Here is a 72,089-nt window from a genome sequence, read left to right as displayed (position 1 = left end):
CATGTCTTTCTCTATCCATTCATGCCCCTGGTTGCAATTATAGCCTTCTTTAACATGTTGTTATGTTGCTCCAAAGTTGCTAAATAATGTTGCTGTCAGCCTGTTAACATTAAGTTCAGTTTTGGTCATGTGTTTTGCTAGTGATCCATGCACCCTATGAACTTGCTCTTGTCATGCTTAGCTTCATAAACATGTCTTCTTACTGATGGTTGCCTTGCCATGACATGTATTGCTCTGTGTTGAGTGGTTCAAGTTCACCAACATGCGTACTTATTGTTGTTCCCGCCATGTTTGAATCTGTCATATAACTTGCCATGTTTACATGGGTGTCATCATATCTTCTGTGCCTTTTGGGCTCATGGTAAGTAAGGGACTCTTGTTCTATGCATTTAGTAGTATCATGCCATGCCTTTGGTTGCCATGTTAAGTTCCTGTAACATGTTGTTTGATAGCTCTAAACATTGCAACCTGAAGTTATTTCCTGATAAATCTGTAACTGTTATTATTTGCAATCTTACCATGTGTGTTTGAGCATGTTCTAGTGATTTCTGGAGATAGCTCAGTGTTCATGTTTTGTTATGCTTTACCTGTACTTCATGCCCATGCCTTTTGTTCTTATGTTGGGGTGCTGTAGCATATTGTTTTCATGCTTGCAATATGCCTAGTTGCTGTTTTGGACAGATTGTTGTCATATCTTGTATAGTGCGTGTGTGTTGCACCGTTGCTCCGTTTTGAGTGTGCTCTATATGAAACTTGCTTGTTTTTGCATGTAGCTTCATATTACCATGTTGCATCCTTGTTTTGAGGTGTTTGGTTGATGTTTGTTTGCATTTTGCATCAATGCCATGTTTAACTTGTTTTGCTCATATCTTCTAGGCCGTAGCTCCGAATTAAATGAACTTTATATGTAACTTGACTAGAATTTCGTGTAGATCCTCTTGGTGCTCTTTAACTTGCTGTTTAAAAACTTGAACATAAGGTTTGTTCAGATCTGGACCAATTTCGAAATATGCATATGAGGACTTACCGGAATTGTTATATGTTGTTTCCGGCCTCATTTAAACTTGCCTTGATGTGTTGTTCTTTTTTACATCATCTCTTGCCATGAGTAGCTTCATGTAGCCTTTGTCATGCATCATGCTTGTTGTGCATCATGTCTTGTCTATGTGTGGTGTGTTTACTATGTTGTGTACTTCTTCTCGATAGTTCCCGTTTCGTTGCGATCGTGAGGATTCGTTCGTCTACGTGTGGTTCGTCTTCGTGGCTTCATCATCTTCATGGACTCGTTCTTCTTCCTAGCGGGATTTCAGGCAAGATGACCGCTACCCTGGATCTCACTACTATCATTGCTATGCTAGTTGCTTCGTTCTATCGCTATGCTGCGTTACCTATCATTTGCTCTTCAAGCCTCCTAAATTGCCATGAACCTCTAACCTTTGACACCCTTCCCAGAAAACCGTTGTTTGGCTATGTTACCTTTTTGCTTAGCCCCTCTTATAGCGTTGTTAGTTGCAGGTGAAGTTGAAGATTTCTCCATGGTGGACAGGATTTTGGTTGGGATATCACAATATCTCTTATATTATTAATGCATCTATATATTTGGTAAAGGGTGGAAGGCTCGGACTTATTCCTGGTGTTTTGTTCCACTCTTGCCGCCCTAGTTTCCGTCATACTGGTGTTATGTTCCCGGATTTTGCGTTCCTAACGCGGTCGGGTGATTTATGGGACCCCCTTGACAGTTCGCTTTGAATAAAAACTCCTCCAGCAAGGCCCAACCTTGGTTTTACCATTTGCCTCACCACCACCTACCTTTCCCTTGGGAGTAATTAACCCAAGGGTCATCTTTATTTTAGCCCCCCCGGGCCAGTGCTTGTCTAAGTGTTGGTCCGAACCGGGCAGACTGCAGGGCCACCTCGGGGCAACTCGAGGGCTGGTTTTACTCATAGGCTGACCTATCCGGTGTTGCCCTGAGAACGAGATATATGCAGCTCCTATCGGGATTGTCGGCGCATCGGGCGGCTTTGCTGGTCTTGTTTTACCATTGTCGAAATGTCCTGTAAACCGGGATTCCGAGACTGATCGGGTCTTCCTGGGCGAAGGTATATCCTTCGTTGATCGCGAGAGCTTATCATGGGCTAAGTTGAGACACCCCTGCAGGGTTTAAACTTTCGAGAGCCGTGCCCGCGGTTATGTGGCAGATGGGAATTTGTTAATATCCGGTTGTAGATAACTTGACACCAGATCCGAATTAAAACGCATCAACCGCGTGTGTAGCCGTGATGGTCTCTTCTCGGCGGAGTCCGGGAAGTGAACAAGGTCTTTGGGTTATGTTTGACGTAAGTAGGTGTTCAGGATCACTTCTTGATCATTACTAGTTGACGACCGCTCCTTTGTTTCTCTTCTTGCTCTCATTTGCGTATGTTAGCCACCATATCGTGCTTAGTCGCTGCTGCAACCTCACCACTTTACCCCTTCCTTTCCCATTAAGCTTTGCTAGTCTTGATACCCATGGTAATGGGATTGCTGAGTCCTCGTGGCTCACAGATTACTACAACAACAGTTGCAGGTAGGGGTTATGCGATGATCATGACGCGAGAGCGATGCTTGCTTGCGTTGAGTTCTTCTTCTGCTTCTTCGATCAGGGGATAGGTTCCAGGTCGGCAGCCTGGGCTAGCAGGGTGGATGTCGTTTGAGCTTCTGTTTGTGTTTCATCCGTAATCGGATGTTGGTCTTATGTATGATGTATTGTTGTATTCGTGTGGCATTGTATGCCTTTTGTATGTATCCCTATCTATTATGTAATGTTGATGTAATGATATCCACCTTGCAAAAGCATTTCAATATGCGGATCTATCCTTGGTGGGACCTTCGAGTTCCTTTTGGATAGGGTCGCATATTGGGCGTGACACGGACCCATGCGCAAGCGCCATGCCAGTGCGAGCGGCTCCAAGGGCGGATGTCAATTGAGCAAGCGATTATCACAGGCAGGTTAAGCATGAAGGCAAACCAACTTAGATAGATGCAGGAATGGTACATGCCACTGGGTTAGGCCCGAGAGGCTTGGGGATGATGCAGCCCGAGGGGCGCTCCCAGCAAGGTAAGCTAAATACATAAGAAAAACGGATACATGCCGTGGGGATGGACCCATGCGACCTGGGAATAATGCAGCCCTGAGGGTGCTCCCAGCTGAAATGGCACTCGAAAGATGTCACCTGGTATCATTGCAGAGTGGGTGTTGGAGCAGCTGACGATGCGCGGTGAAGAAGCCGACCCTCACGATCCCTCGGAGCCCTGAGCCTCGGGAGGCTCTGGGGGTCTGGGTGGCTCCTCAAGGTCCATCTCTATCTCCGCCATGAAGGTGCGGTGCCTGACCTCCTGAGCTTCCCGAATGCTCCGCATCAGGCGCTAGTGAGCAGCAGCCGCGTTCGGCAGGCCGAAAGGCATGCAAACGTAGCTGCATGGTGGACCCTCGCAACGTCCCACGCGCGAAGGCCTGAAACGCTCCTGAGATGCGGCTCGATTGAGTCGTGGGTAGTCGACGCAGATGCGCAGCCCACCATCCTCGCCTGGATGGGGAGCTACGTTGGGCAAGCGGCGATTGCCGCGCATGACTCTCGATTCCTGCAGCTCCTAGATGATCTTGGTGATGAACTCCTGAGGGTTGAGCCCTCATTGCCTCATGCCTTTCTGAGGGAAACGTGCCGTGAAGCACGCCTCCAAGTGGTGCCCGAGCGCCTCCCTAGTGATCTTGGCAAAGTCTGAGGCCCTCCAGGAGAGAACACTGAGCCTTGCCCGAGGAGGGTGCTGGGCGCGCCTTCCTATGCAATGGAGGGAGGCGCTCCTTGGACAGGTGCAGATCTTGGCACGGTGCCTCCGGAGATGCCTGTCTCCTGAGGCCTTGAGCGGGATGATGTCTTCTTCTTCTTAGGAACTGCCTCGGGAAGGTTCTCATTCTTGTTGTCTGGGTTCTTGATTGATGCATCTTGGAAGGCACGCTCGATAGAGCACACCGCATCCTTCTCTTCCCAGGGGACTATGATGACTCCGCCGCTTCCTAGCATCTTGAGGACATTGTACCCATGGTGAGTCACTGCCATGAACTTGGCCAGGGCTGGATACCTGAGGATGGCATTGTATGGCAGGCGAATGTGGGCAACATCAAAGTCGATGAGCTCGGTACGGTAGTTCTTGCGCTGTCCAAAGGTGTCAGGGAGGCGGACCTGCCCTATCGGGGTGGTGGAGCCGTCAGTGACTCCTGAGAAAGTCTTGGTCGACTGAAGCTGGTCATTCGGCACTTGGAGATTGTTGAATGTCTCGATGGATAGGACGTTGAGCCCTGCTCCGCCATCGATGAGGGTCCTGGTAACTTGCACATTGCTGATGACTGGGGAACAAAGCATTGGGAGGACCTCGGCTGTAGCCGCACACTTGAGCTGATCCGCTTAGCTGAACATTGCCGCACATGGACCACCTGAGACGGCGCGTGGCCTCGATCTTGGGGAGGACTATGTTCACCTCGCGAGCAAACTGCTTGAAGATGCGCTGAGAGGCTAGGGCCTAGGCACCGCCCAAGATGCAAGCGATAGCACGTGGCTCCTGGTAGCCCCCAGCCCCCTCGTCCTGGTGATGGTCGTCATTCCTTCTTGGCGGTGGCGGCAGAGGAGGAAGGCCTGTGTTGTCTTGCGGGTGATCATCGTGAGGCTGATCCCTCCAAGCCCCCTCACGGGGATGGTCCTGTCGGCGGTCCTCGCGAGGTCAGTGACGCCACCCTTGGCGAGGGCCTCGGTCGTCCCATCGTCTTCCACCTCTTCCTCCTCCTCGGCCGTAGCCCCGATCATTGCACTTGGGGTGTCGACCGATACGTCCTTCTCGCACGGCCCTGAGCTCTTGGCATTCGTTGGTGTTGTGGGTGTGGAGGTCATGGTACACGCAGTACCGGCTGCCCTTGGACGACTCCGGCTGGTCCCTGCCTTGCTTCGTGTCTGGTTCTGCTGCGACCACAGCTGCTCCTTTGGGCTTCACATCCTTCGCCTTGTCTTTCTTCTCTTCTGGGTCGGCAGCTGGGAGCTCGAGAAGGGAGAGGCACCCCTCCTCAGCCCTTGCGCACTTGGTCGCTAGGTTGAACAGCTCCAGAGATGTGCACAGATCCTTGTGGATAGCTAGATCCTCCTTCATCTTGACATCGCAGACGCCATCAGAGAACGCTGAGATGATGGCCTCCTCAGTCACCTTGGGAATCTTGAGGCGAGTGTTGTTGAAGCCCTAGATGTACTTTTGCAGGGTCTTTCCTGGTTACTGCTTGATGCGGCGCAAGTCACCCACGACTAGAGGACGGTCGTGAGTGCCCTGTAAGTTTGCGATGAAGCGGGCGCGCATCTCGTCCCAAGAGGAGATCGTGCCGGGAGGCAGGTTCAGGAGCCAGGTGCGGGCACCATCTTTGAGCACCATGGGAAACCAATTCGCCAGGACCTTTTCATCTCCGTTGGCCGCTTCGATGCCCAGCTCATAGAGCTGCAGGAACTCCGCGGGGTTGGTAGTGCCGTCATAGCGAGGAGGCGGATCCGGCTTGAACTTGCCCGGCCAGGCGACACTGCGTAGCTCGGTGGTGAAGGCGCGACAGCCTGCGGTGGCCACCAGAGCCCTTTGCAGACGCAGGGCTTGGTCCTAGGGATTCCCGCGTGCCTCTGCAGGGGCAACGCAGGGTCTTGACGTGCTGGCGCAGGGACGCGGTCATGACGTGCTGGAGTAGGGAGCACGTGATCACCTTCATGGGGACGAGGAATTTCTTCGCAGCTCCTTTCTTGTCCCATGGGTGCTGGACGCGGTGGGTCTCGTCCAAGGGCCGCGCGCCTTGGAGTCAGGGCACCTTCTTGGGGAGGAGGTGGCGGAGGCGCCTCCTAAGCTGCATCACCCACGCAAGACGGGGGGGGGGGGGGGCGAGGCAGCGAGAGGGATGGCATAGGTGAGCCTCCTACGGTGCTGACGAGGTCGGTGATGCGAGCGAGACACTCCTCATAAAGGTCATCGACGGGTGGTAGTGTAGGAGCTCGCATGCCAGGAGCAACGCGGCATGCGCGTTCGTGGGAGCACGACGGGCGTGAGACGACGAACCGGTTGGAGTCAGCGACGGGGTGGCAGTGCGGCCTTCCGGCCGCACAGAGGGATGCATGATGCCTGCGGCTCGTTCCCCGCCGGGCCGGTGGCGGTGTTGGCTGCAGGCGACGGAGAACAACGGGGAGGCCCACCGACGGGGGCCGTCTGGGCGACGCGGGCGGCGAGAGCAGCCCGACACTCGGCTCATGCTCGGTGAGCGTCATCCATGGATGCGACGAACGATTCGATATCGGGTTCCGACAAAACCCTTAAGGTTCGAACTCTGGGGTGCGCGCGAAGATCTTCCCCCTACCAATCCACTTCCCAACGTCTCGCAGTGAATCTAAGCTAAACGACGAACAACACAAGGGACACGAGGTTTATACTGGTTCGGGCCACCGTTGTGGTGTAATACCCTAATCCAGTGTGTGGTGTGGTGGATTGCCCCTGGGGCTGATGATGAACAGTAAAGAGGGAGAACAACCTAGCGAGGGGTGTTCTCGTGGTGGTGTGTTTCGAGAGGAATTGCTCCGTCTCTATTAGCTCTTGGTGAGATCCAGCTGAGATGTCCCTCTACTATGGTGGTTATCTCTATATATAGAGGCCCTGGTCCTCTTCCCAAATATTGAGCAGGAAGGGAGCCAACAACAGCCATTTTGAAGGGGAACATCTAGTACACGTTATCCTGACTAAAGTTGGTCTTCGGCTGCCAAAGGCACTTGCGATGACGCCGTCTTAGGCTCCACGGTGACCTCCGTCCTGCCGCTCTGTTGGTCTTGGTCTTGTTGCACCGAAATGGTATCCTTTGCTTGATGCCTCGGTACTCCGCCCCTGCGCTTGCCCCCTTTGCACCAAAGAGGAAACATGGACACTACGTAGGCCGGCGCCCGCCTGGCGCCTGCCTAGTCATGATCGTCATGGCTTGCATCATCGGCACCTCGCGAGGTACCCCGGCCTTGATCTCTCCGCCTCCTCGCGAGCCTGCCTGGTGAGGCCGTTCCTGAGGAAGCCTTTCTTCGTCCGCCCCGCAAGGCTTGGCCCCTCGCGAGGGTCTTGGGCTTAGGTTGATGAAGATGGGCCGTACTGGGCCACCCCTTGAGCCACGCCGCAGGCCGCAGGCAGGCAAGTCTGGGGACCCCCGTTCCCAGAACTCTGACACATACCGTCGATGTCTTCGGAGTCGAAATCAAGCATGTCCATCAAATCGTCGTCAGTGGCTATCAAGTGGGTGGTGGGTGGGTAACGAAGACAATCGTCGTCCACTTCCCACTCAAGCCGGACATAGGTCGACTAAGAATCTCCTGACAATGAGAGAGACTTTAATGATTTTAACACATCGCCTAGGGGTGAGTGTTGGAAGATGTCCGCGGAGCTGATCTCTAAGATCGGCGCCCGGTCTGATTTGATGGGTTCAGATACACGCAGTTCGGAGCCTATGGCCGGAGACGAGTCCGAGGTTCCGATGACACAGGCCTCGTTGGAGGTCAGACTTGTGTTCGGCTCTAGCACCACTGAGTCTGCAGCCTCCGTGGCGAGGTTGAGCTTCCCGTCCTTGGATGGCGTGCTTTGCTCTGGATCTAGGGCCAGAGCGATTGCACGCGCTATCTCCTGCACACAGTCTGATGATAGATTTGGGTCGTACTCATCGTGGCGGCAGGGCGCGGCTGTCATGGGATCGAATCCGTCGAAGATCATGTCACCGCGGATGTCAGCGGTGTAGTTCAAGCTTCCAAACCTGACCTGATGGCCAGGGGTGTAGCTGTCGATCTGCTCCAGATGGCCAAGCGAGTTGGCCCGCAGTGAGAAGCTGCCGAATACGAAAATTTGTCCGGGGAGAAAAACTTCGCCCTGGACTGAGTTGTCGTAGATGATTGAAGGAGCCATCAAGCCTTACGGTGACGACACAATGGAACTCTCAATGAAAGCACCAATGTCGGTGTCGAAACCGGCGGATCTCGGGTAGGGGGTCCCAAACTGTGCGTCTAAGGCTAATGGTAACAGGAGGCGGGGGACAGAATGTTTACCCAGGTTCGGGCCCTCTCAATGGAGGTAATACCCTACTTCCTGCTTGATTGATCTTGATGATATGAGTATTACAAGAGTTGATCTACCGCGAGATCATATAGGTTAAACACTAGAAGCTAACCTATGATTATGATTGTTCTTATCCTACAGACTAAACCCTCCAGTTTATATAGACACTGGAGGGGGCTAGGGTTACACAGAGTCGGTTACAGAGAAAGGAATCTTCACATCCTAACCGTCAAGCATGCCTTCCATGCAAAGGAGAGTCCCATCCGGACACGGGACGAAGTCTTCTATCTTGTATCTCCATAGCCCAACAGTCCAGCATATGCATATAGTCCGGCTGCCCGAGGACCCCTTAATCCGGGACTCCCTCAACCACACCCATCAGGGTGCGGTGCTCCGCCATGATGGAAGCACTTTGTAGTGCTTCCTCCAGAGTGTTGGGCGCCTCCACATTAGTGGTGGCGGCCGATGGAGCTGGTGCTCCTCCCACCTCTTTCGTAGGGGGCTGCTTATCCGACCCCGGAGGCATGCTGGCCTCCGGAATGGTGTTCAGCTGGATCCCGGATTGCTTGGGCTCCCCACCATCGGTTGTTACAAGGGTCTCCTCCCCCAGGTCTTCAGCGACCGAGGTATTAACCTCGGGCGCTCCCTTGACGGCTCCGCTCGCCCCCTCTCGGCTAGGGGATGTCCTTTGGGACGACACTTCGGTGTCTTCCATGGCGATAGGCGAGGGGGCTAGCGGCAACGTAGCACTCTCTGCCATTTTGGGCGGGAGAGAGTTCCCCTCCGATAATGGAGTATGGAGGAGAGCGCGGGGAGGGTGTCATGCCCAATATGCAATCCTATTCGAGAGGAACTCGAAGGTCCCACCAAGGATAGAGCCACATATTGAAATTCTTTTGCAAGGTGGATATCATTAGATGACACCATTACATAATACATGGGGATACATACAAAAGGCATACTATGCCACATGAATACAACAACATCATACTTAAGAGCAACATCCGACTATGGATGAAACACAAACAGAAACTCAAACGATATCCACCCTGCTAGCCCAGGCTACCGACCAGGAACCTATCCCCTAAACAAAGAAGAAGCAGAAGAAGAACTCCAAAACAAGTAAACATCACTCTCACATCATGATCATCACATTACCTGTACCTGCAACTTTTTTTGTATTAATCTGTGAGCCACGAGGACTCAGCAATCCCATCACCATGGGAATCAAGACTAGCAAAGCTTAATGGGTATGGAAAGGATAAGTGGTGAGGTTGCAGCAAGCGACTAAGCATTGTATGGTGGCTAAATTACGAGTACAAGAATAAGATGAGAAACTACGCAAACGGTCGCAAACTAGTAATGATCAATAAGTGATCCTGAACTACTTACGTTCAAACATAACTCCACCATGTTCTCTTCTCGAACTCACCCGAAAAGGGACCATCACGATTACACACGCGGTTGGTGTATTTTAATTCGAATCTGGTGTCAAGTTCTCTACAACCGGACATTAAGAATTCCCATCTACCACATAACCGCGGGCACGGCTCTCAAAAGTTTAAACCCTGCAAGGGTGTCCCAACTTAGCCCATGACAAGATCACGATCCGTGGAGACAATCCTCCATCGCGGGACATCCGATGAGACTCAGGATCCCGGTGCATGAGACATTTCGACAATGGTAAAACTAATCCAGCAAGACCTCCCGGCGTGCCGACACCCTGATAGTAGCCGCGCATATCTCATCTCAGGCCACGACAGATGAGCGAAGCGTACAGGTACCAGATACCCCAAGTTGCCAAGGGGCGGCCCTGCACTGTGCTCTAGTTTGGGACCAACACCATCAGCATTGCCCCCTGTCTATGTGGAAAATCCTCGGGTTCATGACGCCCTATGCCAATTAATTAATTAATTTAGTATTATTATGTAGGCAAATGTTAAAACCAATGTCGGGCCTTGCTGGAAGAGTTTTATTCAAAGCGAACTGCCAAGAGGGGCCAATAAACCCTCATCGTGTTAGGGATGCAAAATGAAGGAACATAACACTGGTATGACAGAAACTAGGGCGGCAAGAGTGCAACTAAACACCAGGCATAAGGCCAAGACTTCCACCCTTTACCAAGTATATATTTGCATTAATTAAATAAGAGATATTGTGATATCCCAAGGTATCCAAAATATCCATGTCCCAACATGGAGCAACCTGCAACTGCACCTACAACTGGCAATGCTATAAGAGGGGCTGAGCAAAGCGGTAACATAGCCAAACAATAGTTAGCTGGGATGGTGGAAAATGTTAGAGGCTGTTTCATGGCATATTGGGAGGCTTGATAAACAAGTGGTAGGAAGCGCGACATAGTGATAACATCAAGACAACTAGCATAGCCATGATAGTAGTGAGATCCAGGGTAACGGTCATCTTGCCTAAAATCCCGCTAGGAAGAAGATCGAGTCCATGAAGAAGACGAACTGGCGTAGATGAACCAAGTGTAGTCGAACGGATCCTCACGATCGGAACGAAACAGGAACTATCGAGAAGAAGCATAACCGGAAAGAAGCAAACAACATGGTAAATACACAACACATAAACATGGCATGATGCTCAACCAACTATGATGCATGACAAGGCTACATGATGCTACTCATGGCAAGAGATGATGCATACAGGAACACACATCAAAGCAAGTTTAAATGAGGCCGGAAACAAGATATAAAAATTCTGGTAAGTCCTCATCTGAAAATTTCGAAATTGGTCTAGATCTGAATAACACATTATGTTCAGGTTGTTAAACAGCAAGTTAAGATGCACCATGATGATCTGCACGAAATTCTAGTCAAGTTACATATAAAGTTCATTTAATTTGGAGCTACGGCCTAAAAGATATGAGCAAAACAAGTTAAACATGGCATTGATGCAAAATGCATACAAACATCAAGCAAACACACTCCAAACATGGATGCAACAAGATATTGTGAAACTACATTCAATTATAAGCATGTTTCATATAGAGCATGCTCAAAACGGAGCAACGGTGCAACACATACACCCCAAACAAGTTATAACAACAAACTGCCAAAAAGAGCAAGTAGGCACTTTGCAATCATCAAAACAACATGCTACATGGATCATATGAACACAAACTTGATAGGCACTTCAAGTATAGACAACATGCTTCAAATATCATTAAGGTTCATGTTCATAGGCATCAAGATTAATCCAAGATGATCAATGCAAAAAGCAACTTGATAACACAGATTATGACGGTGAAAAACAGGGCATATCCATGAGCAGAGTTAATATGATGACATGTTGGAGGCAAGAAACAAAGATGCTACAACAACTATAAATAGAAACAAGGGCATGTCATCAAGTTGCACATAACAAAGAGCAAATAACATCCAGGCATGATATGCATATGGCTCATGGATTAATGGAAACCAACAGTACAAGTTGTAATGTTCAAATAGTTTCAGCAAGTGTAAGCTTGGAACAGAGGTCATATGAAGTCCAAAATTATCAAACATTGGATTAGTGGAAACCAACAAGACAACATGCTTCAAATATCATTATCGTAGCATGTTTGCAAGCTTGGAACAGAGGTCATATGAAGTTCAAAATTATCAAACGTGGCGTCCGAACAAAGTAATCATAGCATACTTCAATTCGTGTACTTGGAGCATACCTCATGAAGTTAATAGAAAACTGGAACATCATTTAGGCATGTTCATAGCAATTAAAACATATTCTACATGACTTATATGAGGCATAAAAAGGCATGGCATGATCTATCATGACATGTACGTCAAAACATGTCAACTAAGAATCTCCAGATTAGGCATGGATTTGATGGTAGCATCAGGCAAACATAGCAACATGATATAACAGATTCAGACTTTGATAGAACATTAACACCAAGTAGCCCACTTCACAAGCTTGATACAATCACCACAGGGCATATCAAAATAAATGGATTGCACCACTACAAAGAAGGCATGATTATTCTCCTAACATATGTTGACATGACGCTCAAAAGAAAATCACACAAAAAGATATGAAAATGAAAAAATGACAAGTTATAATAGTTTTCAGCATTTAACATCAGCAAGAACTTCTGCAACAGGGATTAACATGTCAAGATGCACCCTAACATGAAGGAAATGCAGACCAACATGTAGAGCACTCTGAGCTGAACATTTGGGCACTTACAAGATAATCACCATAGGATCAACAGAGACAAAGTCACAACACTCACAAGATGCATACATGATGTTAACAGGCAACAGATTTCAGCAGTTCATATCACTTAGCAGTTTTGCAATGAATATTAAGGCATCAATTTGAACAGTAACATGAACGCAAACTACTCTATCATGTAGAGCATTAAGAGATGAACATTTTGACATATTATACAACATCATAGGGTAAACATGCACAAAGTTATGCCCAATACCAAATGCATACATGATATGATTTTTGCAAATGATAGTGAAAAAAACAGCGAGGCTGGCAGGGGGTTTCTCACCCATGGGCCAAACGGGTCGGCTCGGGCGCGGGAGCTGGGCCTTGCGCGGGTCGCGGACCACTAGTCAATGGCTCGGGCTAAGGAGGTCGCGGCCATGGCGGTTGCCGGCAGGGCCGGCGCGAAGGGAGGCCATGTTGCGGCGACGAGGTGCAGAGGAGGCCAGGGCAGGCAGATCTGGCCGTGGGGGACCCATTCCCGTCCGGATCTGGTCAGAGTTGGGGGGTCGGCGAGCTCTGGTCGACGGCGGTGAGCTGGGCTCCTGCACAGAGAGAGAGAGGGAGACAGCGGGAGATCCGAGAGGGGTTGGCGGAAACGGACGAGGAGGAGGACGAGGTCGGTGATGGAGGAACTAGGGCCGCCATCAGGGTCAGCCACGGTGCTCCGGCGAGGCTACCGGCGAGCGGGTCAGCAGGAGGAGGCGCGTGAGGGTGCGAGGAGCGGGGCGCACAAGAGGGATGGCTCGGGAGCCAGGCGACGGGCGGCTGCGCGGTGGAGGAGGCTGTGGCGGCGGGCGGCTCGGGCCCTGGGCGGCCCGGGGCAGGCTGTGGCTAGGACGCGCAGGCTGGCGGCACGGGGAAGCGCCTGAGGTGACGTGGAAGGCTGGGAGTGGCTGGATTTGCTATGCGGGTGGCGGCCGGCCAATGGCTTGCTGCCAAGTGGCGGTGCTAGGGTGGCGGGCACCCGATTTGGAGGGGAGGCGACGGCGTGGAAATGGAGGAGGGTGGCGGTGGCGCTGGATCCGAGGAGGAGGGGCTTAGGGGTAGGATTAGACTAGGTTTGCCCAAATTAGGGAGGAAGGGGGTTTATATAGGGCAGGGGGTCTATGTTTAGGGGATTTAGTCCGTTTTCGGATTGTACATTCTCGATCGTGCGGCTCCGAGCAGAGGAGGGGGTAGCTGGGCCATAAGTGGGATGTGTAGAGGCATTGGGCTGAGAAGAGAAGGAGGCGGAGTGGCTCGGCGGCAGTTTCGGAGACCGAAACATCCGATGTATAAACCGGAAACGGTGCCGCTATGGATGACGGTTGGGCTATCAGACGGACTCTGAAATGCGACTAAATTTGGCAGGCAGTCTACCTACACTATAATAAGACCGCACGCCAGCTTTCACCCCATTCCAAGAACATTTTTATACCACTTATAAAAAATAATATTCAGAGGTGCCGTGGACGCGTGCGAGTGTGGTTGGTCTCAGAACGAACAACGGAGAGACGTGGGAGACCCGAACGGATGCAACTTTTGAAAAACATGTAGATGAAATGCAGATGATGACATGGCAAAGTGCAACATTCAAGCAAATGACATGGCAACGATGATGAATAACTGGACGACATCTGGAGCATCGGTCTCGGGGCGTTACATAGGGCTAAAAGGAAAATAACGAAATAGCTTACATAATGGAAGGAAGTAGACCAAAGATAGTAGTGAGTTTCTGAATAGTTACAATTCGGCCAGGGGATTCACCCTGGGAGGTTTCTTGGGGACTAATTCGGACTCTGAGTCCAAACTGCCCGGGAGGGTCAGCTTCCCCCTCTTGGGCGCCTCCCCCTCGGGTCTTTGGAGGCCGCCCTCTTCTTCTTCCTCCCCTTATGGGGGGAGTCACTTTCCACCTCCTCCTCCTCTTCCTCCTCGTCTCCTTCGAGGGAAGAGAGGGCTTCGATCTCTTCGGACACTGTTTCTGAAGGGCCCTTGGAGAGGGGGCCTCCCTTGGCCTCCTTGCCTTTTTTTCTTCTTGGTTTTCTTCTCCGGTGCCTGATAGGGCGTCGGGGCCACCATCTCCGTTAGCCGGGGTGTGGCTGGGTTCTCAGGCAGCGGTGCTGGACTTGATCCACTCCGCCTTTGCTGTCCAGACCTGTAAGGGAAGAAGGAAATATAATTTCTATTATATCTGACCGGATGGGTCTACGGAAATATTATGCTTACCATCGTGGCCGGGTTCAAGATGTCGAGTTCGATGTGCTCGGTCTTCTCGACCACTTTTTTTGAGCCTTGAAGAGCTGCTTCAATATATCTTCGTGCGTGGTGCTAAAGAAGCGCATTAGGATCCGTGGCTCCTCCGGATTGAACTCCCACATGGGAGAGGCCCGAATCTAGCAGGGAAGGATGCGGCGGAATAGCATCACTTGAATCACATTTGTGAGACCGATGTTCTCACCCAACATGTCGGAGATGCGCTTCTAGAGCATCTTCACCTCCGATTTGGACCCCCAATCAAGGCCCTTGGCGGTCCATGAGGTGAGTCTCACGGGGGGTCCGGATCTGAAATCAGACATGGCCGCCCAGGTGGCATCGCAGGGTTCGGTGATATAGAACCACTCCTGCTGCCATACCTTGACTGTTTCTATGAATGCCCCTTTTGGCCAGATTATGTTGGGGAGCATTCTTACCATAGCTCCACCGCAATGCACACGCTGTCCGTCGACCACCTTCGGCTTCAGATTGAAGACTTTGAGCCACAGGCCGAAGTGTGGAGGGATGCGGAGGAGAGCCTCACACACGACTATAAAACCCAATACGTGGAGGAAGGAATTTGGGGCTAGATCATGGAAATATAGCCCGTAGAAAAACATAAGACCCCGGACGAAGGGGTGGAGGGGAAATCCTAGCCCCCGAAGGAAATGGGGGATGAACACAACCCTCTCACCAGGCCCTGGAGTAGGAATGACCTGGTTTTCATCTGGAATCCTATGCGCGACGTTTGCGGACAGATAGCCCATGCTCCGGAGATCCTTGACGTCCTTTTCGGTGACGGTGGAGGCCTTCCACTCGCCCTTGGAGCCAAACCCGACCATTGCTGGGAAGGGTGGTAGCGGTGGAGGAGATCGGAGTTGTAGGCGCTATAGCTTGGAGATTGGGAGTCAGAAGCTATAGTAAGGCGTGAAGAAAAAGGTGGGGTCTTTACCCTTTTATGGATGGTGAAAATGCCAAATGTCCGCCTCTAAAGCCATAAAACTCGCCTGTTCCCAACGAGATCGTGCGTAAGTTGCGGTAGGATTAGCCAAATCATATTGATGAGAAACCCGTAATGGGCAGGCATGATCTCTGTTTTGACGAGACGTGCCAATGGAGGCTAGGCCTCGAAACGTGAAGCAAGAATTGTGAAAACGGTTCAAAGTGTTGAAAAGTAAGTGTGACGCTTTGCCGAAGGAGTTGTCAATAAAGACACTGTTTCTATTTGGACACCTTACCTTTGTGGCTAAGGGTTGTATCAATTATGCAGAGCCGGACGCGATCCCTTTATGCAGGAAGCCTAATTAAAATGTTTGGGAGGATGAACCCGCCTTGCAATGTCGAACACAATTCGTGTGCCGAACACATCGTCATCAAAGACTGGTTCAGGGGCTACTGAGGGAGTCCTAGATTAGGGGGATCTCGGGTTCCGGTCTATTCGATATGGGCCGGACTGATGGGCCCTGAAGACAAAGCAGAAGACTATCCCCCATGTCCAGGTAGGACTCCTATGTGCGTAGAACAGCAAGCTTGGTGTGCGGGTGTAATACCTCCTTCGTCTGCAAACCAACTTTGTACAACCCTAGGCCCCTCCCGTGTGTATATAAAACCGAAGGGTTAGATCCGTAGAAGGGAAGAAGAATAATAGGCTAGATTGCTAGGGTTTAGCCATCACAATCTCGATGTAGAGCAACTCTTGTAACCCTTATACACACCAAATACAATCAAGCAGGACCTAGGGTTTTACCTCCTTTAAGAGGGCCCGAACCTGGGTAAACATCATGTCCCTATTGTCCCTTGTTACCATTGATCGTCAGACACACAGCTTGGGACCCCCTACCCGAGATCTGCCGATTTTGACACCGACACCTGGACCCGAGGACGTAGAGCACCCAGACGCGCGAGACAATGAGGTTGGCAGGAGCCCTGCTCAGGAGCACCGTCAGGAGAATGACATAGCCTAACGTCGCGCGAAAAGCTCGTCCAGGCAATAAAGGAACTGCCATAGGCCTATCAAGATAAGTCACCCTTCACGCGCAAGCGCATACCTCATGACTAGTGTTTTGTGCCTTGCGATCTCACTCGGGAAAGGATGCTTCCCTTTAAGTCATTTGGGAGCCGCTTGCACGCCAAAGAGGACCCCTTGACCATCGCACCTCAGGGGCTCTTACCGGAACTCGGGCCGCTCACCTCCTGGCCTTGCCCACAGCATCGCGACCTGGCATACCCGCGACGTTCGAAGTTTGCCTGGGGACTGGGTCCAACCGGCGTAGAGCACCAAGCTACCGTAGGAGTGAAAGGGGGAACCATGCCAAAGCGAGAGACGCGGACACGACATCGAATGAGAAACGATAACATTAAAGTGCGAGCGTCACAGATTTTTACATACCCCTGCGGGGCCAGTTATGACTTTTGCGCATGAATGAAGCAAAGGAAAAACCTCCTAAGAACCATGGCCTTGGCGACCCCACCAATGATGCCGGGATGGCCCTGCTCCTCCCCCTAGTTCCGGGCGCGGTGGCGCGGTGGCTCGTAGCTATTGTCGTTACTCGAGTCCAGTCCGGACGGGGCATTGCTGCTGTGGGAGGAGTCGCGGACAAGGCCAAGGGCAAGTTCACCGTCGGTTGCCTCGCCGCCTCGACCGCTTCCCCTGGGGTAGCAATCCAGGTGTCAGAGATCCTCTCCGAAGACCTTGAAGAGGAGCGTTGAAGCCCCTTCGTACTCGAAGTGGATGGCATGACCTCCCTCCGGGAGGCAGGCGAGGGCGATCGCGCCCCATCCCTGGGTCATGAAGACATCGCCAGAGTCGACGACCTCAACTTTCGCCTCTGAAGCCTAGCTGCAGCATCCGTCGTGCTGCAGCCACAACTCGACGGCCCCCCTCGGCGTTATCTCCCTCATGAGGGACCGCGGGAGTCGGATCCATGTGCACGGCGGCATTGCCGCCCACACCACAAATTTGCGGGTCGTGCCATCAGCATGGGTTGGTGAGCGGGGTGGCCGTACGACCACCACTTGTTCTCCCTCGAGACTCCATTCCTTGCGGTGTCCGCCACCACTCCCATGGGTGGGGCTCGGTGCGCGAGCATACATGGGAATCGAGAAGCCTGGCGCAACACGTTAGGTCGCGTCGTCATGGGCGTCGTGGCGGCATTGCAAGGGCAGTCATGCCTCTTCTTCGGCAGGAGCAGCTCGGTTTCCACCTGAGGGGTTTTCCCCTTTTCTACAACGGAAAACCACCTGACTAGCGCCATGGATGCTCTAGCAGGACGGCGGAACGAGGAAGGAGGAGCAAGCGGTGGGAAGATGAAGATGAGCTGGGGGCTCCGCCTCCTCTCCCATTTATAGCTGGAGGGAGGCCAACCGCCAGCCTCTCACGGCTCCAAGTAATGATGGTTTTTCTGCATGCATCAGGCAGTTGTCAAGTTGGGCAGTTGTTGAGGAAGCGTGGGGAAGTGGAGACGTCACCTCCCATCAAACGCCACCCATCTACTTGGTCCACAAGCAATTGGGTCCCACGGTGCTTCGCCCTTGCCCTTTGGCTTTGCCTCGAAGCCAAGTCCGAGCACGCCTTGGGCCCGGGGGCTACTGTCGGTGTTTTGGGAACCAAGGTACCCAGAGTTTCCTACCTGTGGCCCACGCTGTGGCTCCATCGACGGCCTGGTACATCCCATCTACAGGACCTTCAAGACAAGACCCTCGCGAGGCGGGCGACATCAAGACCTCCGGAGGGGGCGGCCTCTTCAGGCTGGTTCCCGAGGAGCGGAGATCTCTATGCAGGTGCCCACCTCATGAGGTTGAGGTGACACAAGCCATGACCACCAAGGCCAGGCGGGCGCCAGCGGGCGCAGAGCAGCAGGGTTCCTCTTTGGTGCTAAGGAGGCAAGCGCAGGCACGGGGTCCCTAGGAATCACCCAAAGGTTTCCATTCCCATGCAACAAGACCAAGACTGCCAAGACAGCAGGACGGATGTCATCGTTGAGCCCACCATGGCGTCACGACTAGAAGCTTTGTAGGCATAGACCACCTTTCATCAGGATAAGATGTACTACTTGTCCCCTTTCAAATTGGCCACTGTGGGATCCCTTCCCACCTACGCTTTGGGGGAAGAGGACCATGGCCACTATAAATATAGGTTAGACACCACCATAGAAGAGGGTCGATCCGATCCTCAACTGGTTCCCTCACTAGAACAGACCTTGCGAGGTTGTTCTTCCTTTGTACTAGTTCACTCTCAGATCCTCTCGAGGCTAATCCACTGAAAAGTAGGAGTAGGGTCTTACACCGCCAGGTGGCCCAAACCTGGGTAAACTGTTGTGTCCATCTTCTTTCTTGTTCATCGAGCTAGGTGGGGGCAATGAACTAGTTGGCCGGAGAGGTTGAGTTCTTCGCACACGCCCCAGAGTTCAAACCTTCCTTGGGTCCGCGAAACCCTGAATCCGACATTGAGCTTTTGCCAATTATGTTCTTAGCATTTTGAGGGGTCCACATCTCTAGTCCGTGCCATGCCATTTGTTGAACTTCCTGGAATATTTATCTTGAATGGATATTAGTTCAATGAGCTATATACTGTTATGAATTACCAAAACCACCCTAGTATTAGTTGCACTTTCAATCTCCCCCTTTTTGGTAATTGATGACAACATATAGATCAAAGCGTCAACAAATAATAAAATGAATGAAATATATCGTCGCTTGAGAAGTATGTGATAACCAAGAGCTCCCCCTAAATTTGTGCATTATTTAAAATTTGCGTTTTAATGCAAATGCACAATGGATTAGGATCATGGGTCACTCTTCCATGTCACATATATCTTGATGGAGCACAAAAAATGATAAGAGTGAAATAACATGCACACATCACCAAAGATACAAGTGAATGATCATACATAAGGCATCATAGGAATAGGCATTTAAGCACACATTAAACATAGTACGATCAATCACATAGCCACACAATGTATCTCATGAGCATAAAACCATAAGTAGCACAAACCAAACGAACGAAGTAGCAACAGGCAATAAACACCAACAAGCAAAAGAATGAGACACACACACTCTCTCGAAGCCTATGATCTATACATTTTCTCCCCCTTTGGCAAGAAGTTACCAAAAACTTTGAAAAAGTATAGTGCTATGCGGCACTCTAGGCACGATCTCTGGGACCTCCTGAAGGGGTCTTCTTGCTTGTTGCTCCGGTGTGCATAGACGTCGTTGAGAGAACTACTTATGCAAATGCCTCGGCTAATGTCTGTTGAGCTGGTGGAGTTGGCACTGGTGGTGGCACCATGGCAGTGGCGGAAGGGGTAGAATGTGTAGTCCTGGTGTCTGCAACTGGCTCAGCTGATGACCTTTGTGCCCTAGGCACTGTTTGGAAACTGTTAGTGGTTGGTTTGTCATCACTATCCTCAGCATCATCTCTCAGCTTCTCAACAATAGATTGGATCTCTGTGACCTTGACATCAAGATTATACATTTTATCCTCAACTATCCGCTCTAGGCTCTCTTGATTCTTTGCTAAATTGGCTATACTTCACTCAATTCTCAGAGTTGCTTCTAGTAGATATGTTAGTTAGTCTTGCTTTGACTTGAGATTCACTATTGATGCAGTGGGTGCACTAGATGCCTTTGCTGCTTTAGCAGCCTTTGCTTTCTCAGCCTTCTCTTGAGCCTCAACTGAAGTTGGATGTGAAGGATCCATCACCACTTCATTGTCTTCAAATTCTGGCTGAAGAGGAAGGTTCTCTCTGTCAAGCGGATATGTGCTTGTACCAACCGTGGAGTTGATAAGCATCTGGATGTGTGGTGCATATCCACATGACCTATTTTCATCAACGGCAGTCCTTTTGATTATCTCTACAATCAAGCTCAGGACTGTGAACTTGTGTGGTATATCAAACAAGTACAACAAGTTGATGGAGTGGCCATGGATCATCCTCTCATATCCACACTTAAGCAACAAGGTGTGCCTCAAGATATAGTTTGTAGTGGCCAAACCAGCAATTAGAAAGTAGATAGAGCCAAACTTGTGTGTTTCTAATGCCTCATCAAAATGGTCTTGTACATGTGTGCTATAGTGTTGTGATCCATCCTGGGATTTCCATATACATAAATATCATTCTGATCTTCCTCTAGAGCATTGATAAGAGCAACCCACTCAGAGATTGATGAATAGTATGTAGTGCCCTCGGTCAACTAAACAATCGTTCCATCTGGATAGAAATGTGCAGTGGAGTAAAACTGCATTACCATCTCATCATTCCATTTGGTGAGCTTTTGTCCAACAAAAGCATCAACACCTGTCAACCTGAAGCACTCATGAACATGGGGAAGTAGTATTCATTGGCATATATATACTTCCAATCCACCCATTTCATGTTGCTTATGATGGGCTTCTTGTCAACCAACACTGTCTCATAGAAATCTTGTTGTTCTTTGGTATGGAAATGATAGTCAACAACTGTTCTTCTCCTTGTAGCGTAGGGATCAACTTTCCTCCATGCTCTCAGTCCAATATCCTTCCTTAGCTTCATGTTTTCAGCCACTGGATGTTCATCATCATGGCCTGGAATCTTTGTCTTCAATTTCCTGAGCACTTGTGGCTCTTCATCCTCTTAAACCTCTAGCACCGGGGCCTTGTTCTTTTAAGTAGATGGGATATTTCTTGTGGATCTCTTGGGAGAAACATTATTAGGTGCAGGACCTGGAGCTTTGGGCTTGGGCTTGAAGGGTGCACCTGCAGATTTCATGGCATCTGCCATTAACTTCTGAGATTTGGTGGGGGGCAGCTGGTTCCTCTTCCTCCTCTTCCTCTTCCCTCATGGAAGGCTTGCCGAGCACTTTTGCAGTTGTTGTTCTAGCTCTCTTGTTCTTCTTTCCTCTAGCAGAATCATCATCATCAGACTGTTCAAGTGTGAATTTCGTTGTTTCTTGAGTAGATCTTCTGGCTTTATACATTGGAACTCTCCTGGCGGGGGCTTTCTTTTGGAAACCTAGTTTTGTAGCAGCACCGGCAGCATACTCTTTATTCAACACTTTCTTCTTTTAGGTGACCTCCTCTTCAACCACAAAATCTTCAACTTCAATGTATGAGGTTCTCTTCTTCCTTTTTCTAGTGGCAGCTTTGGGCAGACTGCTAGGAGTGCTTATGTTGCCCGCATCATAGCTTGCACTTGGGCTTGTGACCTCATTACGATTAACCTCTTCCTCTGACCTGTTCTGGCTGTTACTTGCTTCAGACATCTTGTAGACAGACCCTATGAGTAGATAGGTGTGGGCAGAGTGGCTGAACATCACAAAAAGTAGCTTGTTTTGCAAAAAAGTTGAATCAAAATTTTAGTTTTAGTTTTTTGCAGAAAGCATTTCGGAGCTACCGATATGAAAATCTTGGTGATACCGAAGCACTAACACAGTCTAAACACACAACATCGGTCAGACCAAGTTGCTGTTTGGTGACTCCGAGATGATATGGTTTAACTGAGGTTTTGCTTTCGGTCTCACCGATCAGTACACTTTGGTGGCACCGAGTTGTACTTAGTGCAATGGCCAGGGCCAACCAGTGGGCCCTAAAACTTCATTTTGGTTGGTCCGAGATGAGCTCGGCAGAAACCTAACCCTAAATTTTTTTCATCGAATCTATTCTAAAGCAGTTTTTGTGTGGATAAGAAGTTCTCATACGTGTCAAGAAGCTAGGCATTGACTTTGTGCATTGAATCGGAAAGTGGAATAGCACAAAGTGGTCGAATCATACCCTAACTTGGTGATGATTCGCTACAGCGACAATGTCGGTGAAGATTTTCGATGACGGTGAGGGAGACCTGCGACGGAGACGATGACGGTCCGGAGACCAGGGAGCGGCAGCACTGGGGCACGAGCATGAGTGGATTGAAGAAATTTTCAACCGTACGGGTTCACAGGGTATATATACCCAGTCACTGTCAGTTGCACCGAATGGAATGCCTCGGTGGCGCCGAGATGCAAGACTATGTGCATTTAGTGCAACTCGGTGGGACCGAGTAATTCTAATCGGTATCACCAAGATGAAAACCTAGATCAATCTGGTGACTTCGGTGGGACCAAATAGGAGTGAGTTGGTCTGACCAAAATACACAAGAAGGTTTTGGAAATCATCCCTTGACGGATCAGTGAATCCAAGTGCTCCTCACCCGGAGGGTCCAGAAAAGACTTGTTCAAATTTTGTGTCGTAACATGATAGAGTTTGAGATGAGAACAACATAGATAGCTAGAGAAGGTTCTTAGGCATTCTTGTCCATCGTTTGGCCAATAAAAACCAAAGAATCAAAAACAACAAATGGATGTCCTCGAATGGAGAAATTATGCAACCAACATGCTCAAACAATAAGATATCAAATGAAATTTGTGACAAAGCATGCACAAACAATTCTAGCATCTATCGAGCAATTGGCGATGACTAGGTCATCTATATATTTGTATATTGACTAAGGAGTCAAATGAGAACATTTGATCGTAGGTCATACTCATCGTTTAAGCACAAGTGGGGTTAGAACTTTTACATAAAGCATTGATGCGTTCACACCATTACAGTTGCTTTAGCTCAATTTTTAGAGCAAAGCTCCCCCTAGATATGATATCCCCCCTAAGAGGGATGAACTAAACTTGGGTTTAGTCGATGATGATTTCATGTAGATAGTGAAGATGTGGATGCTCAATGTTGATATAGATCTTTTGGAGCATTCCATTGAAGTGTTGCACTTTCAATACCTACATGGGTTAGTCCCACAAGGAACATACAAGGTTATGCATAGACATAGAGTGAATTGCACATCATGATGTCCATGAAAGCATTAGGTTACCTTGTCCCTTGTGTTACCAACATGAGGGTTTGTGACTCCATGAACTAGTGAAAGATATGAAAGTTGATTCCACAAGTCCTCGCCAAAATGAATATGAGTGAAGTATGTTGGCGGAGTCACCCTCAAGAACACTCTAGTTTGTCTCTTTGGGATCCACATCAACTTGATGAGAATCCTTGGATTTGTAGTTGAACTTGATGATGTAGAGCTTGACATAGTCATGGGAACCCACTTGACCATGGCCGTAGGAGCTTCTTCAAATGATTCTATCTCTTCTTGAAGCTTGTCCTTGCCTTTTAGCTTATGGTCTTGTGGTGGAAGATCATCTTGAGCTTGTGTTCCCTTGAAAGAAGTGGGGTCATACTTCTCTTGTTGAGGAACAAACTTTGTCTTGGGGTATTGATCTTCTTCCCACTCAACTCCATTGGCATTGAACTTTCGTTCAAAACCAACACCTTGGTTCTTCCGATGTCTTCCTTCCTTGCGTACAATTTCCTCAAATTGCTTACTCCCGACAAGACACTTGTAAACACCTTTCTCTATAATTCCCTTCAATAAGCTATTTTCTTGCTCAAGTGTAACTTGGCTAAGAAAATCATTAGTAGAATCAAGAGAACTACTAGAAGCAACAATATTGGATTTAACATGGTTATTGTTACTACTAGAAGAAGAATCTTTCTTGCTCTTGTTTCTAGATTTATGTCGCACCCAAGATGCGATTCTATCCGAGTCACGTGATGAATTCATGATTGGGGCACAATCGCATTTTGAGCGCATAGCAAGGTGGATATCGTTACAACATACCATCACCGAATAGATGATAATACAAGATAAAGGCTTACACTCGCCACAAGCTACCACATGAATACAACAGTTCATCAATACATATCAATCATCATGCAAAAGAGCGGGATCCGACTACGGATGAAATCAAACAAAAAAGAAGAATGCCATCCACCCTGCTAATCCCAGGCTCCCGACCCAGAACCTATCCCTTGATCGAAGAAGAAGCATAAGAAGAACTCCAAATAGATCAAGCATCGGTCCCATGTCAGATCATTGCATTACATGTACCTGCACCTATTATTGTAGTAATCTGTGAGCCACGAGGACTTAGCTATCCCATTACCATGGGTATCAAGACTAGCAAAGCTTAATGGGTATGGAATGGATAAGTGGTGAGGTCGCAGCAAGCACTAAGCATTGTATGGTGGCTAACTTACGAGTACAAGAATAAGGAGAGAAACTATGCGTAATGGTCGCAAACTAGTAATGATCAATAAGTGATCCTGAACTACTTATGAATCAAACATAACCCCACCATGTTCTTTTCCTGAACTCCCTCGAAAAGAGACGATCAGGTTACACACATGGTTGGTGTATTTTATTTGAAGTTTAGTATCAAGTTCTCTACAACCGGATATTATAAATTTCCAATCTGCCACATAACCGCGGGCCTGACTTTCGAAAATATTAAACCCTGCAGGGGTGTCCCAACTTAGTCCATCACAAATTCTCACGATCCACGGAGGTAAATCTCCATCTCGGGGCAACCCGATCAAACTCGGAATCCCGGTGCACAAGACATTTGGACAATGGTAAAACAAGACTAGCAAGACCTCCCAATGTGCCGACACCCTGATAGGAGTTGTGTGTATCTCGAGTTTCCCCGTGGTGGTGCTGCATGGGGCTCTAGTTTGTACACAACACCTCATGAGGAGGACTGTCCTGGGTTATTGATTAACAATCCTTGGGTGCTAGCCGGTCTCTATGCAAGTTTTAGTTATTATTAGGCAAATGGTAAAACCAAAGTTGGGCCTTGCTGGAAGAGTTTTATTCAAAGTGAACTGTCAAGGGGGGCCATAAACCCCGACCGTGTTAGGAATGCAAAATCAAGGAACATAACACCGGTATGATGGAAACTAAGGCGACAAGAGTGGAATAAAACGCCAAGCAAAAGGCCGAGCCTTCCACCCTTTAGCAAGTATATAGATGCATTAATTAAATAAGAGATATTATGATATCCCATGATACCCATGTCCCAACATGGAACAAGCTGCAACAACACCTTCAACTAGCAACGCTATAAGAGGGGCTGAGCAAAGCGGTAACATGGCCAAACAATGGTTGCTGGGAGGCTTGATAAACAAGTGATAGGTAGCGCGACATAGCAATAGCAACGAGACAACTAGCAAAGCAAAGATACTAGTGATATCCAAGGTAATGGTCATCTTGCCTGAAATCCCGCTAGGAAGAAGATCGATTCCATGAAGTAGACGAACCAACGTAGTCGAGCAAATCCTCACAATGGCAACGTAACCGAAACTATCAAGAAGAAGCAACACCAGAAAGAAGCAAACAACATGGTAAACAAACAAGCATAAACATGGCATGATGCGCAATCAAGTCTGTTGCATGTCCGATTTAATGATTCATGGCATGGCAAAGTGCAACAAACAATACTACAAATTAAGTGGAGCTCTATTCGCAAAAAAATTAAGTGGAGCTCAATATGCAACGAGTTGCATATTGACGGAACACCACATTCATTTATTTGGTTCACTCTCATTTACGCTACTCCTCAATATGAAATGTTGATTAACATGGGAAGAGGAGAAGCATAATTAATCTAACTATTTAGGCAAGTTTAAATGAGGCCGGAACAACAAACAACAATTCCAGAAAATCCCCATGTGCATATTTTGGATTTGGTATTGTTCTGCTCTAAACAATATTTTGGAGTTGTTAAACATGCAAAATAAGTGCACCGTGTTAATCTATGCATTTTCTTAGACAAGTTACATATAAAGTTTGTTTAATTTAGAGCTACGGTTACATAGTTATGAAATAAGCAATTTTAACATGTCATTTAGCAAATTAATGCAAAAAACAATTTAAATATATTTTTAACATGGATTAAAGCTGCAAAATATGAAACTACATGAAATTCTAAATATTTTACATATAAAGTTTGTGTTAATCCGATGCACGATTATGAAGTTATTATATGCATGAACAACATGAGTTTTTCTGCAAATCTATTTTCCTGGAAAAATACTAGATCTGCAGAGACTGCAAAAAAACATCCACGGGCCGAAACAGAACTGAACTGGGCTGCATAAGCTGCTCACATCGGGCCAACGGTCCAGAAGTGGAGAAGGCCTGGCGCTAGGCTGGAGGCGCGCTGTTGCGTTCGACGCGAGGTAGAGGAGCGGTCAACTCGGGGGCTCATCTTCGATGCTGAGGAAGCTGGGGTCAGCGGAGGTTCGGCAGGCATGGGAACAATGTGCAAGAAGGCAAGGGCCGGCGAGCTTGACTAGATCTAGCGCTTGGTCGTCTGACTTGGCTTGGCGGCGCTCAGGATGGAACAGAGGTCGGCGGCGGCTCCCTTGCTCGGATGGGGTACAGGGATGAAGGCAGGCACGCGCGGTGGCCGTGTAGAGGCTGCGGTGGCACTGGAGGTGGCCGGAGGAAGTGGATCCCGGCGGAGAGATCCTCAGGGCCCATGGAATGGGTCTAGGCGCTGACATGGACGAGGGCTGGAGGCGGTCAACAAGGAGCATAGGATCGGGCAGGCGGTCTCGTTCGTAGCATACCTTGTCCCTAGGAATAAGAGAAGGGAGAGAGCTGACACTGGTACAACAAAGTGCTATACAAACGGTTTTCAACCCCTTTCTACAACGGTGTTCTGAACCATCGCCAAGTGAGTGGCTATGCTAGTGGGGTCCTTCTGACACGACCCAAAAACCGTCGGGAATAGGGTGCCTTGATTCATATACAATACTCCCTTCTTGTTTGTGCTCGCATTGCCATCGCAGTCGGTATTCTATGGCGCTACGTTTACGATGCATGACCCATCACAAATACTTCATGATTATAGAAGTAGACAATCACACACATTTACTTTTCCTCGACTGTGTGCGATTTGATGTAAGAGTGCACATAGTTGTCACTATAAAACTGTATGCGAAGCTTGAATACATCCCACATGATTCATCCGTTGTACCCGCGTCGGATGATCTACCTATCACATGCGTCCTTCTATGACCAAATGTCTGCGATGCGCACAACATCACAAACAGTCCATAATTGCGAAGCATGTGTGATAAGCTGACTATCGCAAACATTTAATAAGAAAAAATTGTGTGCAATGCTGTTGTTAATCACACACGTTTTTTCTTGGCTGATTGTGTGTGCAGTTGAGATTGATCGCACATGTAGTGGATCCTAGAAACATGTCTGATCTCCATGTCTATCGCAGACGTTTCGCTTTTGCAAACCGTGTGTAGCGTAATCCCTAATTATTCCCTAATTTAAAAATCACATGTTTTGAATTTGAAAGTAGGCAATCACTTATTTCATATCCAACCATGTTTATTACAAATATAGGTTCAGCCACGAATGCATAATTTGATGCACAGGTACATATACTAAAGAACTACAGAAGCACCAAGTAAAGAATGGTGAACCACAGTTCTACTAAAGACTATAAAGAGAGAGACGAAAGACATTCTCGTTGCCGAAGAAGGTGAAGCGGAATGCCCATATTGTGCCCTCCTCCATGCGTAATGCGCGCACGACTCTAGGCCAACCCCTTGTGATGGTTGCACGTCCATCCTTCACTGTCTTCATTAGGACTTCTCAATGCTCATTGTAGTCTGGATGAAATACTTTAACCTTCATTGCATGTCCACCAATCATGTACTTCGAGAGGTAATCTTGAGTGAACTTCTTCAGGAACCACAATGAACGAAAAAGATTTAGACATTGTTGTCTAACAACTCATTATGGGAAGTAAAAAGAGAAGGCTGTAGAGTTTGTAGTTACCATCCTACGGCTCATTGTTGTTTTGGATAGAGCATAAACAAATAATTTGCTTTCCACCATTCATATCTTTTTGCTAATAATCCTTATCAGTTTCCTCACTTGATGCTTGTTCATGAATATCTCATTGCCCCATACACAAAAAGGGTCGATGCGTGGATCCTTACCAAGGGCATATGTACCTACAAACAACAAGCCAATATTAGAAGCTACCACTACAAAAAAAATACACATCCGTGATGATACGTGTTTGTCACAGTACGTCGCGTTTTTTCTCATGCATGTACATCCATGACGATTTTATGACAGAATCAAGATAGTCATACCTGTGTTGTCGTAGAAGTGTTCCATGACATTACCAAAATTATCATCACGGAAGTGTCCACTTCCATGACGATAAATCGCGCGTCACAGAAGTGTTTTCGTCAAGGGTGACCGACACGTGGCATCCACCATAACGGAACAACGTTAAGCTATCGGGTCGGGTTTTGGATCCGATAACCAGTTAACAGCCCCAACCAATGGGGATTTTCCACGTGTAAAATCATCATTTGCTGGAGGAAACACGTGTCGGCTCATCGTTGGGACAGATGTCATCCACTCACTGGATAGAAGGCACCTATGATACGTTGACACGTGGCACGGCCCAACAGTGGCCCATTCCTGTGAAAAGGCCGGCCCGTTTGACTTGGTCAAAAGCCGGCGGGCCGGCCCATGGAAAGCCTGTTAACGGCTTGTTCGCATATAGCCCATTTGCAGCCCGCTAACCCAAGGCCCGTTACGCCCTATCCAAATTAGGCCCGGTAGCATCATCTGGGCCATCCAATATGATTCCAGCCCGTTTTCACTTCTGGCCCATGTATAGCCCATGACGTCTTTCGGCCCATATGAGGCCCTTTGTAACTCTTGGCCCATTAGCGGCCCGTAATGAAACTGGCCCGTAATGAACAGTGTATTACTTTACACCCATTAATGGCCCGTGGTGAAACTGGCCCGTAATGAACAGAGTATCACTTTATACCCATTAACGGCCCGTTATTCCGTTGGGCTGTTTCCAGCCCAAGTTAACTTTCGGCCTTTTGAGGGCCCATTTATTCTTGGGCTCATTTGCAGCATTCGATTACTTACGGCCTATTACTGTCATTTTCTACTTGTGGGCCAAATTCAGCCCGTCGTTACAGTCGGCCCGTTTGTGGACCGTTAGTCTATTGGGCCATTTTCATAGCATCACCAAATACGGCCTATTAACGGCCCATTATGGTCAGCCCATAAAACGTACGATTTCCATTAAAGGCCCGTCTACGGCCCATTAAAGGCCCGTACAAGACACATAAATGAGTCGGCGGCCCACGGATCCTATGAGACGTAGAAGGCCCATGGATCCTACGAGACGTAGAAGGCCCATGGATCCTACGAGATGAAGAAGGCCCATGGATCCTACGAGACATAGAAGGCCCATGGATCCTACGAGACATAGAAGGCCCATGGATCCGACTGCCCGTACATGGCCCATGGATCCGACGGCCCGTACATGGCCCATGGTTCCGACGGCCCGTGAAGGGCCATGGTCGGGCGAGTTGGCCCCCGTTTGAACGATATAGCATATTCAAAGAATTATCCTACTCAATACTATCACTTCTAAAAAGCATACACTATACAACAAAGAGATCAAGGCATAGAAAGGTAGAATAATCCTACACTATACAATAAAGAAATTACAGCCGATTATACCCACTTGGCATTATGGTTCGGACAGGTAATAATAAAGCATACACAAACAACAAATTACATACACTGGGCAAATACAGCTCATAAATCATGGACGCGAATCAACTTAACTCCATTTGAACTATAATCTCTTCAGAAAATAGGATTGGCCGGATTCAGATAGCACAAATTTTAGTCTGCAAAATCTCCAATTCCTTCATGGTTACCTCAGTGTCTTGTTTCATTTTTTTGACTCCTGCATCTAATACATGCATGTCCAGTCTCAACTTGTTGATTATACGTTGACAATAATGTACACGTTGTCTTGCCACCTCTAGTTGATGCTCGAGAACATTAGCACATTCCAATTCCAATCCATAATCATTCGGTAACGGCCATGCTGCACTACTCGTAGATCTTTGTGTTGATGTCACTTCATCCTGAAATGTTTCTGTAAGTACACATGACTAGGGCAAAAATATAGTTACAACAGTGAAGTGAACAAGACACTATTTTGTACTACATGGCAAAACAGGACTAACAATAATGTTACACGTCACTTTCAAAAAAAATGTTACACGTCATGAAGCATAAGCAGGTGATATTTTAAAAATTATAAAAAAGATAGTCTGTGCAGCCTGCATACAGAAATCCCTCTTAGCTCACCAGAGGAGCATGATGTTGGGGACCAATCGAAAACACAGACAAGTTACAAATTTAGACAGCACGTTGCGTATATGTAAGCAAGCAGTTGGTCATTCTGTACCTCAATTAAAGTCTTAGGGAGCATAATGAACAGCAGAGGGTTTCATACAAACATATTATAGCAGACAAAACTATGCAATCATTAGCGTATTATAAACTAGATTGTGAGCCTCATGCAATAATAGTTGGTTAATAGACTTCAAAGCTTCAGGCACACTTCGACAGAGTAATTAAATGGTAAGGCCTTTAATTATGTCAACTAATAGTGATACAAGTACCGAACATCAGGCATGATTATTTGGGCATCTCATTAACTGAGGACAAACAAAGAAATTGAAAAGAGAAAATTAATTATGCTTGAAACAAACAAGGAATTGAACTGTTGAGTTGCATATAGTGACTTACCTTAGCAGGTTGAAGAGGCTCAGCGCAGCTCCTACTTCTCTTGCAAGGCTCCTTCCTAACATCTTGTACTTCAAAATCCTCAATCTTATATTCATTGCTCCCCCTCTGCAAGGTGACACAAACTAGTTACTCGTCTCCTTGGAAGATAAAAGGATGAGATTATAACAAAACAACACCACATAATGAAATATGCCGCATCTCTTGCACTTGCAAACAATGAAATGAGCATTTACTATGTCTGCACTATGTAAAAACTAGGCATACCTTCGAACTGGATCTCCAGGTACTCTTGGAGAGCCTACTATAGTGTACAGCCAAACCTTTATGTCACCTATGAGTTAGACAAGGCCCCACTACAGTAGCCCTTAGTGTTTAAATCGTTAACAAGCTCTGTTAGAGTGTTAGGTCAAGAACAACAAGTAATCAAAGATAACAGTCCTAGTATGGCTGGCTGGTGCAAACAAGCAATTGAACAGATGTGTGAGCAAATCTTACATATCAAGAAAAGAAGCAAAGAAGGAGGCCTAAAGACCATCACTTGACTGACCAGATTTAAGGGGCATTTAAACATCATGTGCAACGTATGAACTAACATAAACATTGCATATTCCAGATTCTACAATGGAATGCACATGTATTAGATTCTGCCATGTATGATGATGCCTAAATATACAGATAGTAGGCAGGAGTGATTCATCATTGCACGCACAATTGAATTGCAGGTTAAGGGCCAGTTCGATTCCGCCTTTTTAGGGCATATTGTCAAAATAAGCCATAAAAGATGTAAAGAAGTCATTTTTGAGTTATGGGCTTGGGATTAACTAATTTCGCTTTGGAGGGGGGTGTTTCGGGTAGAACCTCACTAAAAATTGAAGGGAAGGGGAATAGTGAAATGACTCTGTTGTCTGCCTATATTACACTCAAAATGCAACTGCTGACGCCCGTGTCACACCTGACCCTGAAGTAAAAACAAGGGTCTTTTACATCTGTGTCCCTAACTCGAACCACCTAATCAGATATACCCCTAATTCGAAAGCCTGCTCAAAAATGCCCCTCCGCCGTTATGTGCACTTATAGAAATGCCCTTCCGCTCCGTTACCGTCCGGTCAACGGCCTTTGACCGTCAACAGGACGTTTTCTGGACATTTCTACCCCTCCCTCCATGTGACACTTATGTGTGGGACCCACTCAAACAAAAATAAAAAGAAAAGGCTCTATCTCTCCTCTCTTTGCCTATCTCACCTACATGTAGGACCCACCCAAAAAAAATCTTTCATGTCTCTCCCTCAACTCCGGTGGGAGCGCACGCAACTAGCAGTAGCCTCGACGGGGTGAGGTGCTGCACGGCTCCGGCTCGTTATGACCTCCTTGATCCGGTCCACGCCGCCCCCCCTCCCCCGCGCACCCTCTTTTCTCTCTGCCACGCGACAAAGACATGGTCCGCGGGAATCATGGTCGTCCGCCCAGGTGTTGTTCGTCATGCAGGCGGCCAACGGGAACCCCACGACCCGTAGCCTTGTCCAAGGGATCCACCTGTTCGTCCTCGACTTCCACACCAAATTAATTGAAGTATAATTCCTCAAATCAGTGTGGTTGATGTCGTCTTCTCCCCCTCCGGTGATGCTTTGCCGTGCCTCAATCTCCTCTGCTACGCCGTCCCTATGCTCTATCTTGGTTGCCTCGTCGAGATCTGGTGCTTACAGACCCAGTGGACCCCTTCCTGCGGAGCCCTTCATTCCCGAGCCATCGTGTCAGCGTCACCTCGCTCCGCCGTCCGCCGTGGACGACGAGGTCGTTGCTCTGGTGAATCCCAAGCCTCCTGGATCATGCCTTCATCAAATAAGTGAGCCACTTATGTGTTTGCTCACGTTCTTTAGTCCCCTCCCCCTCTGTAGCTTGCCCGTGCCTAGCGCCTTCTGCCGTTGCCATGGGACCTCGTCGCCGGCGAGCTTCCCGGCTGCTCTACAAACTCCCAGTGCCCTTGCGGACCACCCCGTGACCCCGCCTTGCTCCAGGACCGTTCACAGCTCGCCCTAGCGTGCTCCCGCGCAGTCCCGAGCCAACCCCGGAGCACCCATGCTCGTCGGAGTTCAAGCTCCGTCGTGTAGATGGGAGGTGACATGTGGGTGATATGTGGGCCCCATGTGAAATTGATAGTTTTTATTTTCGATCCCACGTGTAAGTGAGACGACAGAGAGAGCTTTTTCTTTTTATTTTTCTTTGAGTGGGTCCCACGCGTAAGGGACACATGGAGGGAGGGGTAGAAATGTCTAGAAAATGTCCTGTTGACGGTCAAAGGCCTTTGACCGGATGGTAACAGAGTGGAAGGGCATTTCTATAAGTGCACATAACGGCGGAGGGGCATTTTTGAGCAGGCTTTTGAATTAGGGGTATATCTGATTAGGTGGTTCGAGTTAGGGACAGAAATGCAAATGACCCTAAAAACAAACACGCAAGCATTCATTGCCCTGCCCGCTTGCATCTCCTCTCCCCTTTCCCTCTACCTCGATCCCCTGCCTGTAGCACTAGGGTTCCTCCAGCGAGCCGTCGCCACTGGTTCCATCTGGACTGGTCCTCGACGATGTTATGTCCAGCTAGGCTACATGGCCGGCGGGTAGGGGCAAATCTCCCTGGCTGCTGCTCCCTCTTGCACCGCCCCTCATTCTCATGGTCTCCAGCAGCTGCTCCACTGTGGTTCGTCGAATGTACTACTCCGGCGGGCGCTGCACAACTACGGCTGATGCCACACTGCGGCAGAAGGCACCTTATTCCCCCTCCCCTCCTCCCAGGCCATAGCCTTGAGGTGCTGTTGAAGGATGAGCTCATCCAACAAGGTGAGGATCTCCTCTGATTTTTTGCCAAATTTTCATTCTGATCCACTATACGATGAATTGCTATGAGCTACTTCTGCTGCTGCTATATGATGCATTGCTATGAGCTGCTCCTGCTGCTGCTATATGATGAATTGCTATGAGATGCTGCTGCTGTATGATGAGTTGCTATGAGCTACTTCTACTGCTATATGATGAATTGCTATGAGCTGCTGCTACTTCTGCTATATGATGAGTTGCTACAAGCTGCTGCTATATGATGAGTTGCTACAAGCTGCTCCTGCTGCTGCTATATGATGAATTGCTATGAGCTGCTCCTGCTGCTGCTATATGACGAATTGCTATGAGCTGCTGCTGGTATATGATGAATTGCAGACTGCTACTGCTGTATGATGAGTTGCTATGAGCTGCTGCTGCTGCTATATGATGCTTTCAGGTGGTGCTGCTATATGATAATAACCAGCCACTTGAACCATCAAATTTCAATAAATAATTGTTCTTCATTTAAATGTGGGTCATGCGTTCTTCATTTAAATTAGGCAATGGGATCTCTATGGAAAACATTGACCAAAGTAGATTGTGCCAGAGTAGATGGTATCTATGTATTTGCATTTTGAGAAAATAGTGATGGTCTGTTTTCCTATCATATTAATTAATGCACTGGGTTCAATTTGTGATGTTTGCAAGTCAAATTAATTTCCCTATGGGCAGAAAAATGAAAAATATATAATGCAATCTAGGCTTTCCACTGATCATACCAAAGATAAGCTAAAAATGCAATGAAAAGAACCGGTTGGCTTATTACATGGAGCTTATATTCATAGGTGCTTATTTTCTTAGGATAACTCGTAATGACTGTCCCTAAGAAACTTGGCTAATAGAACTGGCATACAAATAACATGTCATGATGATTGCAATGAAGGAGTGACGTACCATAGCACACTGTATAGGCTCACCGCTGCCTCTCCTTTTTTTTGCGATGTTCCATGAAATTGCCACATACATCTTGTACTTTTTCATTGTGTAACCCTATCTGCAAGTTCACATGGCTAATTTCAGACATCTCTACATGATACTACATTGCATATCCCTTGCGCATAATTAAACCACCAATTAACGATTGTGTGTGTACCATAAACTAGTCATGACTCTGTAGGCTGGACTAGCAGGCACTATAAGGGAGCCTAATGTAGTGCACTGGAATTCCTACATGCCACCTACGATTTTGTGTAATGTACTGCCCCTGTTCCTAAATATATGTCTTTGTAGAGATTATAGTATGGACCACATACAGATGTATATAGATGCATTTTTGAGTGTAGATTCACTCATTTTGCTCTGTATGTAGCCTATAGTGGAATCTCTAGAAAGACTTATATTTAGGAATGGAGGTACGAGGTAGTATCATGTATGACATCTACATATCTAATTTAGCAGCCAGTAGTAGAAATCATTGTCTGCATAAAGGGATTACTGGTCGAAAATCCTAGCAAAGCACGCAGGCAGGCACAGAACAATACAAGAGAGAGAGACACGCTTACAAGATCATAGCAATGCCTCAGTCCAGGATCTTGGTTGGCCAAGCTGTTAGATCCAGAAGAAACATCGTCCTTGTAGTTTTTCCCAGCTGCATAACAGGTAACAGCGACCGGTTAGTATATATGAAGTACATCGGGCAGGTGATGCTGGACGGGTTTAAAGGTGACAAGTACCTAGGCCGTAGCGGGTGCTTGGCATCTCTCCAGACGGTGGGAATCAGGTTAGAAACATCGAGGGTGATGACGCTGCACTAGCTGTCGGGATCCGGTAAGGAGATCTAGAACCGTCGAGTAGGGTGTTTGTGGAGCGGCTCCAGTTGGGTGGACTACGGTGTGGGTGAAGCAGATCTGTGGCCGTGGACGAGGGAATAGGTGAAGCTGCTCCGGTGGTTGGGTTAAGGATGGTGTCGACGACGCGGATCCGCGGCCATGGACGGGGCATCAGAAGCTGCTCCGGTGGTTGGGTTAAGGATGGTGTCGACGATGCGGATCTGCGGCCGTGGACGGGGCGTCAGAAGCTGCTCTAGTGGTTGGGTTAAGGGTGGTGTCAACGATAATGATCTGCTGTAACGCCCCAGATCCGATGCGCCGGGTGTCTTCCAGCTATTCGTCGTTGTTACCATGTCATTGCTTGCATGTTGCATTTTTCCATGTCATCATCTGCATTTCATCTGCATGTTTTTCAAAAGATGCATGCGGTCTTCTTCCCCGTTGTCCGTTTCACGATCCGACACTCTCGCCGTGCCCCATCGCCCCCTCTCAGACTTTGTTTCATGAGCGGGAGAAAAATGTTCTCGGAATGGGTCGCTATTTGCTGAGTGTCCTTGGTATATCACCGATAGATCGCCCATCAAATTTCGTTCCATTTGGAGGTCGTTTGATGCCCTAACGTTTAACCGCGTAGCCCGAAACCCCTCTCTCTTTGCAGCCCAGTCCCTCTTCACCACAGCCCATGAGCCCATCCAAACCCCCCTCCATGCTCTCGGTCATTCGATCACGATCGTGTGGGTGAAAACCACACCTCATTTGGACTCTCCTAGCTCCCTCTACCTATAAATAGACCTCCCCCTCGGAAATTTCGCAGTCCAAACCCCCCTAACCCTAGATCCATCCCTTCCGCGCTGCCAGACATGTCCGCCCGGTGGCCGGACGCGTCCAGCCACCCCCGCAGCCAGTGGCGTCGCGCCACGTCAGCCCGCCGGCTTCGTCCCGCCGCCGTGGCCCGCGGGGCTCGAAACGGGCCCGTGCGAGCCCGTGCACCTCTCCGCCGTCCGGGCCGCCTCCCCGCCGCCCATGCTCCACCCACGCCGCTGCAGGGCATCTCGCCGCCGCCGCCGTCCGCGGCCCCGCGCGGCCTAGCTCCGCCCGCGCGCCGCCCAGCCCCGGCGCTAGCCACCCCCGATGACGAACTCCGGCGTTGCGCCGCGCGCCTCCCCGCGCCCGAGTGCCGCCACCAGCGCCCAACCTTGCCCCGAGCTGCTGCCCCGCCGTTGCGTCGTTGCAGGACCCCGCCGCCCATGGATCAGCGTCGCCGCCGCCGTCCGTGGAGCTCGCTGTCGGCGTCGGCTTCACCGGATCCGGTCGGGAACCGCCAAATCCGGAGCCCCGCCGACCTCCCGTGGTCGCATCCGTCCTTCCCCGACCTCTCCCACGTCTCCGACCATCCTCCTCCTCATCTCCGGCGAGTAACCCCGGCGAACCTCGTAATCCGTGGAAGATCTAGATACCGCAGGTTGACCCCATTTTTCGTCCAAGTCCCTTAATATTTTACATTCTGATGCCAAGTTCATCATGCCGTAACTTCATCTTTGCTGCCCCGTTTTGCGCATATGATATATCAAAATGTTCATTGTGAGATGCTCCTCATTTTGTTCCATTGTGCCATGCTTGTTTGAGTCAATCTTGATGCCCTAATCATTGTTGCAAGAGTGCTATATGATGTTAACTGCTGTTTGTTAACAGAACTTGGTGATTTGTCTTTTTCATTACATTTTGTGTGTGCATCCTATGAGCTTGATGTCTACATGAGTTTTGAGATTCATTATGTCATCTTTACAATGGTGCAGTCCATGTTTTTGTGTGTATCTTGTGGTGAGTGCATCGAGCTCGTGAAGTAGGGTACTTGCTGTTTCTGTTTTGCTAGGCTGAATCTGTCATATCATGATGCTATGTAAACCTGCTGCTATAAGTCATTCTGTGCATAATTTGGAGATGTTCACTAAGGATGTTTTGTTATACATGTAATGCTCTATCAAACATTGCCACTGCTTGCATTTATAGCCTGCTATAGCTTGTTGTAATCTTGCCCTCAAATTGCTAAATAATGTTTCTGTCAGCCTGTTAACAAATAGTTCAGTTTTGCCATGAGCTTTGCTAATGATCCATGGACTCTCTGAACTTGCTCTTGCCATTCTTAGCTTCATAAATATGTTGTATTACCGTTGGTCACCTTTTCATGCCATTTATTTCTTTGTGGTGAGTGGTACAAGCTCACCAACATGCCTACTTATTGTTGTTCCTGCCATGCCTGAATCTGTCATATCATTTGCCATGTTTGCATGGATCCTACCATCTTTTCTGTTGATCTTTGGAATTAGTTTAGTAAAATAGTTTTGTTCTTTGTCTTTATTATTAGCATGCCATGCCTTTTTTTGCCATGATAAGTTCCTGTAGCATGTTGTTTGACAGCTCTAAACATTGCAACCTGATGTTATTTCTGCTAAGTCTGAAACTGTTATTATTTGCAATATTGCCTTGTCCTTTTGAGCATGTTCTAGTGATTTCTGGAGATAGCTCAGTGTTCATGTTTTGTCATGATTTGGCTGTACTTCAAGCCCATGCCTTGTTTTTCACGTTCAGATGCTGTAGCATATTGTTTTGATGCTTGCTAGATGCGTAGTTGCTGTTTTGGACAACTTGTCCTTTAAACTCGTTTCATGTGTATGTGTTGAACCGTTGCTCCATTTTGAGTGTGCTCTATATGAAAATTACTTAGTTTTGCATGTAGTTTCATGTTATCATGTTGCATCCATATTTTGAGAGTGTTTGCTTGATGTTTGTATGCTTTTTGCGTCAATGCCATGTTTAACTTGTTTTGCTCATATCTTCTAGGCCGTAGCTCCGAATTAAATGAACTTTATATGTAACTTGACTAGAATCTTGTGTGGATCATCTTGGTGCATCTTAAATTGCTGTTTAACAACTTGAACATAAGGTTTATTCAGTTCTGGACAATTTCTAAATTTGCATATGAGGACTTACCAGAATTGTTATATGTTGTTTCCGGCCTCATTTAACCTTGCTTTGATGTGATGTTCTTGTATGCATCATCGTTTGCCATGAGTAGCTTCATGTAGTCTTGTCTTGCATCATACTTGGTTGAGCATCATGTCATGTATATGTGTTGTGTGTTTACCTGGTGTTTGCTTCTTTCCGGTTGTGCTCCTTCTCGTTAGTTCGTGTTTCGTGGCGATCGTCAGGATTCGTTCGTCTATGCTTGGTTCATGTTCGTGGCTTCATCTTCTTCATGAACTCGTTCTTCTTCCTAGCGGGATTTCAGGCAAGATGACAGTCACCTTGGATCTCTCTACTATCATTGCTATGCTAGTTGCTTCATTCTATTGCTTTGCTGCGCTACCTATCACTTGTTCTTCAAGCCTCCCAATTTGCCATGTTAGCCTCTAACCTTTTCACCCTTCCTAGCAAACCGTTGCTTGGCTATGTTACCGCTTTGCTCAGCCCCTCTTATATCGTTGTAAGTTGCAGGTCCAGTTGAAGATTGCTCCATGGTGGACAGGATTATGTTGGGATATGACAATATCTCTTATATTATTAATGCATCTATATACTTGGTAAAGGGTGGAAGGCTCAGCCTTATGCCTGGTGTTTTGTTCCACTCTTGTCGCCCTAGTTTCCGTCATATCAGTATTATGTTCCCGGATTTTGCATCCCTAACGCGGTTGGGTGATTTATGGGACCCCCTTGACAATTCGCCTTGAATAAAACTCCTCCAGCAAGGCCCAACATTGGTTTTACCATTTGCCTACCACCTATACTTTTCCCTTGGGAGTAATTAACCCAAGGGTCATCTTTATTTTAGCCCCCCCCCCCCCCGGGGCAATGCTTGTCTAAGTGTTGGTCCAAACTAGAGCACCGTGCGGGACCATTCCTTGGCAACTTGGGTTACGTCGGTACCTGTACGCTTCACTTATCCGGTGTGTCCTGAGAATGAGATACATGTGACTCCTATTGGGATTGTCGACATATCGGGTGGCTTTGCTGGTCTTGTTTTACCATTGTCGAAATGTCTTGTAAACCGGGATACCGAGACTGATCGGGTCTTCCTGGGAGAAGGAATGTCCTTCGTTGACCGTGAGAGCTTGTGGTGGGCTAAGTTGGGACACCCCTGCAAGGTATAAACTTTCGAGAGCCGTGCCCGCGGTTATGTGGCAGATGGGAATTTTTTAATATCCGGTTGTAGAGAACTTGACACCAGATACGAATTAAAATGCATCAACCGTGTGTGTAGCCGTGATGGTCTCTTTTCGGCGGAGTCCGGGAAGTGAACACGGTTTTGGGTTATGTTTGACGTAAGTAGGAGTTCAGGATGACCTCTTGATCATTGCTAGTTTCACGACCATTCCGTTTGTTCTCTTCTCGCTCTTTTTTGCGTATGTTAGCCACCATATCATGCTTAGTCGCTGCTACAACCTCACTACTTTACCACTTCCTTACCCATTAAGCTTTGCTAGTCTTGATACCCATGGTAATGGGATTGTTGAGTCCTCATGGCTCACAGATTACTACAACAACAGTTGCAGGTACAGGTTATGCGATGATCATGAAGCGAGAGCGATGTTTGCTTGTTTTGGAGCTCTTCTTCCGCTTCTTCTTCGACCAGGGGATAGGTTCTAGGTCGGTAGCCTGGGCTAGCAGGGTGGATGTCGTTTGAGTTTCTGTTTGTGTTTCACCCGTAGTCGGGTGGTGCTCTTATGTAAGATGATGTTGTATTCGCGTGGCATTGTAAGCCTTTTGTATGTATCCCCATCTATTATGTAATGTTGATGTAATGATATCCACCTTGCAGAAGTATTTCAATATGCGGGTCTATCCTTGGTGGGACCTTCGAGTTCCTTTTGGATAGGGTCGCATATTAGGCGTGACAAGTTGGTATCAGAGCCTCGACCGACCATAGGAGCCCCCTTGATTGATCGTGTAGTTTTGCCGTTCTCGAGTCTAGAATAAAACCGTTTTTGGAGTTTAGTTATATCGGAGAGTAGGAATTCTTTTTACTCCTCAGCCTCTTCGTAGCTCTGGTGAGAAATCTTGACGTAGGTATTTTGAATTACTCCTCTTACCCTTCAAATATTTTCTTTAGGATCACGCAGTTGGTTTACCTATCGTTGGTTCTCAGCTATTTTCATCTGGTGCATTTCTCATCAAGTTGACTCGAGCCTCTTCATCTTTACCAAGTTCAATCCTCAATTGTTTTCTTTTTCGCACCCGCCCACCCCTTTTTCATCTCGGAGTCAGAGTCCGTAATCGAGTATCCATCCTACTCGTGCGAAGACTTTGCTTTCTTTCAACCGGTGTTTTCTATTCAAGTTATTCGTCGGTTCTCCTTTTCAAGTTGCCTTTGTTTTTGACCCTCCCTCCCACCCTCTTCTTCTCAGAGCCTGAGTCTCTTTCGAGCATCAATTTTCATTCGTACGGAGCCTCTTCAGTCTTCCCTCAATTATTTCAACCGGTGAATTCTCGTCTCAGTGGACATTCTTCATCTCTTTTTTTCTCCGGTGGAGTCAATTCCAATTTTTGGTTGTGATTATATTCTTTCCCTTGGCTCAAGTGTTTTCCCTGCTCGTTCGCCTGTCGCCAGCTTATCCTTCTGGAGTGTCCAATACATCTCAGGAGATTCGTATGTGTTCCAATTAAGTTGAGGTTGTCACCTCATTCAAATATTTCAATTGTTCCGGTGCATTATCTATCTGTTCAACATCTATTTCCAACGATGTTTTTCTCTTCAATGGGCCCTAACCCACAGGTCTTTTCCCAGGATCTTACTTGACTCTTCTAATTATTCCGGAGCCATTCCTAATTCCTTTCAAAGTGTGACGTAAGAATGAATTTCATCAGTCAGATGCCTTCTCCAAGATCGGTTTCAAACTCTTTTCATTGTTGGCTCAACCTCTTCGCTTTTCATTCTCCCGAAGTATCTTAGTAATTTTGGTGGTGTTTTCTCATCGTCATTTGAAGATCGAAGAAGAGTTTTTCCTCTAAATTTTGCCCGTTCTCTCCAAGATTCGTGGTTCTAGTCTCTTGTTATCCTCTCGAATTATTACATTTGTCAGATATTCCTTTTCTTACCCATCCGGAGTATGTCAGAAGTTGTTTTCCCGTTTCTTTTCTCCGGAGGCCATCGTTCCGGAAGAATTCTTCGTCCTCACATTTCAGCTACCGTTATCCAATTATCCCGGTGCTTCATTCAAGTGTTCTTTAATCAGCTCATGATCTCTTTGTTCGTTTGCATATAAATCCCCTCAAGCATATTTGTTCTCCCCGGTGATTCATTCCCTCTCATGAGTCATTTTTTTGAATTCTTATGGTGGTTTGTTCAAAGATTCTTTTTCCTTTATTATCATTTTAATCCATTCGTTGTTTCAATCCTACCGATGGTTCATGAAGACCTTCTCAAGTTTGCGATATGTCACTTCCCAATCCTTTTCAAGAAGAATAAGTAGTATGCAAAATACATTGCTTGTCATCAATTTAATTTGATGAAGGATAAGCATACAATAAATCTTATTCTTATTTCATCATCGTCAAGTAATCCCTTTTCTTCGGAGTTTGTTCGTGAGGAATAAATTCTAGTTCCAAGTGTTTTCATCTTTTCTTCCGGAGTTCAAATTTCCTCGGCCAGTTCGTCGGAACCTTCATCTAAATCGACGCAAGGCTTTAGTCTTATTGTTTTCATCCTTCATTCCTATCTCATCATCTTTTGTCACCGGAGTTCTTCATGGTGGTTCTTCATGTTTTAATTCATTTTTCAAGAGGTCATCAAGATTTTGTTGGAGGAGTTCAAGTATCTTTTCTTCTCGCGTCTCAAAGTGCAAATAATTCTCCGTTTTCTTCTGAAGTGGAGTTTTGCATTTCTTCATTCTTCTCAGCTATTCAAACTTTTCGTTGTGGTATAATTTCACCTCAAGTTTTGAGTTGTTTTTGATAAGTCCACAACAAGCTTATTCTTTCGTTGTTGATTTTCTCAACAACTCCGTTCAGCCCTTCCTCTAAGGACGCTATCAAATTCATTCGTGTTGGAAGTTCTTGCTCTTCCATCCATTCTTTTCATTCCATTCATGTCAATTCGTCAGGAGACATTGCGTTGTTCATCTCATCAAGTGTCATCCCATTTTCTGGAGTTCATGTTCTCATCCTTCCATTTTAAGCCGAAGTGCTGCCTAAATTCTTCCATTCTTATTCGTTTTCTACCTTGTTCTAACTGGAGTACTTCCAGAGTCTATCTTGTTTCCATGGGCATTCGGTTTTTGTCATATTCACTATTCCTCTTTTCTAACCGAGTGCTCTCGACTTTGTTCATCTTCTCTCTTGCGTTCTTACTGCACCTCCTCCTCTTTATCTTCCGTCTCGTTCGTAAGATCTCAGGACGAGATCTCTTGTTAGTGGAGGAGAGTTGTAACGCCCCAGATTTGATGCGCCAGGTGTCTTCCAGCTATTCGTCGTTGTTCCCATGTCATTGCTTGAGTGTTGCATTTTGCCATGTCATCATCTGCATTTCATCTGCATGTTTTTCAAAACTTGCATCCGGTCTTTTTCCCCGTTATCCGTTTCGCGATCTGACACTCTCGCCGTGCCCCGTCGCCCCCTCTCAGACTTTGTTTCATGAGCGAGAGAAAAACATTCTCGGAATGGGTCGGTATTTGCCGTGTGGCCTTGGTATATCACCGGTAGACCGCCCGTCAAATTTCGTTCCATTTGGAGGTCGTTTGATGCCCTAACGTTTAACCGCGTAGCCTGAAACCCCTCTCTCTTTGCAGCCCAGCCCCTCTTCACCATAGCCCATGAGCGCATCCAAACTCCCCTCCATGCTCTCGGACGTTCGATCACGATCGTGTGGGCGAAAACCGCACCTCATTTGGACTCTCCTAGCTCCCTCTACCTATAAATAGACCTCCCCCTCCGAAATTTCGCAGTCCAAACCCCCTAACCCTAGATCCATCCCTTCCGCGCCACCGGACATGTCCGCCCGGAGGCCGGACGCGTCCAACCACCCTCGCAGCCAGTGGCGTTGCGCCACGTCAGCTCGCCGGCTTCGTCCCGCCGTCGTGGCCCCGAAACGGGCCCGAGCGAGCCCGCGTGCCGCCCTGCCTCTCCGCCGTCTGGGATGCCTCCCCGCCGCCCGTGCTCCGCCCGCGCCGCCGCTATCCGCGGCCCCGCACCGCCCAGCCCCGGCGACGCCCCGGCGCTCACCGCCCCCGCCGACGGACTCCGGCGTCGCGCCGCGCGCCTCCTCGCGCCCGAGCGCCGCCGCCAGTGCCCAACCTCGCCCCGAGCTGCTGTCCCGCCACCGCGCCGTTGCAGGACCCCGCCGCCCATGGATCAGCGCCGCCACCGCCGTCCGTGGAGCTCGCCGTCGGTGTCGTCTTCACCGGATCCGGTCAGGAACCGCCAGATCCGGAGCCCCGCCGACCTCACGTGGCCGGATCCGTCCTTCCCCGACCTCTCCCTCGTCTCAAGTCGTCCTCCTCCTCATCTTCGGCGAGTAACCCCGGCAAACCTCGTAATCCATGCAAGATCTAGATCCCGCAGTTTCACCCCGTTTTTCGTCCAAATCCCTTAATATTTTAAATTCTAATGCCATATTCATCATGCCATAACTTCATGTGTGCAGCTCCGTTTTGCACATATGATATATCACAGTGTTCATCGTGAGATGCTCTTCATTTTGTTACATTGTTCCATGCTTGTTTGTGTCCATCTTGATGCCCTAATCATCATTGCAAGAGTGCTATATGATGTTAACTGATGTCTGTTAACAGAACTTGGTGATTTGTCTTTTTCATTGCATTCCGTGTGTGCATCCTATGAGCTTGATGTCTACGTTAGTTTTGAGCTACATCATGCCATCTTTATAGTGGTGCAATCCATGTATTTTCGTGAGTCTTGTAGTGAGTGAATCGAGCTCGTGAATTGAGGTACTTGCTATTTCTGTTTTGCTACGCTGAATCTGTCATATCATGATGCTATGTAAACATGCTGCTACAAGTCATTATATGCATAATCTGGAGATGTTCCCTAAGGATGTTTTGTTATACATGTCATGCTCTATCCATTCATTCCCACCGTTGAATTTATAGCCAGCTGTAACTTCCTGTAATCTTGCTCTCAAATTGCTAAATAATGTTGCTGTCAGCCTGTTAACATTAAGTTCAGTTTACCATGAGCTTTCCTAATGATCCATGCAACCTATGAACTTGCTCTTGCCATGCTTAGCTTCATAAATATGTCATATTATTTTTTTGTTACCTTGTAATGCCATGTATTGCTCTGTGGTGAGTGGTACAAGCTCACCAACATGCCTACATATTGTTGTTCCTGCCATGTCTGAATCTGTCATATCATTTGCCATGTTTGCATGGATCCTACCATCTTTTCTGTTGATCTTTGGAATTAGTTCAGTAAAAGAGTTTTGTTCTTTGTATTTAGTATTAGCATGCCTTGCATTTGTTTGCCATGATAAGTTCCTGTAGTATGTTGTTTGATAGCTCTAAACATTGCAACCTGATGTTATTTCTGCTTAGTTTGAAACTGTTATTATTTGCAATCTTGCCTTGTCCTTTTGAGCATGTTCTAGGGATTTCTGGAGATAGCTCAGTGTTCATGTTTTCTCATGCTTTACCTTTAATTCATGCCCATGCCTATTGTTTTCACGTTCAGATGCTGTAGCATATTGTTTTGATGCTTGCTAGATGCCTAGTTGCTGTTTTGGACAGCTTGTCCTTTAAACTCGTTTCATGTGTATGTGTTGAACCGTTGCTCTGTTTTGAGTGTGCTCTATATGAAACTTGCTTAGTTTTGCATGTAGTTTCATGTTATCATGTTGCATCCATGTTTTGAGAGTGTTTGCTTGATGTTTGTATGCTTTTTGCATCAATGCCATGTTTAACTTGTTTTGCTCATATCTTTAGGCCGTAGCTCCGAATTAAATGAACTTTATATGTAACTTGACTAGAATCTTGTGTAGATCATCTTGGTGCATCTTAACTTGCTGTTTAACAACTTGAACATAAGGTTTATTCAGTTCTGGATCCATTTCTAAATTTGCATATGAGGACTTACCGGAATTTTTATATGTTGTTTCCGGCCTCATTTAACCTTATTTTGATGTGTTGTTCTCGTATGCATCATCTTTTGCCATTTGTAGCTTCATGTAGTCTTGTATTGCATCATACTTGGTTGAGCATCATGTCATGTATATGTGTTGTGTGTTTACCGTGGTGTTTCCTTCTTTCCGGTTGTGCTCCTTCTCGTTAGTTCCTGTTTGGTGGCGATCGTCAGGATTCATTCGTCTACGCTTGGTTCGTGTTCATGGCTTCATCTTCTTCATGGACTCGTTCTTCTTCCTAGCGGGATTTCAGGCAAGATGACAGTCACCTTGGATCTCGCTACTATCATTGCTATGCGAGTTGCTTCGTTCTATTGCTTTGCTGCGCTACCTATCACTTGCTCTTCAAGCCTCCCAATTTGCCATGTCAGCCTCTAAACTTTTCACCCTTCCTAGCAAACCGTTGCTTGGCTATGTTACCACTTTGCTCAGCCCCTCTTATAGTGTTGTTAGTTGCAGGTCAAGTTGAAGATTGCTCCATGGTGGACAGGATTATGTTGGGATATCACAATATCTCTTATATTATTAATGCATCTATATACTTGGTAAAGGGTGGAAGGCTCGGCCTTATGCCTGGTGTTTTGTTCCACTCTTGCCGCCCTAGTTTCCGTCATATCTGTATTATGTTCCCGGATTTTGCGTCCCTAACGCGGTTGGGTGTTTTATGGGACCCCCTTGACAGTTCGCCTTGAATAAAACTCCTCCAGCAAGGCCCAACATTGGTTTTACCATTTGCCTACCACCTATACTTTTCCCTTGGGAGTAATTAACCCAAGGGTCATCTTTATTTTAGCCCCCCCGGGCCAATGCTTTTCTAAGTGTTGGTCCAAACTAGAGCACTATGCGGGACCATCCTGTAGGACCTTGAGAAGAGGTGTCTAGAGGGGGGTGATTAGACACTAAGTACCAAAGTTGCAGTTGTTAAGTTTCCTTAAGTTTAAGTGGAGTTTAGGCACAAGTTTAACATTCACAATACATATCAAGCAAGCATGCAAAGAGTTTATGAGAAGCGGAAAGTAAAGCATGCAACTTGCAAGAATGTGAAGGGAAGGGTTTGGAGGATTCAAACGCAATTGGAGATACGGATGTTTTTGGCGTGGTTCCGATAGGTGGTGCTATCGTACATCCACGTTGATGGAGACTTCATCCCACGAAGGGTAACGGTTGCGCGAGTCCACGAAGGGATCCACCCACGAAGGGTCCACGAAGAAGCAACCTTGTCTATCCCACCATGGCCATCGCCCACGAAGGACTTGCCTCACTAGCGGTAGATCTTCACGAAGTAGGCGATCTCCTTGCCCTTACAACCTCCTTGGTTCAACTCCACAATCTTGTCGGAGGCTCCCAAGTGACACCTAGCCAATCTAGGAGACACCACTCTCCAAGAAGTAACAAATGGTGCGTTGATGATGAACTCCTTGCTCTTGTGCTTCAAATGATAGTCTTACCAACACTCAACTCTCTCTCTCATAGGATTTGGATCTCGTGGAAAGAAGATTTGAGTGGAAAGCAACTTGGGGAAGGCTAGAGATCAAGATTCATATGGTAGGAATGGAATATCTTGGCCTCAACACATGAGTAGGTAGTTCTCTCTCAGAAATGGTAAGTTGGAAGTGTAGGTTCAGTCTGATGGCTCTCTCCACGAATGATGAGGAGGTGGAGGGGTATATATAGACTCCACACAAAATCTAACCGTTACACACAATCTACCAAACTCGGTGGGACCGAATCGTTAAACTCGGTCAGACCGATTTAGCAAATAATGTGACCGTTAGGGTTTTCGGTGGGACCGAAATGCAACTCGGTAGAACCAATATGGTTAGGGTTAGGGCATAACGTTATCTCGGTAAGACCGATTACACAAACTCGGTGAGACCGATTTTGGTAATAAGCTTTCCAGAGAGTTGGTCAGGCAAACTCGGTTGGACCGATTACACAAACTCGGTGGGACCAATTTTGGTAATGAGTCAACCAGGAAGTTTGCATTGTAATCTCGGTAGTACCGATTGCTCAAACTCGGTGATACCGATTTTGGTAATGGACTATCACGCCCAATATGCGACCCTATCCAAAAGGAACTCGAAGGTCCCACCAAGGATAGACCCGCATATTGAAACACTTTTGCAAGGTGGATATCATTACATCAACATTACATAATAGATGGGGATACATACAAAAGGCATACCATGCCACACGAACACAACATCATCATACAAGAGATCAACATCCGACTACGAATGAAACACAAATAGAAACTCAAACGACATCCACCCTGCTAGCCCAGGCTGCCGACCTGGAACCTATCCCCTGATCGAAGAAGAAGCAGAAGAAGAACTCCAAACAATCAAACATCGCTCTCGCGTCACGACCATCGCATAACCTGTACCTGCAACTGTTGTTGTAGTAATCTGTGAGCCATGAGGACTCAGCAATCCCATTACCATGGGTATCAAGACTAGCAAAGCTTAATAGGAAAGGAAGGGGGTAAAGTGGTGAGGTTGCAGCAGGGTCTAAGCGATGTATGGTGGCTAACATACGCAAATAAGAGCGAGAAGAGAAGCAAAGGAACGGTCGTCAACTAGTAATGATCAAGAGGTGATCCTGAACTCCTACTTACGTCAATCATAACGCATAAACCGTGTTCACTTCCCAGACTTCGCCGAGAAGAGACCATCACGGCTAAACATGCAGTTGATGCGTTTTAATTCGGATCAGGTGTCAAGTTATCTACAACCGTACATTAACAATTTCCCATTTGCCACATAACCGCGGGCACGGCTCTGGAAAGTTTATACCCTGCAGGGGTGTCCCAACTTAGCCCATGATAAGCTCTCGCGATCAACGAAGGATATACCTTCTCCCAGGAAGACCCGATCAGTCTCGGAATCCCGGTTTACAAGACATTTCGACAATGGTAAAACAAGACCAGCAAGACCGCCTGATGCGCCGACATCCCGATAGGAGCTGCACATATCTCGTTCTCAGGGCAACACCGGATGAACACTACGTACAACTAAAACCAGACCTCAAGTTTCCCCGAGGTGGCGCTGCAAGTGGCTCTAGTTTGGACCAACACTTAGACAAGCATTGGCCCCGGGGGGGGGGGGGGGGGCTGAATAAAGATGACCCTCGAGAGAGCGACTCCCAATAGAAAAGTAGGTGGTGGTGAGGCAAATGGTAAAACCAAGGTTGGGCCTTGCTGGAGGAGTTTTATTCAAAGCAAACTGTCAAGGGGGTCCCTTAAATCACCCGACCGCGTAAGGAACGCAAAATCCGGGAACATAACACCGGTATGACGGAAACTAGGGCGGCAAGAGTGGAACAAAACACCAGGCATAAGGCCGAGTCTTCCACCCTTTACCAAATATATAGATGCATTAATAAAATAAGAGATATTGTGATATCCCAACCAAAATCCTGTCCACCATGGAGAAATCTTCAACTTCACCTGCAACTAGCAACGCTATAAGAGGGCTGAGCAAAGCGGTAACATAGCCAAGCAACGGTTTGCTAGGAAGGGTGTCAAAGGTTAGAGGTTCATGGCAATTTGGGAGGCTTGATGAGCAAAAGATAGGTAATGCAGCAAAGCGATAGAACGAAGCAACTAGCATAGCAATGATAGTAGTGAGATCCAGGGTAACAGTCATCTTGCCTGAAATCCCGCTAGGAAGAAGAACGAGTCCATGAAGAAGATGAAGCCACGAAGACGAACCACACGTAGACGAACGCATCGTCACGATCGCAACGAAACGTGAACTATCGAGAAGAAGCACACAACATGGTAAACACACCACACATAGGCAGGACATGATGCACAACAAGCATGATGCATGACAAGGCTACATGAAGCTACTCATGGCAAGAGATGATGCAAACAAGAACAACACATCAAGGCAAGTTTAAATGAGGCCGGGAAGAACATATAACAATCCGGTAAGTCCTCATATGCAAATTCCGAAATGGGTCCAGATCTGAATAAACCTTATGTTCAAGTTGTTAAACATCAAGTTAAGACGCACCACGAGGATCTACACGAAATTCTAGTCAAGTTACATATAAAGTTCATTTAGTTCGGAGCTACGGCCTAGAAGATATGAGCAAAACAAGTTAAACATGGCATTGATGCTAAATGCATACAAACATCAAGCAAACACACCAAAACAAGGATGCAACATGATAATATGAAACTACATGCAAAACTGAGCAAGTTTAATATAGAGCACACTCAAAACGGAGCAACGGTTCCACACATACACTCTATACAAGTCATAGCAACAATATGTCCAAAACAGCAACTAGGCATATTGCAAGCATCAAAACAACATGCTACAGCATCTCAATGTAATAACAAAAGGCATGGGCATGAATTACAGGTAAAGCATGACAATACAAGAACACTAAGCTATCTCCAGAAACAACTAGAACATGCTCAAAAGGACATGGGAAGATTGCAAATTATAACAGTTTCAGACTTATCAGGAAATAACATCAGGTTGCAATGTTTACAGCTATCAAACAACATGTTACAGGAACTTATCATGGCAAACAAAGGCATGGCATGATGCTACTAAATGCATAGAACAAAAGTCCCTTACAGACCATGAGCCAAAAGGGCACAGAAAATATGATGGCACCCATGTAACCATGGCAAGTTATATGGCAGATTCATACATGGCAGGAACAACAATAAGTAGGCATGTTGGTGAGCTTGAACCACTCACCACTGAGCAATACATGGCATGGCAAGTCAACCAACAGTAATAATACATGTTTATGAACCTAAGCATGGCAAGAGAAAGTTCATAGGGTGCATGGATCACTAGCTAAACACGTGGCCAAAACTGAACTTAATGTTAACAGGCTGACAGCAACATTATTTAGCAAGTTTGGAGCAAGATTACAACAACCTACAGCAAGCTATAAAATCAACCAGGGGCATGAATGGATAGAGCATGACATGTATAACAAAACATGTTTAGTAAACATCTCCAGAGTATGCACGAAATGACTTGTAGAAGCAGGTTTACATAGCATCACGAAATAACAGAATCAGCCTAGCAAAACAGCAACAGCAAGTACCCTCCTTAACAAGCTCGATGCACTCACTACACAAGTCACAAAAATACATGGTTTGCACCTCTGGAAAGATGACATAGCATAGATCAAAACACATGTAGACATCAACCTCATAGGATGCACACATCAAACATGGCAAAAATGACAAATCAGCATGTTATAACAGTTTCAGTAGGTTAACATCACATAGCACACTTCCAACAGCATTTTGGGCATCAAGAGGAACTCAAATGAACATGATGCAATGTAATGAAATGAAGTACTCGTCGAGACGAACAATTTGACATATTACATGCATGAAACCGAGCTATGGATGCAGAGATATGATGCATTGAACATGGCATGGTTATGTAGAAATATCTCAGGGACTTAGCAGTTTTAGGAAAAAAACAGAGTGAGTGCTACTTAGCTAAAAAAGCGCACGGGCGGAAGTCACGGGTTCTCACCTAGCGGGCTGAGCCCAGGTTGGCGGGGAGGGCCTGGCAGGCCGGCGTTGCTGGGCTGGGGCCCACGTGGGCGCTGGGGTCCGTCCTCCCGAGCGAGGAGGCGGGCGGCGCTGAGGAGGAGAGGCCTCGCTGGAGCTGGGGACTCCGGTGGCCGGAACGGCAAGGGAGCGAGGGGAGCAGCCGGATCCGGGACGAGGACGGCGGCCTCGACCAGATCTGCGACAGCGGAGCTCCGGCTAGGCGCGGGGTTGACGAGGAAAAGACGGCAGCGGGGTCGCGGTGAGATGCTCGGGCGGAGGAGCTCGGGGCGCGGGCGAGCGAGAGGCGAGGGCGGTGGCGCTGGAGCGGAGGGCGCGGGGGCTCGGGCGGCTTGGGCACGGGCCGGGAGGCGCAGCCAGGCGACGGAGGGAGGCACGCCGGCGGGCGGCGCCGGCGATGGCGGCGGAGGGCCAAGGCGGCGGCGGCTACGGGCGGCGGCGCGCGGGCGGCGCTCGGGCTCTGGATGGGCTCGGGCGGGCCCCGCGCGGGTTTGGCGTGCCGGGCGGCTGCGGAGGAGAGAGATGAGGCGCGGGGCGACGTGGCGCCTCCTGGTTGGGCGTGGGAGGCGGCGGAGCTGAGGTGTCGCCGTCTGATTGGCCCGAGTGAGGTGGAGGCTGGACGTGTCCGGCGCGGGCGGACGCGTCCGGCGGCGCAAGGAGGAAAACTGCTGCGGTTAGGGTGGATTCATCCGCGAATTTCAGGGGAGGGTGTGTTTATATAGGTAGAGGGAGCTAGGAGAGTCCAAATGAGGAGCGGTTTTCGCCCACACGATCATGATCGAACGACCGAGAGCATGGAGTGGAGTTTGCTGGGTTTTGGGCCACTTTGGAGTGGGTGTTGGGCTGCAACTCGGCTTTGCGGTTACCCGGTTAACCGTTGGAGTATCAAACGGACTCCAATTGGCACGAAACTTGACAGGCGGTCTACCGGTGCTATACCAAGGCCGCTTGGCAAACCTCGGGCCATTCCGAGAAAGTTTAACAGCCGCACACAACGAGAGACAAAAGGGGGACACCGGAGGACATAGGAGTGCCGGATTGCAAAACGGACAACGGGGAAAATGCTCGGATGCATGAGGCGAACACGTATGCAAAATGAAATGCACATGATGACATGGCAAAATGCAACACGCAAGCAAATGACATGGCAACGACGGCGAATAACTGGCAAACACCTGGTGCATCAGATCCGGGGCGTTACAACACTCCTCCACTAACAAGAGATCTCGTCCCGAGATCTTAGGACCGAGACAGAAGAGAAAAGGGATGAGGTGAAACAAGAACTCAAGAGAAGAAGCAAAGAATCGAGAGCACTCAAGAAGAAGAGAGGAACGACGAGAATGACGAGGATCTAAAGCTCACGGAATCAGATAGACTATGAAACCACTCCGGTTGGAACGAGATAAGAAACGGAAATGACTGAAAGGATTTAGGCAGCACTCTGGCTAAAACATAGAGGAATAGAACACGAGCTAGAGAGGACGGAATGATGCTTGATGAACTCTTGAAGAATGAATTAAATCATGAAGAACCACCATGAAGAACTCCGGTGACAAAAGGATGATGAGATAAAATTGAAGGATGTAATTGATAAGATTAAACTGTTGCGATGATTTAAATGGAGGTTCCGACAAAATGCCGAGGAAAATTTGAACTCCGTTAAAGAAAAGATGAAAAACACTTGGAACTAGAATTTATTCATCAAGAACAAACTCCGAAGGAAAGGATTAATCACTTGGATGAAATAAGAATAAGATTTATTGTATGCTTACCCTTCATCAAATTAAATTGATGAAAAGCAAAGGATTTTGCATACTACTTATTCTTCTTGAAAAGGATTGAGAAGTGGCATATCGCGAACTAGAGAAAGTCTTCATGAACCACTGGTAGGATTCGAAAGAACGAATGGATTAATATGATAATCCAGGAAAGAGAATCTTGAACGAACCACCGTAAGAATTCAAAATTGAATGACGAAAGAGAATAAATCACTGGGAAGAATTAGAAGAACAAATATGCTAGAGGGGATTTAGATGCAAAAGAATAAAGAGACCATGAGCTAATTAAAGAACACTTGAACGAAGCACCGGGATAACTAGATAACGGTAGCTGAAATGTGAGGACAAAGAATTCTTCTGGAACGATGGCCTCCAGTGAAAAGAAAGAGAAATCAACTCCTGACATACTCCGGATGGGTAAGAAAAGAATATCTGACAAATGAAATAATTCGAGAGGATGATATGAAGCTAGAACCATGAATCTTCGAGAGAACGGGCAAGATTTAGAGCAAAAAACTCTTATTCGGTCTTCAAATGATGACGAGAAACAACACCAAAATTAATGAGATACTCCAGGAGAATGAAAAAGCGAAGAGGTTAAGCCAACAATGAAATGATTTGAAAGAGATCTTGGAGAAGGCAAGTGACTGATGGGATCCATTCTTACATCACACTTGAAAAGAATTGAGAATAACTCCGAGGAAATTAGAAGAGTCAGGTAAGATCCTGGGAAAAGACCTGTGGGTTAGGGCCCACTTAAGAAAACACCGTTGGAAAGGATTGTTGAAAAGATAGATGATGCACCGGAACAATTGAAATATTTGAATGAGGTGACAACCTCGAATTAATTCAAACATAGACAAATCTCCTGAGATGTCTTGAACACTCCAGAAGGATAAACTGGCGACAGACGAACGAGCAAAGGGAACACTTGAGTCGAGGAAAAGAATATGATCGACACCGAATAATTGAATTGAGTCCACCGGAGAAGAAAAAGAGATGATGAATGTCCACTGAGACGAGAATTCACCGGTTGAAAAGATTGATGGAAGACTGAAGAGGCTCCACACAGATGAAATTGATGCTCGAATAGAGACTCGGACTCCGGGAAGAAAAAGGGTGGGAGGGCGGGAAAACAGAGGCAACTTGGAAGGGGAAATCGACGAATATCTTGAAGAGAAAACACCGTTGAAAGAATGCAAATGCTTCACACGAGTAGGATGGATACTCGATTACGGACTCCGGCTCCAAGAAGAAAAGGGTGGGCGGGTGGGAAAAATAAAGGACAACTTCAGACAGGGAAACAACGTTGATTGAAAAGAGCTGAGGATTAATCCTTCAGAAGATGACGAGGATCGAAACCACTCGAAGAGAGGTGCACCGGATGAAAAGAGCTGAGAACCAACGGTCGGAAAACCAACTGCGTGATCCTAAAGAAAAATTTGATTGGGAAGAGGAGCAATTCAAAACACCTACGTCAAGATTCCTCACCAGAGCGACGAAGGGGCTGAGGAGTAAAAAGAATTCCTACTCTCTGATATAACTAGACACCGAAAACAGTTTTCTTCTAGACTCAACAACGGCCAAACTACACGATCAATCAAGGGGGCTCCTAAGGTCGGCCGAGGCTCTGATACCAACTTGTCACGCCCAATATGCGACCCTATCCAAAATGAACTCGAAGGTCCCACCAAGGATAGACCCGCATATTGAAACGCTTTTGCAAGGTGGATATCATTACATCAACATTACATAATAGATGGGGATACATACAAAAGGCATACCATGCCACACGAATACAACATCATCATACAAGAGATCAACATCCGACTACGAATGAAACACAAATAGAAACTCAACCGACATCCACCCTGCTAGCCCAGGCTGCCGACCTAGAACCTATCCCCTGATCGAAGAAGAAGCAGAAGAAGAACTCCAAACAATCAAACATCGCTCTCACGTCACGACCATCGCATAACCTGTACCTGCAACTGTTGTTGTAGTAATCTGTGAGCCACGAGGACTCAGCAATCCCATTACCATGGGTATCAAGACTAGCAAAGCTTAATGGGAAAGGAAGGGGGTAAAGTGGTGAGGTTGCAGCAGCGTCTAAGCGACGTATGGTGGCTAACATACGCAAATAAGAGCGAGAAGAGAAGCAAAGGAACGGTCGTCAACTAGTAATGATCAAGAGGTGATCCTGAACTCCTACTTACGCCAATCATAACACAGAAACCGTGTTCACTTCCCGGACTCCGCCGAGAAGAGACCATCACGGCTACACACGCGGTTGATGCGTTTTAATTCGGATCAGGTGTCAAGTTATCTACAACCGGACATTAACAATTTCTCATCTGCCACATAACCGCGGGCACAGCTCTCGAAAGTTTATACCCTGCAGGGGTGTCCCAACTTAGCCCATGATAAGCTCTCGCGATCAACGAAGGATATACCTTCTCCTAGGAAGACCCGATCAGTCTCGGAATCCCGGTTTACAAGACATTTCGACAATGGTAAAACAAGACCAGCAAGACCGCCCGATGCGCCGACATCCCGATAGGAGCTGCACATATCTCGTTCTCAGGGCAACACCGGATGAACACTACGTACAACTAAAACCAGACCTCAAGTTTCTCCGAGGTGGCGCTGCAAGTGGCTCTAGTTTGGACCAACACTTAGACAAGCATTGGCCCGGGGGGCTGAATAAAGATGACCCTCGAGAGAGCGACTCCCAAGGAAAAAGTAGGTGGTGGTGAGGCAAATGGTAAAACCAAGGTTGGGCCTTGCTGGAGGAGTTTTATTCAAAGCGAACTGTCAAGGGGGTCCCATAAATCACCCGACCGCGTAAGGAACGCAAAATCCGGGAACATAACACCGGTATGACAGAAACTAGGGTGGCAAGAGTGGAACAAAACACCAGGCATAAGGCCGAGTCTTCCACCCTTTACCAAATATATAGATGCATTAATAAAATAAGAGATATTGTGATATCCCAACCAAAATCCTGTCCACCATGGAGAAATCTTCAACTTCACCTGCAACTAGCAACGCTATAAGAGGGCTGAGCAAACCGGTAACATAGCCAAGCAACGGTTTGCTAGGAAGGGTGTCAAAGGTTAGATTTTCATGGCAATTTGGGAGGCTTGATGAGCAAAAGATAGGTAACGCAACAAAGCGATAGAACGAAGCAACTAGCATAGAAATGATAGTAGTGAGATCCAGGATAACGGTCATCTTGCCTGAAATCCCGCTAGGAAGAAGAACGAGTCCATGAAGAAGATGAAGCCACAAAGACGAACCACACGTAGATGAACGCATCCTCACGATCGCAATGAAACGTGAACTATCGAGAAGAAGCACACAACATGGTAAACACACCACACATAGGCAAGACATGATGCACAACAAGCATGATGCATGACAAGGCTACATGAAGCTACTCATGGCAAGAGATGATGCAAACAAGAACAACACATCAAGGTAAGTTTAAATGAGGCCGGGAAGAACATATAACAATCCGGTAAGTCCTCATATGCAAATTTCGAAATGGGTCCAGATCTGAATAAACCTTATGTTCAAGTTGTTAAACAGCAATTTAAGACGCACCACGAGGATCTACACGAAATTCTAGTCAAGTTACATATAAAGTTCATTTAGTTCGTAGCTACGGCCTAGAAGATATGAGCAAAACAAGTTAAACATGGCATTGATGCTAAATGCATACAAACATCAAGCAAACACACCAAAACAAGGATGCAACATGATAATATGAAACTACATGCAAAACTAAGCAAGTTTCATATAGAGCACACTCAAAACGGAGCAACGGTTCCACACATACACTCTATACAAGTCATAGCAAAAATATGTCCAAAACAACAACTAGGCATATTGCAAGCATCAAAACAACATGCTACAACATCTCAACGTAATAACAAAAAGCATGGGCATGAAGTACAGGTAAAGCATGACAAGACAAGAACACTGAGCTATCTCCAGAAACAACTAGAATATGCTCAAAAGGACATGGGAAGATTGCAAATTATAACAGTTTTAGACTTATCAGGAAATAACACCAGGTTGCAATGTTTAGAGCTATCAAACAACATGTTACAGGAACTTATCATGGCAAACAAAGGCATGGCATGATGCTACTAAATGCATAGAACAAAAGTCCCTTACAGACCATGAGCCAAAAGGGCACAGAAAATATGATGGCACCCATGTAACCATGGCAAGTTATATGGCAGATTCATACATGGCAGGAACAACAATAAGTAGGCATGTTGGTGAGCTTGAACGACTCACCACTGAGCAATACATGGCATGGCAAGGCAACCAACAGTAAGAATACATGTTTATGAAGCTAATCATGGCAAGAGCAAGTTCATAGGGTGCATGGATCACTAGCAAAACACATGACCAAAACTGAACTTAATGTTAACAGGCTGACAACAACATTATCTAGCAAGTTTGGAGCAAGATTACAACAACCTACAGCAAGCTATAAAATCAACCAGGGCCATGAATGTATAGAGCATGACATGTATAACAAAACATGTTTAGTAAACATCTCCAGATTATGCACGAAATGACTTGTAGAAGCAGGTTTACATAGCATCACGAAATAACAGAATCAGCCTAGCAAAACAGCAACAGCAAGTACCCTCCTTAACAAGCACGAAGCACTCACTACACAAGTCACAAAAATACATGGTTTGTACCTCTGGAAAGATGACATTGCATAGATCAAAACACATTTAGACATGAACCTCATAGGATGCACACATCAAACATGGCAAAAATGACAAATCAACATGTTATAACAGTTTCAGCAGGTTAACATCACATAGCACTCTTCCAACAGCATTTCGGGCATCAAGATGAACTCAAATGAACATGATTCAATGGAATGAAATGAATTACTCGTCGAGATGAACAATTTGACATATTACATGCACGAAATAGTGCTATGGATGCAGAGATATGATGCGTTTAACATGGCATGATTATGCAGAAATATCTCGGGGACTTTGCAATTTTAGGAAAAAAGCCAGAGTGAGCGCTACTTAGCTAAAAAAGCGCACGGGCGGAAGTCACGGGTTCTCACCTAGCGGGCTGAGCCCAGGTTGGCGGGGAGGGCCTGGCAGGCCGGCGTTGCTGGGCCGGGGCCCACGTGGGCGCTGGGGTCCGTCCTCCCGAGCGAGGAGGCGGGCGGCGCTGAGGAGGAGAGGCCTCGCCGGAGCTGGGGACTCCGGTGGCCGGAACGGCAAGGGAGCGAGGGGAGTAGCCAGATCCGGGACGAGGACGGCGGCCTCGACCAGATCGGCGACAGCGGAGCTTCGGCTAGGCGCGGGGTTGACGAGGAAAAGACGGCGGCGGGGTCTCGGTGAGATGCTCGGGCGGAGGAGCTCGAGGCGCGGGCGAGCGGGAGGCGAGGGCGGCGGCGCTAGAGCGGAGGGCGCGGGGCTCGGGCGACTCGGGCACGGGCCGGGAGGCGCAGCCAGGCGGCGGAGGGAGGCACGCCGGCGGGCGGCGCCGGCGATGGCGGCGGAGGGCCAACGTGGCGGCGGCTACAAGCGGCGGCGTGCGGGCGGCGCTCGGGCCCTGGATGGGCTCGGGCGGGCCCCGCGCGGGTTCGGCCGGCCGGGCGGCGGCGGAGGAGAGAGAGGAGGCGCGGGGCGACGTGGCGCCTCCTGGTTGGGCGCGGGAGGCGGCGGAGCTGAGGTGTCGCCGTCTGATTGGCCGGAGTGAGGTGGAGGCTGGACATGTCCGACGGCGCGTCCGGTGGCGCGAGGAGGAAAACTGCTAGGGTTAGGGTGGATTCATCCGCGAATTTCGGGGGAGGGTGTGTTTATATAGGTAGAGGGAGCTAGGAGAGTCCAAATGAGGAGCGGTTTTCGCCCACACGATCATGATCGAACGACCGAGAGCATGGAGGGGAGTTTGCTGGGTTTTGGGCCACTTTGGAGGGGGTGTTGGGCTTCAACTCAAAGAGGGCTTTGCGGTTACCCGGTTAACCGTTGGAGTATCAAACGGACTCCAATTGGCACGAAACTTGACAGGCGGTCTACCGGTGCTATACCAAGGCCGCTTGGCAAACCTCGGGCCATTCTGAGAAAGTTTAACACCCGCACACAACGAGAGACAAAAGGGGGACGCCGGAGGACATACGAGTGCCGGATTGCAAAACGGACAACGGGGAAAATGCTCGGATGCATGAGGCGAACACGTATGCAAAATGAAATGCACATGATGACATGGCAAAATGCAACACGCAAGAACATGACATGGCAACGACGGCGAATAACTAGCAAACACCTGGCGCATCGGATCTGGGGCGTTACATGGACATACACAGAGAGATTACAATCCCATCTCGGTGAGACCGACATCCCGATCGGTGAGACTGATTTGACTAGGGTTTGTGGCAGTGGATATGACATTCAAACTCGGTGGCGCCGGATAGAAAGAATCAGTGGGGCCGAGTTTGGCTTTAGGATTAGGACATATTTGTGGAAGTGGGTAAGTAGTTCAGGGTTTTGGAGCATATCACTAAGCACATGAAGCAAGAGGCTCATTAAGCAACACCTCATCCCTCCTTGATAGTATTGGCTTTTCCTATAGACTCAATGTGATCTTGGATCACTAAAATGTAAAATGAAGAGTCTTGAGCTTGAAGCTTGAGCCAATCCTTTGTCCTTATCATCTTGAAGGAGTTCCCACATCCTTTAGTCCATGCCACTCCATTGTTGAACTTATCTGAAATATACTAGAAAAAAGTGTTAGTGCAACAAGAGATATGTTGACATTAATTACCAAAACCACCCTAGGGAGCACTCGTGCTTTCAATCTCCCCCTTTTTGGTAATTGATGAAAACATACATCAAAGCTTTAGATAAAGATATAAAGAATAGCAAGTAAAGCTTTGGAAAGACATGTAACAGACATAGGCTCCCCCTACATGTATGCAATCTTGTTCATATGCATCAGAGCAAAGAATATTAAGGAAAATACCTTCATGTTCATGAGTCCTTCTTGCAAATAGCATGTACATCAGCAAGAATTCCTCATACACATGATTGTGATGCATATACTTACCTTGTAGTCTTGAGTTGGCTTAGGATGGAATGAACCTGCGTAAATAAGGTTAGATAACACAGATACATCTACTAGCCAAAGCAAACAGAAGAAACCACAAGAATACGAAGACTGGGATGACATGTAGAGAGCGAGTACTAAGTACCACACTGGATTACACATGTCCCCAAGAGTAAAGATATGCAATGAATTTAAATGATTTCTTTCCTTTAGATGTCTTGCTCCCCCTGAATCTAACATGGGATACTGGGAGAAGATAGGGAAAAGAAAATCAGAGCTGAAAGATATGAATGATGAACAGAGCTAATGCAAGCGAATGCAAATAAGCACATATGAACATGTCTTTCCCCTCAAGAAGACATGTGGGCATCTCTCCTCTTGAACAGCAAGCATCTGGGATCCTTGAGAAATACTTTCTACTTAAGTATTCTCTCCCCCTGGAGATCTCTCTCTCTCCCCCTGAGGATCTCTCCCCCCTTAAGAAGGTGATATACTCTTTCTCTGATGTGATCTCTCTCTAAATGATAAGCTTTGATGTGATCTCTCTCTCCCCCTTTGACATCAATTTCCAAGAAGGGCTTTCTGGAATCTGTTGAATGGGTTTGGTCCTTGAGACACAGCACAAAGCAATGATAAAAATGTGATGCCTGTAGAGGACAAGATTCATTGAGTGGAGCTGGATCAGAAGAAACATAGAATAAGTGGCAAACTGTTTTTCCTGATGGGAAATCGGTGGCACCGAGTGGTATGCTTTGGTGGTACCGAAAGGATTTGGTTGGACCGAAAACAACAAATCGGTGAAGCCGAGTTTGTCACAGAGAAAACACTTGTCACCTCAGCTCACTAGACTAGTAAGATCTCTCAAAGTTTTGCAAGGACTTTACTGAAAGATATGCAAGGAATTGGATGCACAAAAATGCAGAGCAAACAAAAGAAATCTAGATGAAGTTTTTTTGTAAGAGGAAACAAATATGCATGAGACAAATGCAAAAACACAGAAAAGAACACAAGAGAACTTCATCTAGAGATGGTCGGCGACAAAGTCACCTATGTTAGAGTATATTGACTTCGGAGTCAAGTGAGATCACTTGATCATAGGTCATACTCATCATTTAAGCTCAAAATGGGGTTGCCATTTCTCGTTTAAGCATCTTGATGTATTCACATCTTGTCGAGTTGCTTTAGCTCATAACTTGGAGTAAAGCTTCTCTAAGATGGAATGACATACCTTGGTTGGTGGTGTTGTCCATGTAATTGAACTTGTGTGGGTTGCTCAAGGTTGATGTAGCTCATCAAGAATTTGGAGCACCACTTGGAATTTGAGTCCATCTACCTACATGGGTTAGCTCTTGCAAGGAAGCACTTGTGTATCCAAAAAAAAGACAATCATGATGCTCAACATAGAATTTGTCAAAGGATATGTTTGAGTGGTTCCATGCTTCCTTGTCTTCAACCACCATAGTGTAGAGACTTGGTGATGTAGAGATTGCTCAAGATGTGAGTATATTACAATCTCATGGAATTTGATTCCACCAAGTACCTACATGGGTTAGATAACATGCAAGATGCAAATATATCCAAGACATAAGATTTTTATCATAAGAGAAATATCAAGGATTAGTCATAGGCTCATGTCTTGCATGTATCCAATGGAGTTTCTACTCCAAGTTTGAAGCATCAATGATGTTCAATTCTCCTCTTAACTTGCAAAACACTTTCTCATCAAGAGGTTTAGTGAATATATCCGCTAATTGCTTTTCGGTGCGAACATGCTTAAGATCAATGTCACCCTTAGCAACATGATCTCAAATGAAACGATGACGAACTTCAATATGCTTAGTTCGAGAATGTTGCACAGGATTATGACCAATTTTGATAGCACTTTCATTGTCACAAAGCAATGGAACATGTCTCACATATATCCCATAATCTTTAAGAGTTTGGGTCATCCAAAGTAATTGAGCACAACATGAACCAGCGGCAGTATATTCCGCTTCGTCGGTGGATAAGGATACCGAGTTTTGTTTCTTGGAGGACCAAGACACAAGAGATCTACCAAGAAATTGACAAGTACCCGAAGTGGACTTTCTATCAACCTTGTCTCCGGCATAGTCCGAGTCGGAATAGCCAACAAGATCGAAAGAGGCCCTCTTAGGATACCAAATGCCAAAATTTGGTGTATGGATTAAGTATTTCACTATCCTTTTCACGGCCTTAAGATGACATTCTTTAGGAGCAGCTTGATATCGTGCACACATGCACACACTTAGCATGATATTGGGACGTGAAGCACATAGATATAATAATGAAGCAATCATAGAGCGATAAACCTTTTGATCAGCCGGTTCACCAACTTTGGTCAAATCAAGATGTCCACTAGTAGGCATAGGTGTAGACATACCTTTGCATTCTTGCATATTGAACTTCTTGAATAAGTCCTTGGTGTACTTCATTTGAGAAACAATGGTACCTTCCTTAGTTTGCTTGATTTGCAACCCAAGAAAGAACTTGAGTTCACTCATCATAGACATCTCAAACTTCTCCTACATTAGCTTCCCAAACTTTTCACTAAAATGAGGGTTAGCTGAACCAAATATAATATCATCAACATAGATTTGGCACACAAATAGTTCTCCATTAACCCTTTTAGTAAAAAGAGTAGAATCAATTTTCCCAATTTCAAAGCCTTTTTCAATAAGAAACTTGGTCAAGCATTTATACCATGCTCTAGGAGCTTGTTTAAGACCATAAAGGGCTTTCTGAAGTTTGTAAACATGATTGGGTTTCTTAGGATTGACGAAGCCGGGAGGTTGCTTAACATAAACTTCCTCCTCTATTTCACCATTTAGAAAAGCACTTTTAATGTCCATTTGGTACAAGGTGATATCATGATGATTAGCATAGGCAAGTAAGATGCGAATGGACTCAAGTCTATCAACAGGAGCATAAGTCTCACCATAGTCCATACCTTCGACTTGTGTGTAGCCTTGGGCGACGAGACGTGCTTTGTTGCGAACTACTTGTCCATCTTCATCTTGCTTGTTGCGAAACACCCATTTGGTACCGATGACGTTGTGGTTGTTGTCAGGCTTCTCAACCAATGTCCAAACTTGGTTCCTCTCAAAGTTATGTAGTTCTTCATGCATCGCATTTATCCAATCCGGATCTTCCAATGCTTCTTCGAGCTTCATAGGTTCAATGCTAGAGATCAAAGAATAGTTTTCACAAAAGTTAGCTAAACGAGTTTTAGAGCGAGTGATTCTCCCGGTTTGAATGTCATTGTAGATTTGCTCGACGGGATGATCTTTAGCAATTCTTGCTCGAACTTGTGAAAGCTTTTGCTTGGGTCTTCTTGGCCTTCTTCATTGTTCGCGTTGTCGTTCTCTTGTAGTGGTGGAGAAGGAGGTTGTTGACGTTCATCTTGATGCACTTCCTCGTTTCCTTCATCTTGGTGTGTCCCACTTGTGGATGCTTCTGTATCAACTCTTGGTTCACCTTGTCGTGAAGTAGAAGATTCCACTTGGACGGACGAGGTACTCTCCTTCACCTCCGTTGGACGGACCTTGCCAATAGACAAGTCTTGGATTCCTTCCGAAGGATCTTTGTCTCCTACATCAATTGGCAATTGCTCTACTTGCGAGCCTGTAACATCCCAAATTTTCAATTTGGTATGTTATACATTAGATCATCAATGCATATCATATTTTATTTGCTTTTGGTTTTGATCCTAGAAATTCTACGCAACTCAAGGACCCACGGAGAGAGTTAGGGATTTCGTTATTTTCATATTTGAGTTTTTCTCAAATTTTGGGAATAGGATCATTTGATTTTATTTATTTTATCATCAACTATTTCTATTACAAAAATATGAGAGAGGGAATAAAATGACTTTCCCAAAACAAAGAAATATTGAGGATTCAATAATAAAATCAAATAAGATTTTATTTTGGAGTTTTTCGCCTTTTTATTTGAATCTAGGAAAAATGTGCGTTTTTCAAAATTGCATTTAGGCCCCAAATAAATGTTCATCTTGTCCGGCTTGATTTTAGAAGCCGGGGAAAATTTATTTCGGGATTTTTGGAGTCTGTTTAGTATTTCTTTTATTTGTTTTTCTGCGCAGAATTATTTAAAAAAAAGGCGAACCGACTTCAGGCCGTACCCGAGCGGGACTCCGCCCGAGGCAGCCTTTAAATAGCCGCCGCCCGACCCGCCCAGCCCATCAGCCGCCGCCGCCAGCCCACCCGCACCGCCGAAACCCTAACCCTAGCCGGCCCGACCCGCGCCGCCGCCGCCAGATCCGCCACCGCCGCCGCCAGATCCAGCGCCGCCGCCGCCAGATCCGCCGCCGCCTCGCTGGAGCCGCCGCCCGCCGCCGTCGCGACCCGCCGCCCGAGGCGCCTCGTTTTCCGCGCCGCCGGTTTTTCTCGGAAACCATTTGGTTTTTCCGTCGGTTTTTCGTCGTTTTTTTAGTTTCCGTTTTTTATTTTAGATCGGTTTTTCGGTTTACATTAAATAGCGAACGTTCGTTTGTTTGTTCGTTTTAACGAACGTATTCGTCGTTTAGATCCAGTTAATGAACGTTCGTTCGTTAAGCTGTTCGTCATTTTTCTTTTGCTCGGATTTATTCCGTGATTTTTCTGATCGCGATTTCTGATCCGATTTTCGTTTTAGTATAACTTTTCACTCGTTTATCGGAATCAGGTGATTCAAGCGCATGGAGTTTCGTCTCGAAACCCTCTTTCCGAATAACCAACTTAAACAAGTTTTTGTTTATGTAAAATTCGACTTAGATCTAGATTAGTAAAATGAAGCTATTTTCTTTCGCCGTTTGACTTTCGTTGTTTCGTTTGATTTGATTCTTTTTGCCAACCGGAGTTCTTAAGTTGACCTTTCTGGTTAGATCTTTTATTTGAGTTTTACCCGTGCATTAGACGAGTACTTATTATAAGCTTGTTTATTTGTCTACGATAGAATACCCGGAGTGCGCCGCCTGTTACTTCGAGTCTCTAGGTTTCGCGGATCATCAACAAGGCAAGTAACACGTTTGACCATACTTCTTATTACCCAGTTTTTATTGCATTAGTTCAATCCTCCAAACAGTTGCATGATTAGGATCCGAATTAAATTGTGGGTTTTGGGAAGTAGATGAGGTAGTACCTATTACCTGTTTTATTATCAAACCCTTGGGAGTTACTTCTATGTTTGCTTATTATGCCATGCTATGCAAGTAGACGTGGATTGGATGAGTGTATCCATGACAGATGTGAGATTGTTAATTAATGGTTTATTTAAGGTGGCAACTTTAATACACATCTGGGTGGATTGAGGTACCTGCGTATTCCAGGATTGCCTGTTTGTTTTGGACCGCCACCCAGGCTCAAAGGGATCATAAGATTATTGATGCTAGAAACTTCCGTGTGCAGCCACAAGCTATTATGGGCTCTTGCATAGTTGATTAAGTTATGCGAACTCTTACTGGTAGACTAGCAGATGTAGGGGAAAGTAGGTGTACCGGTCTACCCTTAGTAAGGTGCTAGCGCTTCTGAAAGACTATGTCTAGGTCATCCGTTTCTCAAACATCATGTAGTGCGAGAAGCCAAACGGAGGCGATCGAGTCTTGTGGGGAAAAGTGCACAACCTCTGCAGAGTGTATAAACTAATCATGATTAGCCGTGTCCCCGGTTATGGACGTTTTGAGTATCTAGTACTTGAATATCATGTGAATCTCATCATGTTACTTCTAAACTAATATTGTTGGGTTTTAATGATGATTACTTTTAATTGGGATTGAGAATGCTATCAACCATTCTCAATGTTTCACAACCACCATGATATTTAAATAAAATTTATTCCTTTGAAGTAGGGAAAAATTGGCTTTACACAAAACTGTAACCATAGAGCTTTCCACAAGCCATATATGCATGTAGTATAGTTTATTCCATCATTATTCTCTATGTGTTACCTTGCCAGCATATTCCATGTGCTGACCCATTTTCGGGCTGCAACGTTTCATGTTGCAGATTTTTCAGACGACGAGTAAAGTGCTTTTAGGTCGTGGTTCTATACTCAGTGATGCCGTTGGAGTTGATGGACTCGCTATCTTCCAAGTCTTCCGTTGTTATCGTTATTAGATGGCCTTAAGCCATGTTTACTTTAATAAGTTCTCTTTTGAGACATTCGATGTAATAAGTGTGTGATTGCTACTCTGTTATCAATCCTCCAAGTACTGTGTGGTGTCAGCATTACTGATCCAGGGATGACACCTAAGCACAGAGGTCAGACTGTTTGAGGTCTGGTCGCTACAAAGATGGTATCAGAGCACACGCTGACTGTAGGACACGGCCACTAAGCTAACACCCTAGATCACTCCTCTTTCTTCTCATTTCTGACTTCTCATCTTTTCTATTCTTTTAGGATGGCGGATGCAAGGAATAAGTTCACACAACCGGATGAAGATACACCTTTTGGTCGTCACCTGAAGGAAGTCACTAGATACCTGAACATAGGAGTACCAAGCTTCACCGGGACCTACAACACCATTCTACCCGAAGAGGAGCGCTAGATGGTTCAAGTTCAAATCCCAGGAAGGACATTTGCACCAGTCACGGAGCCCATAGAGTTTTCTTTTTATGCACCAACCTAGAGTCTAGGAAATAGCATGGCAGCCCACATCGCCATGGGACGAATTGGAGAAGTTTACCAACATGATCTCAAGAATACTATCTATCAGATTTGTGGGCGTCGAGATGAGCAATGGGAGATGATCAGCACCAGGAGGGATAGATCAATCGCAGCTTATATCCAGGAATTAAACCAGCACATCCGACGCCAAGAGAACCAGATGTGTGCAGGTATGGAGGATCTATAGAAGGCTAGGACCAAGATCAAGGAGCTAGAATAAGAACTCAAGGCTACACATAAAGACTACATGGAGGAGATCGTCGCTCTAGTGAGACAGAACGGCGACCTTAAGGAGAAGATTGGAGTATTCATGGGAGGCTCAGCACCCAAAAGAGAAGATGACGATTCCACTTGCCCGGATAATTATATCATCATCAACGACACCGACTCGGATCCCGACGATAGTGATGATGACTATGTTGATGAAGCAGGAGCGGATATTATGGAGTCTTCATCGGAGCAGTTTTTCTAGTTGACCACCAAAACAGTAGTAAAGTTCCACCATGTACATAGCATAGTCCACACACTTTTGCGATATTTCTAGACCGTTTGTATGCTCTTGCTTGATTGAATGAAGTGATTTTGTGTGCATTTGTCTCATGTGCATTTGGGTAGTGTTTTCTCTTTAGACCTCATTCTATTCTTAACTCTCATCTTTTCTATAACCCCTCAGATGCCTCCGAGACGTGACAACGATTTTGTCTTCCCACCAGAGATCACTCAGTTGATCCAGCAGCAGAATGCATTGATGCAGTTAGTAGTCCAGAACCAGAACAACAACAACAACAACCCACCACCACCACCACGTGTTGACCATTTGACCTGTTTTCTTAGGCTGAATCCGCTGGTGTTTTCCAGTAGCACCGAGCCGATAGTGGCAGGTGATTGGCTCCGCAAGATAGGAAGGGAGTTGACCACTGCAGGATGTACAGATGGGGAAAAGGTGAACTTTGCCGCACATCAGCTTGAAGGACCCGCAGCAGCATGGTGGGGGAATTTTACAGCCACTTACCCTATCGACATTGTCACATGGGATCAGTTTCAGCAAGCTTTCCGTACTGCCCATGTTTCAGCAGGAGCTATGGCCATGAAGAAGCGTGAGTTTCGCAACTTGCGCCAAGGAGGACGGACAGTTGGCCAGTATGTGGATGACTTCAGTAAGCTAGCACATTATGCCCCAGATGACGTTGCTACGGATGCAGCTAAGCAGGAGAAGTTTCTGGAAGGACTGAATGACGAGCTGAGTATGCAGTTTATGGTAGCAAGCTTCAATAATTACCAGGAGTTGGTAGATCGTGCTCTTATGATTGAGGGAAAGCAGTAGCAGATTGAAAACTGCAAGAGGAAGTATGGACAGGGGAAGTACATATCTGGAGCCTAGCAGAAGCCCCGTTTTACCCCTAAACTGGGTGTTAATTTTCAGCATACCCATGGAGGAGGCAGCTTGCACAACCATATCCAAGAATGGTAATGGGAATGGAGGAAGCAACGGCCAGAACCGTACCACCCCATCAACCCCAGCCAAGAGAGACCTGAGCCAAATCACCTACTTTAAGTGTCATAAGACCGGACATTATACCAATGAATGTCCTGACGGCCAAAATGGCAATGGAAGCTCTGGAAAGAAGCTGAACCCTTTCAATAGGGGACAAGTGAACCACGTTCGCGTGGAGGAGGTTGAGGCTCAGCCTGATGCAGTAATAGGTAAGTTTTTGGTTAAGTCATTTACTGCACTCGTTCTTTTTGATACTAGTGCATCGCATTCATACATATCAAGGGGTTTTGTGGATAAGTATAGCCTGCCTACTAGGATTCTTAAAACACCTATGCTAGTAAGCTCACCAAGAGCGGAGTATACGGCCAGTCAAGGATGTTTTCAAGTGCCTTTAAGCATAGGAAGCCATATTTTTTCAACAGATTTAATTATTCTGGAATTCCAAGGATTGGATATAATACTTGGAATGGATTGGCTGTCGATGTACGGAGGAAACATAAATTGCGCCAGTAAGACAATTTTGCTTACAACGCCGGAAGGAAGAAGGATCAAGTATGTATCCCGGCATGTTCCAAATAGGACGCAAGTAAATTCCTTATCAGGAGTGGTGCAAGAGGAAGTACCAGTGGTAAAGGATTTCCCTGATGTATTTCCAGAAGAGTTGCCAGGCATGCCACCGGATCGAGATATTGAGTTTTTAATTGAGCTTTTGCCAGGCACATGGCCAATATGGAAGAGACCATACAGGATGCCTGCAAAGGATTTGGTGGAGATTAAGAATCAGATTAAGGAGTTACTGGATAAAGGTTACATTCGCCCAAGTTCTTCGCCTTGGGGATCACCTGTACTTCTAGTGGAAAAGAAGGATGGATTGTTAAGAATGGTTGTTGATTATCGTGGATTGAACGAAGTAACAATCAAGAACAAGTACCCACTACCGATGATAAATGATCTGTTTGATCGGTTGCAAGGAGGTAAAGTATTTTCCAAGATCGATTTGCGATCAGGATACCATCAGTTGAAGATTCGAGAGCAGGATATACCTAAGATAGCATTCACCACAAGGTATGGGCTGTATGAGTATACCGTTATGTCATTTGGTCTGACTAACGCACCTGCCTATTTTATGAACATGATGAACAAGGTGTTTATGGAGTTTTTGGATAAGTTTGTCATAGTGTTCATTGATGATATTTTGGTTTACTCGAAGAATGAAGATGAACATAAGGAACTTTTGCGATTGGTACTGGAGAAGCTCAGAGAACATCAGTTATATGCCAAGTTCAGCAAATGTGAGTTTTGGTTGAAGGAAGTAGGATTTCTGGGACATGTTATATCCGGAGAAGGTATAGCAGTAGACCCTACTAAGGTTATCACTGTGACCAATTGGGAAGCACCAACAACAGTTGGAGAGATCCGGAGTTTCCTTGGACTCGCAGGATACTACCGGAGATTTATTGAGAACTTCTCAAAGATTGCAAAACCTATGACGGAATTGTTGAAGAAGGATACCAAGTTCATATGGACTGAGGAGTGTGAGACTAGTTTCCAGGAGTTGAAGAAACGTTTGGTTACCTCACAAGGGTTAATTCTGCTAGATCAGACTAAAGATTATCAGGTGTATTGCGACGCTTCTCGTCGAGGACTTGGAGCAGTGCTCATGCAGGAGGGAAGAGTTGTTTCGTATGCTTCACGACAACTGAAACCCCATGAGTTAAATTATGCCATGCATGATTTGGAGTTAGCAGCCGTAGTGCATGCATTGAAAACATGGAGACATTTTCTTATTGGAAACCATTGTGAGGTGTATACGGATCACAAGAGTTTGAAGTACATTTTCACGCAGAAGGAGTTAAACCTCAGACAAAGGAGATGGTTGGAGCTCATTAAGGATTATGACATGAGATTGCATTATCATCCCGGAAAGGCTAATGTAGTAGCTGACGCATTGAGCCGTAAGAGCCATGTCAATACACTAATGATGGGAGAAATACCAAAGGTGTTAGCCGAGGATCTTCGTGAGCTATGTTTGGAAATAGTTCCGAGAGGCTATGTGGCAGCATTGGAGATTCAGTCAACTTTGATGGATAGAATCAGAGAAGCTCAGAAGACTGACAAAGAGATTGCCTCTATAAAAGATAAATTGAGCGAAGGAAAGGCTAAAGGATTTCATGAGGACGAGCATGACACCCTATGGTTTGAAGACCGTGTATATGTCCCCAATGACCCGGAGATCAGGAAGTTGATTCTGCAAGAGGCACATGATTCACCATATTTGATTCACCCAGGAAATACCAAGATGTATTTGGATTTGAAGGATACTTTCTGGTGGACCGGAATGAAGAAAGATATTGCGGAATATGTAGCAGTTTGTGATGTATGTCAGAGAGTAAAGGCAGAGCATCATAAGCCAGCAGGATTGTTACAACCAGTGCCGATACCGGAATGAAAGTGGGAAAAACTAGGCATGGATTTTATCACGGGATTACCCAGGACTCGTTCAGGCTATGACTCGATTTGGGTTATAGTTGATCGGTTGACAAAGGTAGCGCATTTCATCCCGGTAAAGACCACTTACACTAGTGTTAAGTTGGCAAAGATATACATGACCAGGATTGTATGTTTACATGGAGTTCCGAGGAATATCGTATCGGATAGAGGAACCCAATTCACCTCAAAGTTCTGGAATTAGTTGCATGAAACTTTGGGTACCAGGCTAGAGTTTAGCACAGCTTTCCATCAGTAGACAGATGGACAGACCGAGAGAGTCAATTAGATTTTAGAGGATATGCTGAGAGCTTGTGCACTAGAGTACGGATCTAGTTGGGACGACAATTTGCCATATGCAGAATTCTCTTACAACAACAGTTACCAATCCGGTTTGAAAATGGCCCCTTTCGAAGCCTTGTACGGAAGAAGGTGCAGGACTCCGTTGTTGTGGGATGAAGTGGGAGACCGCCAATTGTTTGTACCAGATTTGATTAAGGAGTCTGAACTGAAAGTGAAGTTGATTCGCGATAGGCTCAAGGTAGCCCAGTCTAGACAGAAGAGTTATGCAGATTCTAAACGCAAGGAGACAGTTTACAAAATCGGAGACCGAGTTTATCTTCGAGTATCTCCCCTACGAGGAATAAAGCGTTTTGGAGTTAAGGGAAAGTTAGCGCCACGCTTTATAGGACCATATCGTGTTTCAGAACGTATGGGAGAGGTGGCCTACAAGTTGGAATTGCCCGAAGGATTGTTAGGAGTTCATGATGTATTCCACGTTTCTCAGTTAAAGAAGTGCCATGCGGAGATGGCTGATATACCACTAAGAGATACAGTGCCATTGGAAACGATTCAGTTGAATAATGATTTGACCTACAAGGAGAAACCAGTTAAGATTCTCGAGTTTGCCAGCCGAGTTACCCGCATCAAGGTTATCAAGTTTTGCAAAGTTCAGTGGAGCCACCATACAGAGGATGAAGCCACCTGGGAGCGAGAGGAAGATTTGCTAAAGGACCACCCTCACCTATTTTCTAGCCAACCCGAATCTCGAGGGCGAGATTCATCTTAAGGGGGGGGGGTAGGTTTGTAACATCCCAAATTTTCAATTTGGTATGTTATACATTAGATCATCAATGCATATCA

Source organism: Triticum aestivum, chromosome 5B (assembly GCF_018294505.1).
Source record: "Triticum aestivum cultivar Chinese Spring chromosome 5B, IWGSC CS RefSeq v2.1, whole genome shotgun sequence".
Classification (NCBI taxonomy): Eukaryota; Viridiplantae; Streptophyta; class Magnoliopsida; order Poales; family Poaceae; genus Triticum; species Triticum aestivum.
Note: the sequence above shows the minus strand (reverse complement) of the source record.